This window comes from Mesoplodon mirus (genome assembly GCF_964341445.2).
Source record: "Mesoplodon mirus genome assembly, chromosome: 11".
In the NCBI taxonomy this organism is placed as follows: Eukaryota; Metazoa; Chordata; class Mammalia; order Artiodactyla; family Ziphiidae; genus Mesoplodon; species Mesoplodon mirus.
This window is the reverse complement of record NC_138987.1, coordinates 60,567,651-60,625,069: the sequence shown is the minus strand read 5'-3', so window position 1 is coordinate 60,625,069 and position 57,419 is coordinate 60,567,651. Positions and strand designations below refer to the sequence as shown.

At 51.2% G+C, this 57,419-nt stretch overlaps 4 protein-coding genes and 1 long non-coding RNA gene across 17 annotated transcripts; 2 read left to right on the top strand and 3 right to left on the bottom strand.

The window, feature by feature from the left end:
- The first annotated feature begins 6,708 nt into the window (after positions 1–6,708).
- Positions 6,709–25,996, top strand: SMARCC2 (SWI/SNF related BAF chromatin remodeling complex subunit C2). 9 transcript variants are annotated; one of them, XR_014295266.1, is made up of 30 exons: positions 6,709–6,859; positions 8,952–9,071; positions 9,689–9,774; positions 10,227–10,308; positions 10,404–10,496; positions 11,094–11,163; positions 11,394–11,463; positions 12,105–12,180; positions 12,350–12,481; positions 12,587–12,702; positions 13,378–13,502; positions 14,505–14,564; positions 14,722–14,759; positions 15,028–15,158; positions 15,443–15,514; positions 17,481–17,594; positions 18,033–18,186; positions 18,867–18,959; positions 19,193–19,312; positions 19,404–19,466; positions 19,799–20,057; positions 20,295–20,456; positions 20,729–20,793; positions 20,985–21,120; positions 21,199–21,365; positions 21,765–21,899; positions 22,896–23,277; positions 23,585–24,007; positions 24,564–24,750; positions 25,707–25,996. XR_014295266.1 is itself a non-coding variant. In XM_082635061.1 (30 exons), exons 1-30 carry the CDS (start codon positions 6,749–6,751, stop codon positions 24,638–24,640), a joined length of 3,459 nt encoding a protein of 1,152 aa, XP_082491187.1. In that variant the 5' UTR covers positions 6,709–6,748; the 3' UTR covers positions 24,641–25,996. The 9 variants fall into 9 exon arrangements, 8 of the variants coding, with proteins under 8 accessions (XP_082491187.1, XP_082491184.1, XP_082491188.1 ...); XM_082635061.1 differs by having other exon boundaries at positions 23,585–23,668; positions 23,942–24,007; positions 24,564–25,996; XM_082635058.1 differs by having other exon boundaries at positions 19,196–19,312; positions 24,564–25,996.
- Positions 25,997–26,709: 713 nt separating this feature from the next.
- Positions 26,710–29,881, bottom strand: MYL6 (myosin light chain 6). Of its 3 annotated transcripts, XM_082635070.1 has the most exons (7): positions 29,789–29,881; positions 29,491–29,518; positions 28,502–28,645; positions 28,132–28,305; positions 27,957–28,034; positions 27,607–27,651; positions 26,710–26,901 (listed from the first exon to the last, which is right to left on the bottom strand). In XM_082635070.1, the coding sequence occupies exons 1-6, from the start codon at positions 29,789–29,791 to the stop codon at positions 27,623–27,625; spliced, it is 456 nt and encodes a 151-aa protein (XP_082491196.1). In that variant the 5' UTR covers positions 29,792–29,881; the 3' UTR covers positions 26,710–26,901; positions 27,607–27,622. The 3 variants fall into 3 exon arrangements, with proteins under 3 accessions (XP_082491196.1, XP_082491195.1, XP_082491194.1); XM_082635069.1 differs by lacking the exon at positions 27,607–27,651; XM_082635068.1 differs by lacking the exons at positions 27,607–27,651; positions 29,789–29,881 and having other exon boundaries at positions 29,491–29,563.
- A 295-nt stretch (positions 29,882–30,176) lies between these two features.
- MYL6B (myosin light chain 6B) lies at positions 30,177–34,307 on the bottom strand. 3 transcript variants are annotated; one of them, XM_082635067.1, is made up of 8 exons: positions 34,222–34,307; positions 32,707–32,941; positions 31,967–31,994; positions 31,611–31,754; positions 31,208–31,381; positions 30,601–30,678; positions 30,409–30,446; positions 30,177–30,271 (listed from the first exon to the last, which is right to left on the bottom strand). In XM_082635067.1, exons 2-7 carry the CDS (start codon positions 32,893–32,895, stop codon positions 30,418–30,420), a joined length of 642 nt encoding a protein of 213 aa, XP_082491193.1. In that variant the 5' UTR covers positions 32,896–32,941; positions 34,222–34,307; the 3' UTR covers positions 30,177–30,271; positions 30,409–30,417. The 3 variants fall into 3 exon arrangements, with proteins under 3 accessions (XP_082491193.1, XP_082491192.1, XP_082491191.1); XM_082635066.1 differs by having other exon boundaries at positions 32,707–32,922; positions 34,222–34,269; XM_082635065.1 differs by lacking the exon at positions 34,222–34,307 and adding an exon at positions 33,881–33,958.
- Positions 34,308–34,494: 187 nt separating this feature from the next.
- LOC309812254 lies at positions 34,495–48,462 on the top strand. Its single transcript, XR_014295308.1, has 3 exons — positions 34,495–34,773; positions 37,731–37,922; positions 47,962–48,462. It is a non-coding gene; the product is annotated as an uncharacterized lncRNA (long non-coding RNA).
- Positions 40,436–55,573, bottom strand: ESYT1 (extended synaptotagmin 1; the record flags this gene model as incomplete). The annotated part of the gene is made up of 31 exons (XM_082635900.1): positions 40,436–41,465; positions 41,661–41,710; positions 41,939–42,044; positions 42,120–42,251; positions 42,335–42,433; positions 42,540–42,694; positions 42,804–42,944; positions 44,886–44,972; positions 45,065–45,136; positions 45,405–45,500; positions 45,633–45,722; positions 45,830–45,878; positions 46,004–46,086; positions 46,242–46,418; positions 46,548–46,703; positions 47,015–47,164; positions 48,482–48,568; positions 48,749–48,820; positions 50,619–50,711; positions 50,814–50,900; positions 51,031–51,079; positions 51,374–51,456; positions 51,575–51,751; positions 51,840–51,963; positions 52,389–52,444; positions 52,616–52,705; positions 52,862–52,934; positions 53,051–53,124; positions 53,229–53,363; positions 53,534–53,575; positions 55,190–55,573. The coding sequence occupies 31 exons, from the start codon at positions 55,571–55,573 to the stop codon at positions 41,426–41,428; spliced, it is 3,309 nt and encodes a 1,102-aa protein (XP_082492026.1). The 3' UTR covers positions 40,436–41,425.
- Between the last annotated feature and the right edge of the window lie 1,846 nt (positions 55,574–57,419).

The window sequence follows — 57,419 nt, the reverse complement described above, 5'->3', positions numbered from 1 at the left end:
TTGGTCTGGAGATGTGAAGGCAAGATAGTGGAGTGGCTAGGAGCCCAAACTTCAAGGACAACAGCTCTGCAATGTGTAACCTTGGGTAAGGTACTGCATCTCTCTGGGAGTCGACCAGAGTTTGCAACCTCTATTTTAAGCTGAGATAATACCATGAATAAAAACAAGTGAAGGTGAAGGACATGTTGAAGAGGGAAGAGACTAGTGTAATCTGAAGCATAGAGTTTGTTGAAGGAAGTAATGGAAGATAAAACTAAAGATAATTTGGGGCCAATTCTTGGTAGGCCTTGAATACATGGCAGGGAATTTGGACTTTAGTTTTACAGGTAGGTTTTTGTTTTTTTTTTCCTCGGTACGCGGGCCTCTCACTGTTGTGGCCTCTCCCGTTGCGGAGCACAGGCTCCAGACGCGCAGGCTCAGCGACCATGGCTCACGGGCCTAGCCGCTTCACGGCACGTGGGATCCTCCGGGACCGGGGCACGAACCCATGTCCCCTGCATTGGCAGGCGGACTCTCAACCACTGCACCACCAGGAAGGCCCCTACAGGTACGTTTTTGAGAAGAGGAGTGACTTCCAATTGATGATTCTGATGACGATGGGAAAACAATGAAAATTTGGTGACAGTAAGCTTTGCAGTAATTCACGTGAGAGGATTAGAGCTTGAAATAGACCAGGAAAGAGGACAGAGACATGAGGGGAGAAAAATCAACAGGCCTTAGTAACTGACCAGATTCACTCAGCCAACATTTACAGCATACCAGTCAAGTGCCAGACGTGGTTCTAGGCATTTGAGATACACAAATAATTGTATATTCCTTGAAAGGAATTTAAAGCTTAGGTGACGTACACTCGAACAAATAACGGGAAATACAGAATAGCATATTGCTAATAGGTAGGAATTAAGTACAATGGGACAACAGGAGGAAAGGGGTCAACTATCTACCTGGTGGGATGCAGGAGGGAAGTTTTCTCAGGAATCATTGGAGCTGAGTTCCAAATAGGATCAGATATTGGCAATGAGGAAAGGGGCTAACAGCCAGGTTGAGCATGTACTGTGAGTCACGAACTAAATATTAAACATCTAGTCATCCCAGCAGCTTTATAAAAAGACTATTATCATCTCCATTTTCTATGTGGGGAAACCGAGACAAAGGACAGAATTCATGTAGCTAATAGTAAGAACAGGGATTTGAACCCAGAAAGCCATTCTAGAGCCTGGGCTCCCAACCAGTGCACATCACAAGGGGCATGTAACTAAAGATGAGTCACAGATAAAGACAGAGGTTTCTAATCTGTGAATGAGAGGACAGTGTCATTAACCTGAATAGGGAGGGGAAGAGGATGAGCAGGTTTCAGGGGTGAAGTAATGAGCTCATTTGGGGAACCATCGGTTGGAAGTGCTTCCCCATAAGAGGGGGTTAGCCAGAAAAAGGAAATGTGGGTCTACAGCTTAAGAGCAAGAAGTTAGGGTTAAAGACGTGGATTTGGGAGTTATCTTCCCAAAGGTGATCAAGAAATTCCAGGAATGAATACAGCCACTAGAGAGAACATGAAGAAAGCTAAGAATGTGACCTTAGGGAATTCCAGAAGTAATCTGGAACAAAATCTGGAAAACAGACGCATGATAAAGGTGGCTAGTGCTCAGCTTTTTTAAAAAAAAGTAATTTTGAAGTAATGAATCATTTAAATGTGGCTCATAAACTAGCTGTGAAGGAGTTCCAGAAATGTTTTGTGCTATGAGAGCATTCCTGAAATAAGTGTAGGTTGAGATCATTTCAGCTCAAGTCCTCTAATGATTTGCTTTACTGGATAAACTGCAGAGATCCAAGCCTCTTAACATTTGGAACAACTTGCAAGGGGATAATAAGTTCCTGTGTGTTAGATTTCCCCACACTAGCTTTTTAGTCACATAAAAGCAATTTTGATTAAGATCTAAGAATTTGTAGCTGAAAAAATCAGTATAGGGTGGCATTAGCTAGTCATTGTTTTTAAGGTGAAGAGATAGAAGGAAGGAATTAGGCTGTGATGTGGAGACACCCAGCCTGATTAGATTAGGGTATCTTACTGGAAAGAATTAAGGATTTAAAAAATGGGTGATTTAGGCAAGGCATATTGATAATAGGAGCATGTGTTTGAACAGATGGGGCACTGAAATTCCTAGACGGGATTAATACGATGAAAGCAGTGTTTTAGAGATTTCAGTGTGGTGAAACTGGGGCACCTGGAAGGCCATTGTAATACAAGCATGAACTAGATGATGTGATGGAGGAAGCAATGATTGATGAATGATGGGCATGGCAGAACAGAAAATGTCTGATAATTCTTTTTTCTTTTTTTTTTTTCTGTGGCACGCGGGCCCCTCACCGCTGCGGCCCCTCCCACCGCGGAGCACAGGCTCCGGACGCGCAGGCCCGGCGGCCATGGCTCACGGGCCCAGCCGCTCCGCGGCATGCGGGACCCCCCAGACCGGGGCACGAACCCGCGTCCCCCGCATCGGCAGGCGGACTCCCAACCACTGCGCCACCAGGGAAGCCCTGTCTGATAATTCTTAAGGTTGGAAATAGATGGAATTGAGAGAATAGTACTAACAAATAGAAAAAGTTGAGAATGTGATTCTGGGAAAGAAAAAGTTTTGTTTTTTAGGTCGGGGTCCCCAAGCCCCAGGCCTTGGACCGGTAAGGCTCTGCACAGCAGGAGGGGAGTGGCGGGCGAGACAGTGAAGCTTCATCTGCCACCCCCCATCGCTCACATTGCTGCCTGAACCATCCCCTCCAACCCCTGTCCGTGGAAAAATCATCTTCCATCATCTGCGAAACCGGTCCCTGGTGCCAAGAAGGTTGGGGACTGCTGTTTTAGGTGACATTAGGTCAGCTGTGCAGACATACAGGCAGCTGGAGATATAGGACGATGGTGTGGCTGGGAGGCCACGCCTGGAATGGTAGCTTGGGGCTTCTCTCTCAAGAGGAGGGAAAAGAATGAAGCTTTAGTAAAACTCCACAGAAGAAGGGAGAAAATAAATGAGATGGAGAAACAGTGTTCTAAGAGAAAAGCAAGAAAGTACAATGTCTCTCAAGCCCAGTAAAAAATCAATGGTTTCAAACATAGCAGAGTTTTCTACCACAGGCTATTAAAGATAGCATGGAGCTGGAGGCAGAGGGTGTACATTTTATTTTATTTTATTTTATTTTTTAATTTATTTGGCTGCGCTGGGTCTTAGTTGCAACATGCGGAATCTAGTTCCCTGACCAGGGATCAAACCCAGGCCCCCTGCATTGGGAGCCCAGAGTCTTAACCACTGGACCACCAGGGAAGTCCCAGAGGATACACATTTTATTTTTTAAAAAAAGAGTAGAAAACAACATGGTGATTTGGAAGTGTCAAGTGAAGGTATAGTATTGTTTGTCCTAAATGAATGAAGGATTGAATGAGTAGAGTAGGAGAATTTTAACTTGTTATGGAAGGATATTCATGGGAGCTTCCTTAGGAGGTTGAAATGAGTGGGACTGCAAGCCAAGGTGCAGAAGGTAACTTCAGGTAACTTCAGGTCAGAAGAGCAAGGCCAAATACTGAACCAGAAAATGAAGAATGCCAGTGGGTAGAATGTAGTAAGTACGTAAGAATAGTGAGAAAGGGGGCCTGGTTATGCAACACAAAGAAAAATATAAGGATAGAGAGATAGGATTTGTTGGGATGGAGGGGTGAAGGAATTGTGGGTGGTGGGCTGTGGGGATGGTTAAAATTTGAAATCATCTATTGCACAGGAAGGTTCAAAGTCTTGGCCTCTCACCCCCAGAGTTACAAGGAAAGCATCTGAGGGTGAAAAGTAGTATCTCAGGTACCAAACAACCTCAGCCAGTTTATTCTGGATCCAGATCCTCCATTTTGTAAACCACGGGGGCCTTCTCTTCACAACATAGTTGTTGGTTGCCCTCTGCTGGTCAGTTTTGGTCTTCGGCCTTCAGATATTTAAATTTGAGAGTGTGTTTAAAATGGGATTTGGTAGGAAGTCCAGTACAGAACCTATTAGATTCTATTCATTCAGTACATTTTTTTATCACATCTATGTCTAAGGCCTAGTAGAGGAGGTACAAACAAATATAATACACAGTCCTTACTCTCGAAGCTTACAGTCCAGTCTGAGTGAAGATTAAAACATGTACACATGACTATGTTAAAAAACATCCATGTATGCAAAAAGATTTTTTTGGAGCGGCTTATATGGGCCAAGAGTGTATATTCTATGGGGGAAGAAGGATTTCACATAGAAAGATTAGAGAATAGGATATGGTGGGAGACAGGTGGTTAGAGAAGACTTCCCAGGAGAACCAACATTTAAGTGGAGACTGAGAAGAAGGTAAGGATGAGAAAGATTATTTCAGGCAGAGAGCAGCATGAACACAGAAAAATACTATGCCAGGAACTAACAGAATACCAGTGGATGAAATGTAGTGAATATGAAAAAGTGGGGAGAAAAAAAGGGACCAGATCATGAAATACAAAAAGCAACCATGGAAGGGTTTAAGGTCCCCGGCTACCTTAAACCGGGGTAGTGTGGATGCTTTAGTGCAGCTTTACATACATCAACTCATGTGGTCCTCAAAAGTACCCCTACCTTCCAGATGAAGCCTCCAGCAAGTGGTGGGTCCAGCCTGCACTCACCTCTGAGAAAAGTGGACACAGTTGAGGCTATTTAGGAGGTACAATAATGTAACTTGTTTTATTTTGTTTTGATTAATTTTTGCAGAAGCGTGTCAAAGGAGATGCCTTGCATTCAACCTAGTGGATGGTGGTGGTAGGTTCTAGCTGTTGTAATCAAGAACCTCAAAGTGGAGGGGTAAAAAGACAGGGAGGATGGAAAATAATAATGGTGTGGGGGGCAGGGGGAAGGAAGTGGTGAGGGAAAAACAGCATGAGTGGAAAAGACAGCATAAGCAATGATAGGAAGGTGGGAAACTCCAAAGTGTAAATGTGTAAAAAGCTCTGTGAATTACCTTTGAACCCCCTGCCCTCTGGGGAACCTTCTTGGAAATGTGGCCGTGCAAGAAATAAAATACAAAGAGAACATCTTCAACAGGTATCCTAGATATTCCCCACAGTGAGCAACTGGGAATAGGAAGAACGGGTTGAGGTGAGTGCAGGAGGGTTAGAGGTTAGAGAAGGATTAATACCCTAGCTAGGAACTTGGAACATGGAGAACTTAGAACACATAATGAGCACTCAATAAAAAGTGAGTTATCTTCTTCGCACACTCTGGCTCCAGCTAGATTGGCAGCGTTCATGATTCAATAGGCTACTCCCCACTAGCCCTGTGATACCTGAGGTGCAGCTCTTCACAGCAATCCCAGTGAGAGAATGCCTTGTTTACCGGGTCTTCATTGTAATCAGACCTACAAGATGTGAAGTCTGGTCATGAAATCCAGAGGTGCCCTCTTTACCTGGAAACTCCAGTTTTGACTATTATAGCACAACAGGTATTCACATTCCCGAGCAAAACTTAACCTTTCTTCAACCAAATCCTTTGCTATGCCCTCCCAAAAGAATGAAACAAGGTATGCCAAAACTCTGCTTGCAAAGCTGAAGTTACAGAACTCTGAAAGTGCCTTGTATCCTAGCAGCCAATACAGTTATGCATAATTACGCTTCTCATGGTCACCCTCATTCCCGCCCCCTCCCCCCAAATCCAGAGGTGAGACCTTCTGGCTTCTGTTGCCGAGACAAAGGGAGGTGCACGAAAGACACTTGGAAGACAAGTGGCTCCCTTCACACACTCTTGAAGGGAAAAAACAAGCGGCCGTCACGAACAGGATTCGAACCTGTGCGGGGAAACCCCATTGGATTTCGAGTCCAACGCCTTAACCACTCGGCCACCGTGACTTCCAAAACCACTGTTCGCCGCGCATTTACAGAAGGGGTCCGCACAGCGATCCGGAGGGAGCGCGATACAGGGAAGCCGGACCAGGCCCAAACACACACACCCTGTGACCTCCTCCCGCCCCGCTCCTTACCTCTTCCTCCACGCCGCTCAGAGGAAGTCTGGTGGACCGGGTGACCCAAGGAGAGAGGGTCTCCCGCCCCACGAAGATGAGGGTCTCAAGGAGCGTAAAGCTACTCAGGAGGCGATGGTGAGGCCTGCAGAGGAAGCAGTTGGAGAGGAGGGGCTGGGCCCCCAGGGTAGCGGCTAGGGGACTCCTCGGGTTACGGAGTGAGAGGCGGACCTGGGACATGGCCTTAGGGGCGAAGGAGGCTCAGAAAGAGCTTAAACAGGGAACTCCTGGGCATGGATGAAAGGAAAGAACTTCTTGCGGAAAGGGGTCCGGGGTTCCTTGGGATTAGGGGCTCCGTGGGGTTAGAAATGGGCAAGGTGAGGACTACTCGGAGCTATGGGCTGGGGGCTTCTCATGCCACGGGCATCCCCTTAGGGTAGGATAGAGAGGTGCCCCACTTCCCGGGCTGAAAGGCAAGAAGAGAAAAGGCTTCAGGTCGGTAAAGGGCGCTCTCAGAGGAGTGTGCGCCCCCTCCAGGAAACAGCCTCCTCCTCGAAGCTCCGGCAGCTCCCGCCGCCGCCGCCGGGGAGGCCGCCAGGGTCCGCCCAGCGCCCCGCGCTCCGCCGCCGCCGCGTGCGGCCGGCCGGCAGGGGGCGCTGCGCGGGCCGGGGCCAGCCTAGGCGGCGGGAGGCGGCGGGAGGCGGGCGGAGGAGGAGGCGGGAGCTGAGCGGGGCGGGCGGCGGCGGGGCCCGAGCCCGAGAAGATGGCGGTGCGGAAGAAGGACGGCGGCCCCAACGTGAAGTACTACGAGGCCGCGGACACCGTGACCCAGTTCGACAACGTGCGGCTCTGGCTCGGCAAGAACTACAAGAAGGTACGCGGGCAGGGCCGAACGGGGCCCGGGGGCGGGACAAAGGGACCGAGGCCCCGCGGCCCCCCCCGGATCCTGCCCACCCTCCCGCGGCCCGCGGCCCGCGGCCCGCGGCCCCTCCCCCGCGGCGTCCTGAGCGGCCCCAGCGCGGCCTCCGCCGCCCCGCGCCCCTCCTCCAGCCTCTTTTACCGCCCCCCCCAACCTCTGATTCCAGCCCCCGCCCCAACTGCTGCGCCCTCTGCCCCTTGTTTTTCTCCGCTGGCCCGGCGGGTCTCGGTGCCAGCTGCCCACCCTCCATAAGCCATTGCTTTGCGGGCTTTTCCGGGAGAGACGGCCGGGGGTGGACGGGGTGCCGAATGCACACCCCCCCACACACACAGCGTGCCCGGCACGGTGCCCGCCAGAGCTCCCCACGGGGCCAGGTACCAGCAGGGCTGAGGCCTCCCCGGTGCTTTGTGTGTGTTCAGAGAGAGATGATGAAAGCGGGAGGGTAAACAGATATAGAGCAGGCCCTCGACTGCTCATCAGCCTGAAAAAGGCCCCCACCCCGGGATCACCTGTCTATCGCTCGTCCCCCATCTCCGTACAAGGGGCAACAGAACCTCTCTGGGAGTCAGGGTATAGGCGTTCCTGGGCAGCTACCCCTTCTAAAACCATTCCTCAGCTTCACATTGAAGTCACCCCACCACCTGGCCTTGCATTGCCTTGGGTTTGGGGTTCAGAGTCTAGGACACACTTTATGTCCGTAGTCCCCCATCCCATAACAGGAGATATAAGGTAGTGAACAAAGGGTTCAAGCCTTATCTGTCTTTTCTACCAGACCTCTTCCTGGTGGTGTCTTTGTTTATAGGCCTGGTTGAAAGGAACATCTCTACGTAGGGCTTTTCTCTGGAGATGGTCTGCCTTTCTTCCTTCTCACTACCCCCAGTTAGGGGTTCTCTTTCTGACTTTCCTTCAGTTCTTCAGCTCCCCAGTTCTTCCTGCCTAGCTTTGCAGCCTGTCAGAAGTGTGATGGGTGGTTTAGCAGGACGCCCCCCGATCCTGGTCATGAGCCTGGGAGGTCTCTCTGGGTGTCAGGATCTTGACAAACAGCTGCTGAGTCTGTGGCTTGTCTGTACCCCAGCGTGAGGCTCTGGTTCCCAGGCATCTACCTTTGACCTTTTGGAAGGGAGATCAGTCTAGGGGCTTAGTCTCTGGCCCTGGGGGGATTGACAGCCTGTGACCTGGTTCAGCTTTCAAGCTCTTAGCTCTCTGTCATTTGCCTTTTCTTTCAGGGATCTCTTTACACCTCCCACTGAAAGGTGCACTTTTCTCTGTGATCAGGGTTGAGGAAAAAGGGGTCAAAAGGTAAAGAGAAAGTTAGCCTCTTGGCACAGTTTTTAAATGAGAACAGAAGGCTAGGATGCTAGGTAGCATAATATGGAAATATTTAAGAAGGCCCAGGGTTGCTTGTCTCCAATACAGTTTCCTCAGAAAGGACAGATGTTGTCTTGCTATTTCCCACCAGGCTGGGTAGTAGCTGGTCTTTTTTTTTTCCATCTAGCAAGGCCTCTGAAGACATTTGTGCCCAGTCCTAGCAGAAGCAGAATGTACAAACTATTCTCTCCGTCCGTTTGCCCTACCTTACTTCCTTGCATCTTTTTTATTAGGCTGTATTATAGGGGGAATCTTGACCTTCCACAAAGTTACCCCAAGAAGTAGACTCTTGTCTCGCTTAGAGCCTTGAAGATGTTGCTTCTGTGGCCTGAACTCCGTGAATCTTCAGAATTTTACAACTCTCAGTGCTGTTGGCTAGAGATCAGGGTCCTGCAACTCCATTTTCAGGGTGTTGCTTAGGGAGAGTAGGAGACTGCCTTTACCTCCAACACCAAAGACTGGTAACCTAGGCTGGAGGCAGCAGAATTTCAACTTCTTGGTGAGGGGCATCTAGGGCCTTCCTTCTGCCATTTTCTTTTTAGAGACTAAGACACATGGGGGAAGAAGACACTATTTCTTTCTGCCCCAGATGCTTCCAGAGCTCCTGGGGAAGAAATAAGGGAGATGGTGGATAATTGATCTGGGATCTATTTTTCTTTCCTTTTCCCTGTTTCCCCAGTATATACAAGCTGAACCACCTACCAACAAGTCCCTGTCTAGCCTGGTTGTACAGTTGCTACAATTTCAGGAAGAAGTTTTTGGCAAACATGTCAGCAATGCACCGCTCACTAAACTGCCGGTGAGTGCAAAAAGCACGGGGGCAGAGCCTCCAAACCCGAGAGGGAGTTGTTTTTTTGTGTTTTTGTAAATTTCATAATTTTTGAGATTTGGGTGATTTCCTACCATCCCTTTCCCTGGTTGGGGTGTTACTGGCTTAGCAGAGTCCCCAGTTTACCATGCCCTTTGTCCTGGGAATATTCTGTGCAACAGGTTATCTCACAGTGTTTAAGCTCAGTCATGAAACTCATGGCATGGTTAAAACATATGAGATTTGGATTTGCACGAGCTTGTGTTCAAATCCTGGCTCTGCCACTTGGTGTCTCTGTGATCTTGGACAAGCCATTTATACCTTTTGAGTCTTGGTTCCTTCATCTCTCCATGGGGTTAATACACCTACCTTGTAGGGTTTCTGTAATGGTTAACGAGGTAACCCAGTAAAGCACATGGCGGGGCTTTGTGTATATTGGTTTCTTTCTCTCCTCTCTTCCAGGCCTCATGATAGAATGGCACAGGGGTTAAAGAATTCCAGCTTCAAGAGGGAGATCAATTCAGCATAGGATTTTGTGAAAGGATTGTGAAGTCATAAGAGAATTTCGGATGTAACTCTCACATACTTCTTCCTTCTCAATTTTGTAGATCAAATGTTTCCTAGATTTCAAAGCAGGAGGTTCCCTGTGCCAGATACTTGCAGCTGCCTACAAATTCAAGAGTGACCAGGGATGGTGAGATGCCTTCTCTTCTCTCTGTGCGTCTTACATTTAGTTTAGAGGGAATCCCCCTTCATGATTCCCTGGGGTCTTTGTGGGGTGGGAGCGCATAGACATTCTTGCAAGCCTCTTACTTTGCTAGGTCAGTAGGCCTGACCTGCCAGGTTGGCTGGGAGTCAGAGCCAAAATAGTCTCCACGAATGAGTGAGTATGTGTATGTGCATCAGTGTGTGTATTGTAGAGGAAAAGGGATTCTTAGGTTGGCATCTCAAGCTTTTCTTTGTCCTTTTGCACTAAGTACAAAGTGATTCATGGAGTTATGATCAGTGAACCCCAGATCCCAGGTGATTTTGGCAAAGCTGAGGGCACGGTTGCCTCCTAATTTCCCATGTTAAAAAAGTCACATACTCTGACCTCATCCCCAGACTTGAGCTCTACCACTCACTAGATTATTGCCTCTTTACAAGGCGGCGTTACGATTTCCAGAATCCATCACGCATGGACCGCAACGTGGAAATGTTCATGACCATTGAGAAATCCTTGGTGCAGGTAATAGGAACCTCCTCCATCCATCTCCCTTCTCTTGGTGAGAATCCAAAACCCCTTCCCTGTAATCTCATCCCATTTATTTCTTCTCCCTACAGAATAATTGCCTGTCTCGACCTAACATTTTTCTGTGCCCAGAAATTGAACCCAAACTGCTAGGGAAATTAAAAGACATTATCAAGAGACATCAGGTGAGTGGGTGAGTCAGGAGAGGTTTTAGAAACTCCATGACTCTCTTTCTGAAGTTTTCCATATAAGAAGCAGCCCTGAGGTAGCCCTACCTACTTGGAAAAGTATTAGAATTAAAGCCTTGAGCCTCTCTTTCTCTGTTCCTCCCATTTCCCAGTCTTGGCAGATTTGGATCACTGTTTCTAGAGACTGCATGCGCCTGGGGGAAGAGCATCTACTTCCACTGAGCTAGAGATTGCCTGGTTTCCGATCAATGAAATCTTTGCTCTTTGGAACTCTATAATAACAAGCAGATGTTGTTGGGACATACAGGGACATAAAATCGACTGTACATTTCCCATGTGTGACAGATTATCTACTCAGAGGATTATCTGCAATTTAAAATTCTTTGATTTGTCTCCATTATTTGCACAATCCCAGCTGTTTCTGTCTGCCAGTTAGCTGATGTGTGCTTAGAGAATGCAAATCAACTTTGATACCATTCTGAGCAAAATATGATTAGGAAGGCAGATCTGTGGTTAAACCTTACTCTGGTTTATTTACATCCATGAGTAAGTCAGAAGGGACCGTACTTACCTGCTTCTCCTTGTGCCATCCAGGGAACGGTCACTGAGGATAAGAACAATGCCTCCCATGTTGTGTATCCTGTCCCAGGGAACCTGGAGGAAGGTGAGACCTGGGTTTTCTTGGTCACTGCAGTGGACAGCTTGGACTGGGAGGTGGAGGACTGCTCAGCAGCTATGCAGTGCCTGGGCTCCTCTCTCCTTTCAGCCCTGAATCCTCTTACCACCTTTGTTCCTACTTCCAGATCCCCTGCTGCAACAGGAGTTGTGTACAGATTTATTTTGTGTGTATCTCCCTTTAGCTTATGTTTCTCTCTGCTCTCTCTCTATCCCCAGAGGAATGGGTACGGCCAGTCATGAAGAGGGATAAGCAGGTTCTTCTGCACTGGGGCTACTATCCTGACAGGTGAGGATGGGCTCCTGGGGCAGGTTTAAGTACAAGAGCCAGACTGAGAAGCCCTAGAACATCTAGTAAAGCAAGAAGGCACTCTTCGAGGGTTATTTTTAGGTCTAACGTTAATTTGTTCTCCTCCCACCTATTACGCGAATCCTCTGTCTTGGGGGACGTTTGGACTTATTGGACAAGGCTTAGTCTGAAAGGATTGGGGCTTTCTGTGTGAAATGGTTAGCGTAGTATAATTTTTGGTAAGTAAACATTAGAAATAATCTCAAAGTCTAACAGTGGGAAAATGTTTCAGCAAATTTATATATCTAGTCAGTGGGCTATTTTGCAATCTTTAAACTGATAGAGATAACACGTGATTTGTAGATAAATATTGCAAAAAGTAGGACGTAAAATAACATCTAGTATCAATGCAATTGATAGAACTTGTGTTAGAGTGATTCTTTTCTATTTTTGAAACATTTTATAATCATTTTTATGACTTTATAGTGAAAAGAATCCCAATATTAATTGGAAAAATAATCATACCAAAAAATAACCCAACAACCCATACTTTTTGTAAATGGGAAAGGTAAAGGTTTGCACTTTATTTTTCCACAACTCTATCCCACTGATTGTGCTTTACGCTCCATTTCCCGTGGCAGTTATGACACGTGGATCCCAGCCAGTGAAATTGAAGCATCTGTGGAAGATGCTCCGACTCCTGAGAAACCTAGGAAGGTGAGCTTTTCTTGTCCGTCCCCCCTCCCCCAAGAAGAATGCCAGGGCCAGACCACTCTTTGGAGGTGAAGCAGAGGCTCCTGTGCCCTTGGGCTCCTCTGTTAAGGATCCCCAGACAGAACTGGGGCTTCCAGGCCTCTCTCCAGGACAGTCTCCCTTTGTACTTCAGGTTCATGCAAAGTGGATCCTGGACACAGACACCTTCAATGAATGGATGAATGAGGAAGACTATGAAGTAAATGATGACAAAAACCCTGTCTCCCGCCGAAAGAAGATTTCAGCCAAGACACTGACGGATGAGGTGAAAGCTCTTCTTCTTTTCTCCTTGAGCCCTTAGCACAAGTCTCAGAACAGGTCTTTGCTGGAGATTGTTGGCTGACATTTGTCCCAATTCTCCAACCTGCAGGTGAACAGCCCAGATTCGGATCGACGGGACAAGAAGGGGGGGAACTATAAGAAGAGGAAGCGCTCCCCATCCCCTTCACCGACCCCAGAAGCTAAGAAGAAGAATGCTAAGAAAGGGTAGGCCAGCCCCTAACCCGCCCCCGCCTTTACTGCCCTGTCCTCACCATGGTGAAGGAAGGAAGGACAAATCCCCTCCCGTAACCACTGGGCCCTGACCTGGGTGAGCCTGAGAGGGAGGATGAGGAGGTCTTCTTTAGCTGTCCAGTGAACACTTCTGATCCTGGCCACTAGTAAACTCACAGAGAGCTTAATCTCCAAATGAAAGGCCTTTGCCTTTTCCCATTACTCTATAGTGATTGGTTTCTCTTTGCTCAGCTCTGCCCTCAGGATTCTCTCTCCCTTTTTTATTTCCTTCCAGTTTTATTGAGGTGTAGTTGACATACAGCCCTGTATAAGTTTAAGGAATACAGTATCATGATTTGGTTTACATACGTCATGAAGTGATTATCATAATACATTTGGTGAACATCTATCGTCTCATGTAGATAATAAATTAAAGAAATAGAAAAATAAATAAGTAAAAACATTTTCTTTTCTTGTGCTGAGAACTCTCCGGATTTCCTGTCTTAACAACTTTCATGTGTACCATACGGCAGTGTTAATTATATTTATCATGTTGTACCTCACAGTCCCTTTGGGAGTCTTTCTTGCTTCCCTTCCGTTGGACCTCACCTTCCAGGGATTCCTTGTCCAGGGGTGACTAGATTCTCTTTCACTCTCTTTCCTTCCCAGTCCCTCAACACCTTACACCAAGTCAAAGCGTGGCCACAGAGAAGAGGAGCAAGAAGACCTGACAAAGGACATGGACGAGCCCTCACCGGTCCCCAATGTGGAAGAGGTGACGTTGCCCAAGACAGGTATGGGTCAGACCAAACTCCTGGGCCCCCGCGCCCTGTCCTGCTCTTCCTGTGTCAAACCCCCTGGGTGGGCTGACTTCCCAGGCCCAGCTCCGGGTCTAGAGGATCTTTCCCTTCAGCTTAGCTGGTTATTGAAACCATTTTCATCACCCCAGACAAGCCTTGAACTTCATATCCGTATCTGAGCTGTGGACTGTGCTGTGTCTCCAAACTCTTTTTTATTACACGCCGTCAGTAAAATATATCTGAGCACAAATTATACACGTGTACTGTTTACCACGACTTTAGGAACATTATAAAACACATAATTGTCTAAAAATGGGCAAATGTAGAGGATAAGATTAAAAAATATAAAGAGAGGTTCTGATATTCTTTGCCTATATTTCAGTGGACCCTCTTTTGCGTCCCCATTTTGGAGACCATTGCTCTGCAGTACTGGTTTACAGTCTGTATTCCACAGACATCCAGGAGTGGGTTTCAGGAGTAGGATAGGGGAGGCCACTGAGAGAGAGGAGTTCCGGCTTCCGCCCCCTCATCAATCAGAGCAGCTCTCCTCTCTATTTGTGTTTTCTCCTGAGCTGCTGTGTATGAATTCAGTGGAGGAAAATGTCCTCTGCTTTCAAAAATGTTTACGATCCACCTACTCCTCTACAGAGTGATTTGGTCAGACTCTGTCTCAGTCCATGAAGAACTTACAGACACGTGAATGGAGATAAGGGCCAATCAAAGACCAGAATGGTTGATGAGTGTTCGTAGAGTAGAAGATGCTTCTTTATAAAGTTGAGTTAAATGCATTTTTGGTTGGGGAAGGGGAGAAAGTGGCAGGAAGGGGAGAAAGTTTCAAGCCGCAGAATGATTGTGATTGGAGGAAGTTACTATGTTTTGTGATCAGATGGGGCAAGCTTTTGGAGAAAGTGAGCTCTCTGGAACTGTTAGCAGTGGAGAGGCGAGGGCTTGATTTAGGCAGAACCTGTCTGTGAAAATGACTCTCTCCCTTGGCAGTCAATACTAAGAAGGACTCGGAGTCAGCCCCAGTCAAAGGAGGCACCATGACTGACCTGGGTAAGATGGGCAGCTTGGGGCAGGGTGGTCAATGCCCAAAGGAGGGGAGGGGAGGCCGCCACCTGCCCCTAGCCTGCCGGGGCCTTTCCGAAAGCACACTAGTTCTGCGGCCCCTGAGGAGGCTCCAGCCTTCTATCTTGCTGTCCCTCTCTTTCAGATGAACAAGAGGATGAAAGCATGGAGACCACGGGCAAGGTGGAGCCAGTTTAGAGAGGCCCTACCTCTCTATGTGATTCTGACTTGTTATTATAAAGTTTCTTCTACCCAGAACTGTCCACTGCCCAGACTTCTCCCACCGTAATTCTAGCTGTTGCTCAAAACTCTGACGCTTTGAGTCCCGGGGCCCAGAACTGTCCATTCCCATCCCATCTTTAGTGCCCACATTCCTGGGGTGTAGGAGAAGCAGGGGGTTGCTAGGGGCAAGATGGGAATGCTGAGAGTCCAGCAGCCTCCATACTCACAGGATGAGGATGAGAACAGCACGGGGAACAAGGGGGAGCAGACCAAGAATCCGGACCTGCACGAGGACAACGTGACCGAACAGACCCATCACATCATCATCCCAAGCTATGCTGCCTGGTTTGACTACAATAGGTATCGGTGCTCCACCTTCTCACTAAATCCTCATTTTCCTGCTCCACAGATCAACATGTTGTTCCTCCTCCTGCCTCCAAATAAGTTACCTCTTCCTCAGCCAGGTAAACCGGGGTACAGTTCAGTTTTAGGGAAGCTCCTGGTCTCTGAGTCTTCCAGCCCCGGCGGAGCGTTCTCCCCACGCGTCTCATTCCTTCCTGCTGCCCCATCTTCCAGGCTTTTCCTCCCTTTGGGGTCTCATCTCTCCTCTAGAGCCTCTGAATGCACCCTCTCTTGTCTTGCAGTGTTCATGCCATAGAGCGGAGGGCTCTCCCTGAGTTCTTCAACGGCAAGAACAAGTCCAAGACTCCAGAAATGTAAGGAAATCTCAGCTCAGGATCCTCTCCCTCCTGTCCCCATTTGTTCCTCCCGATCCAGTGTGGCAAACATTTCTTGAGCTCCTTCCGTGAGCCAGGCACTGTGCTGGGCTTACAGAGACATGGTCTCTGCCCACAGGCAGCCTCAGCCCAGCACTGCGACCACTGCTCTCTAGGATTTGCCTGGGGGCCATATTAAGCATATGCCCCTTCTGCTCAAAACAAGTATCTGCTCCGCTGCCTACAGAGCCTTTCCCTCCATAATTACTCATGCTGTCTAAAATGCAAATATCTCTAGCATAAGTAGTAGCTTTGACTAAAATATAACTGACTACTATTGGTCCCTTAGAGTAGGTTTTTTGTTTTGTTTTGTTTTTGCGGTACGCGGGCCTCTCACTGTTGTGGCCTCTCCCGTTGTGGAGCACAGGCTCCGGACGTGCAGGCTCAGCGGCCATGGCTCACGGGCCCAGCCGCTCCGCGGCATGTGGGATCTTCCCGGGCCGGGGCACAAACCCATGTCCCCTGCATCAGCAGGCAGACTGTCAACCACTGCGCCACCAGGGAAGCCCTAGAGTAGGTTTTGATAGGAAAAAATGGGAGGAGGAACTATTAAGACCCAAGTCTGTGAATTGAGGGATGGAGAGATGTGTTTTGTAAAGTACGGGCTTGGGGCCCAGAAGTCTTCATCTCCTTCAAGGCTCCTCCTCGGGGCAAATCTGCCTGGCTTCAGTTTGGTGTTTTCCATGGTTAGGGATGCTCCATGATATATATGGTGAGGCAGATGAGACTTAGTGCTGAGCCCAGGCCCCCTGAGGACTGAACCAGCTGGCTTCCCAGCTGCTCCTTAGCTTCCCCACTCCCTGCTCCGGGGCCACCTTCCCTTCCACCATGTTTCTTTCCCTGAAGCCTGGTATGGTTCTCTCCTCCTCCTCTTCCTGGGGAAACCAGTGTGTGAAAAAGCCTTACTCTCTCCAGAGGAAGTAGTGACAGATGACAGGAGTGCAACTTGATCTGCAGGCAGAGTTGGACCTAGAGCTCTTCTACATTTCGCACTCTTGGTGTAAAATAGTACATGATAATTGCCTACATGTATTGAGAGCTAACTATCTCCCAGGCATTATCCTAAGTGTCCTACATACCTTGACTAATTTAATATTCACATCAGCCTTAGAGGTAGGTCCTGTTATCTTCAGTTTAGTGATAAGGAAACAGGTGTAGAGGTGTTAAGTCACTTGCTTAAGGTCACACAGCTCGTGAGTAGTAAAGCTGGGATCTGAGTCCTTTAGTCTGGCTCATGTTCTCAAATTTTACACTATACCACACAATAGCTACCATTATGGGGGCTCGTACGGTGTGCCCAGCACTGTTCTAAACCTCTACAGACCTTTCTAATTCTCAATAGACACTTCATTTTACAGATGAGGAAACTGAGGTTCAAAAAATTTAAGGCCATCACAATAGAACTAGGATTTGAACTGAGACCTTTCCACCTTTGAAACACGTTTTCTCAATACCATGCCATGCTGAGTAGGTGGAGGCACCGATCAGGACTTCCCTTTAACATCTGTCTTTGGAATTAAGGGCACTTTCTCTTACCTTTTGATTCCTTTTCAAAAGTTGGATTGAGGGAGTTCCCTGGTGGCCTAGTGGTTAGGATTCCAGGCTTTTCACTGCGGTGGCCTGGGTTCAATCCCTGGTCAGAGAACTGAGATCCTGCAAGCTGAGTGGCACAGCCAAAAAAAAGTTGGATGAAACATCCCCAAGTACAGCTAAGGAGATAACTCATTTAACTAAAAACCCCATCAAAGATTTGAACCCCTCGTGTCTAGCACACAGTGCCCTGCAGTGTGTATTGAGTCAGCTGCGGTGTTCTTCTCTCTCTCTGTCACACAGGAGAAGTCCTTAGCTCTCTTATCATTTTTCCTACCCGTCAGCCCTCTCATCGTTCATCTCTCTCTCTTCTAAGCTACCTGGCCTATCGAAACTTCATGATCGACACTTACCGACTGAACCCCCAAGAGTATCTCACGTCCACTGCCTGCCGCAGGAACCTGGCGGGTGACGTCTGTGCCATCATGAGGTGGGTCTGCAGCTGAGGGGCAGCAGGTACCTAAGGATGAATGCACACAGATGTCTCTTGGCTGATGTAGAGAGGCCGGCAAGGAGCATAGGGGACGAGCAGGAAAGAACATCTCTAGAGAAAGGCGAAGTTCAGGTTCGGGTACGGGTGACTTAGGGAATGGCAGGGGCGCTCTCGGAAGTGTGGAGGAATGGAGGAGGGGGCGCGTCTGTAGTGAAGGAGCCTACCCAGCGAGATATGCAAGAGGAGATGTTTAGTAGCTGAGTGGGTATGGAGAGAGGCCCCCGCTGTGGATGTGGACGTGGGTGTCACTGGCATATAGGTGCTGGGAGGAGACGGTATTTCCCAGGGAGTGGGAGGAGTGGAGAAGAGGGTGCCCCAGCTCCACCCCAGCCCTTCTCCTCGTGTGTGACCCTGTCTCTGCCTCTCTCCTCACAGAGTCCATGCCTTCCTAGAACAGTGGGGTCTTATTAACTACCAGGTGGATGCTGAGAGTCGACCAACACCAATGGGGCCTCCGCCCACCTCGCACTTCCACGTCTTGGCGGACACACCATCTGGGCTGGTGCCTCTGCAGCCCAAGACCCCGCAGGTAGGGCGAGGGGCTGTGGGGACAGGGTGGGACTGGGCAAAATGGGGCTTCTTCGTACTTTTCTTTTTCTGGTTTTTTAGGGTAATGGTTCAGGAGTGTTTTGAGGCTTCTTCCTTTCCCAGGGGATGCAAAGGGCCACAGGAATCAGCCCCATGTATTTAGCACCCTCTCTCAGCCTTTGTGCCCAAGACTGTGAGGACTCACTGAGGCAGAAGAGATGCTTCTTGTCCTCGGGGAGCAGATAGGCTAATTAGGGGATGGAGCAGATAGAGAAAAATGGCTTAAAATTAAGTTGCATGAAAATTTTTAACTTTGTTACGTTTCCAACATTTTTTCATTTTTGCTTCATAATTTTTATCACTTCCATTTTTTTCCACTTCCATTTCACACATCACAAAAACTAAGAAGAGAAAAGTTACGTGGCTTGCCCAAGGCCACACATGTAGGGTTAGAACCTACTTGTTCAGCTCCTAAATCCTAAGAGAACCTGTAAAGATCCATGTGAATACAAATGGATATCATGCCAACTACAGGTCTAAATAATCATTAAGGGAATACGGAACAGTGGCATGAGTGCCCCCCAAGCTTGCAAGCTGCCCGGCATTTGCTCTTGAGGCCTCCAGGGCCTCGGCCTGGTCTTTTCCTGCCCAGCCTCCATGACGCCAAGCTCTGTCCCCCAGGGCCGCCAGGTTGATGCTGATACCAAGGCTGGGCGAAAGGGCAAAGAGCTGGATGACTTGGTGCCAGAGACGGCTAAGGGCAAGCCAGAGCTGGTAGGTGGGGTGTAGACCCCGCTGGGCTTCTTATTTGCCCCTTTATTGGGGGGCCCCTGCCCGGGAAGAAGAGCCATGAGAGCAGAGGCGCTACAGCAGTGAGGGAGGAAGTCCCGCCCAGGGATGTCCCTGGCTGTGGGAAGGAAGCTCCTTCTGTCTGTCCTCTCTCTCTGTCTGCCCCTGGCTCCTGGCGGTCACTCGGACTCACCTCTTTCTTTCCCCTCCACAAATAGCAGACCTCTGCTTCCCAGCAAATGCTCAACTTCCCTGATAAAGGCAAGGAGAAACCAACAGACATGCAGAACTTTGGGCTGCGCACGGACATGTACACAAAGAAGAACGTCCCCTCCAAGGTACGGAGGTGCGGGCTGCCTGGGGGCGGTGCACCTTCTCTCCTTGAGGCTGCGGGCTCCTCCCTCTGACCCACCTGTGTTTCCCCTGCAGAGCAAAGCTGCGGCCAGTGCCACTCGAGAGTGGACAGAACAGGAGACCCTGCTACTCCTGGAGGTAAGTAGGGCAAGGGAAGGGGAGCCCTATGAAAACGGAAGTGGCCAGGGGGCCGGCTGCACTCGTGAGTGGGGAGAGCATGATCTTGCCCCAGTCTCTCTCCTTCCTGGCGCCCATTGCATCTGCCCCAAGGACCAGCTCCAGGCCAGGGACTGGGACCATTTCGTTAACCCCTTGTCCTTTCTTAGTGCTACTTGCAGATCCCCCTTGGACCCAGCGGAGTACGCAAATACCACAACCCAGAGAGCTTTGAAGCAGCTCCGTTTAGTGGGATGGGGGTGTTGACCTTCAAGGAAAGTGGTTAAGTGAGGTTGTGTCTCCACCACCACCAGGCACTGGAAATGTACAAAGATGACTGGAACAAAGTATCAGAGCACGTGGGAAGCCGCACACAGGACGAATGCATCTTGCATTTTCTTCGGCTTCCCATTGAAGACCCGTACCTGGAGGACTCAGAGGCCTCCCTGGGCCCCCTGGCCTACCAGCCCATCCCCTTCAGCCAGTCAGGCAACCCTGTGATGAGCACCGTTGCCTTCCTGGCCTCTGTCGTCGACCCTCGAGTGGCCTCTGCTGCTGCGAAGTCAGCCCTAGGTAATGCGGAGGGGTCCTGGCCCTCTTGGTTTGCGTTTGAAGGGCTGGGTACTCAGGCCGTGAAACCCCCTCAAGTTTGGCTGCCCTCCTGGCCTTGTCTGCTGCCGGCATCAGCCCAGGCACCTGTCCAGCTCCATGACGGTGTAGATGAAGAGCCGGGCTTGTGAGGAAGCTCTCACAGGGAGAGCCAGACTGCCTACCGCCCGCTCCCAGCCTCACCCTCTCTGGGTCTTACAGAAGAGTTCTCCAAAATGAAGGAAGAGGTACCCACAGCCTTGGTGGAGGCCCACGTTCGGAAAGTGGAAGAAGCAGCCAAAGTGACAGGCAAAGCAGACCCAGCCTTTGGTCTGGAAAGCAGTGGCATTGCAGGAACCACCTCTGATGAGCCTGAGCGGATTGGTAAGACCTGGCATGTTCCCGGACTCCTCCCTTTTTACCAAGAGCCTGAGCCACCTGGCCTCCGCATACCATCCCTGCATCCAGTTGGCCTCAGAGCACAAGACGAATAGGGAGAATTGGTGGGGCTTTTGTTTTTCCCAGGGCTTTACCTTAGGTACCGTGGCTCCCCACTGGTCCTCCCAGTAAGATCTTGGCTAGGAGAAGGGGCTGTTGGAAGAGCATTGTAGACAGACTGTGTCAGACATTTCCCGTTTCCTCTCCCCCGGGCCCAGAGGAGAGCGGGACTGACGAGGCGCGGGCGGAGGGCCAGGCCACAGAGGAGAAGAAGGAGCCCAAGGTATAGCGGGACCCACACAGGCTGGGAGGGCAGAGGGGACAGGCGTGGACCGCGGTGGGGGGAGCCGGCTCCGTTCACCTCAGGCAGGCTGGGCTGGACCTCCCAAGTAAGAGGTGTAAACTCAGTTCCTGGTCTGGGGCCTCTGTGTGTGAACCAGCGCCCTGATGCTCCCTCCTTTCCTGGGACTCCAGGAACCACGAGAAGGAGTTGGGGCTATAGAGGAAGAAGCAAAGGAGAAGACCAGCGAGGCGCCCAAGAAGGATGACGAGAAAGGGAAAGACGGCGACAGCGAGAAGGAGTCAGAGAAGAGTGACGGGGACCCGATAGGTGAGCCTCGAGCATGGGGTGGTTGGGGTCCAGGAAGGAAGCGAGGCTGTAGGGCTCAAGACCCTTTTCCTGGCCCAGTTGATCCTGAGAAGGAGAAGGAGCCCAAGGAAGGGCAGGAGGAAGTGCTGAAGGAAGCGGTGGAGTCGGAGGGGGAAAGGAAGACGAAGGTGGAGCGTGACATCGGCGAGGGCAACCTCTCCACCGCTGCGGCCGCTGCCCTGGCTGCCGCTGCCGTGAAGGCCAAGGTGAGGACCAGAGACCCCGGGAGGCGGTGCCCCTTCCCTCATCTCACGTCACCTGGAAGAAATCCTTTCCTGTCATCCTTAAACAACGCTGGCCTGTTTCCTTTCCCTTTTGATCGTGAGAGGGAGACTCGGTCATCTCTTCTCTAAGCTTTTTTAAGCCTTTACCATTGGGCCTGTTTTCACCCTCTAATTATTTGACCTTGTCTTATCCTTTGCCACTCTCTCTCTGTCTCTTCATGTTCTTTTAAAAACATCGGTCAAGCCTGTGCTACTTTCTGGGTTGTGACCACAGCAAGTTCTTTCTTGAAACCTGGCAGCCTCCACGCTACCCTTCTCGGTCCCGGAACGTCTTCAGCTGGGTCCTCCCACTGACGGGCCGCCCCACCCCTCCTTCCTTAGCACTTGGCTGCCGTTGAAGAGAGGAAGATCAAGTCTCTGGTGGCCCTGCTGGTGGAGACCCAGATGAAAAAGTTGGAAATCAAACTCCGGCACTTTGAGGAGCTAGAGACGATCATGGACCGGGAGCGAGAAGCAGTGAGTTGTGTCCCCTGGGTGTTGGTGGGGTCCCACCTGGACACTGGGCTGGGCCCCAGTTTAGGATGGAGGGAGCAGCAGTGCAGAGAGCCTGAGGCCAACGGGGCAACACAGCAGAGCGGGCTAGCCCAGGCCAGGGCCGGAGTCCGCCCAGGCAGCTGGGGATAAGCAATCCACAGGTGTGGCCTGGAGACCGAGGTCCCACAGAATGTCTGCTCCAGGGTCACGTTCTATTCGGTTCTTTGATTGCTGCATCTCCAGGTCCTTGAAGGGTGCTTGGCCCATAGTAGACTCTCAATAGAGATTTGTTCAGTGATTGAACAGGTTTAAGGCATGATGAGAGGGTAAGGGCTTCAGATCCAGGAGGTGCACTTGGAAAGGGAATGGGACGGATAAGGTGTTGAATCATTTTGATTTTGAGAAGATATAAAAGAAATAGAAGACAGGGACTCTGACCCTGATCTCCCCAATTGAAGATATCAAACATACAATAAGGAGACATCAAAACCAGTTAATGCTTCAGGTATATGACAAATGCAAATTAAGAGGTTTCCAATTAAGTATAAAAGTCCTGAGAGAGAACGGAATAAAGGCTAAAACTCAGAGGCTAGGGAGTTGATCTGGGATGGCTTCCTAAGAATGGTGAGTTTTTCTCCAGTTTTGAAGGAAGAAAAGAACATGATTTGACAAGAGGAACTGGAGGCGTTTTCCAGATTAAAGTAATGACATATCCAAAGCTTTGGAGCTGAAATGAGCAAGGGCTGCCACCAGATTAAGTCCACTGCAGTGAGAAGCCAGCGGGCAGCCAGGAGACCTGGTGGGGGGAATTGGAGAGGGGAGGGCGGGGGGCACGGAGGACGCCAAGCCCAAGGGTGAGATTTGGCGCGGGGAGCTGCCAGAACGAGAGTCTGGGTTTGTCAGAAGACAACGCAGGGGACAAGGCGTTCGCCTCGGGGTCTCCTGAACCCGAGTAACCGTCCTCATTGGTCCTGGCAGCTGGAGTACCAGAGGCAGCAGCTCCTGGCCGACAGACAAGCCTTCCACATGGAGCAGCTGAAGTACGCGGAGATGAGGGCCCGGCAGCAGCACTTCCAGCACGTGCACCAACAGCCGCAGCCGCCCCCGCAAGCCCCGCCCCCGGGCTCCCAGCCTGTCCCACCTGCGGGCGCTGCTGGGCCACCCGCTGTCCACGGCTTGGCTCTGGCTCCAGCCTCCATGGCCCCTGCCTCTGCGGGCACTGGGGCCCCTCCTGGAAGCTTGGGCCCCTCCGAGCAGATGGGGCAGGCAGGGTCCACTGCAGTGCCACAGCAGCAACAAGCAGCTGGAGCCCCCCAGCCTGGGGCAGTCCCACCAGGGGTACCCCCCCCTGGACCCCACGGTGAGTGATGGGTTCTGGAACTCTCGCTGACTGGAGGGATCCGGGTGAACGTTCCAGTTCCCCTCACTGGAGATAAGGCTCAGCCTCGATTTCTGTAGACTGACCTTGGTTCGATCCCTAAGCCAGCAGGGATCCCTCCCCAATCCCAGGCTTTGGGAATTTTGTTCCAAGGATTCACCACTTATTCTAGTGTCAGGAAAAAGGAAGGTGGCACCTAGGAGTGACGAGGTTATCCTCGCTGTGAAAGCGAGTTGGCAAGTGAGATTGTATGCTTCTAATCTTCTCAATCTCTCCTTTTCATTCCCAGGCCCCTCACCGTTCCCCAACCAACAAACTCCTCCCTCAATGATGCCAGGGGCAGTGCCAGGCAGCGGGCACCCAGGCGTGGCGGGTAATGCTCCTTTGGGTTTGCCTTTTGGCATGCCGCCTCCCCCCCCTGCTCCATCCATCATCCCATTTGGTAGCCTAGCCGACTCCATCAGTATTAACCTCCCCCCTCCTCCTAACCTGCATGGGCATCACCACCATCTCCCGTTCGCCCCGGCCACTCTCCCCCCCCCTAACCTGCCTGTGTCCATGGCGAACCCTCTACATCCTAACCTGCCGGCGACCACCACCATGCCATCTTCTTTGCCTCTTGGGCCGGGGCTCGGATCCGCCGCAGCCCAGAGCCCTGCCATTGTGGCAGCTGTTCAGGGCAACCTCCTGCCCAGTGCCAGCCCACTGCCAGGTGAGAAGGGTCCTGGAGGGGAGAAGGGTGAGGGAGAGGGGTCCACGTGGAGGGCTGGAGGGCAGGTGGGGAGGGGCTCAGGTACTAGAGCTTCCACGATCCCTTTTTGAACGCTCTGGTAAAATTAGAACACAGGAGGGAAGGGCCTCTCTGGCTGTCCTCCACCATTCCCCAGCCTGGCAGCTGCCACCCCTGGGATGACGCTGGGGCCTTTCACTGGTGGGTCATGGAGGAGTCCTGTGGCACAGAGCATCTCCGTTGTAAACTGGAAAAACGGCTACTTGTCTGCATGATGATTGGCGTTCCCTTTGCTTGTTCCCATCACGTTCAAGTGCCCCATGTAGAGAGTTCCTTTGGGGGCAGGATGATGATTTGGGGTATCCCAGTTTTCCCAGCGTATGGTGGGAGAGGGTGTCGGGGAAAGGAAGTTGTACACCGTGGGTACTCTTTCATCTCCTGTCCATTGCATGCCATGCCCGGTTGTTTGTCTGGTGGCCTGGGTCTGGAGCCCTCTCTCCTGCTCACCCCAGCTGATGCAGCTCCCTTCTCTCCACAGACCCAGGCACCCCCCTGCCTCCAGACCCCACAGCCCCGAGCCCAGGCACAGTCACCCCTGTGCCGCCCACACAGTGAGGAGCCAGCCAGACATCTCTCTCCCTCACCCCCCATGGATATCAAGGTTCCAGGAACAGCCCTCTCCCCACCACTGGGACCCTCCCCCAGCCTGGAGAGTTCGTCACTACGTAAGGAAAGCTCCTCCTGCCCCTCCAAAGCCCCCGCCATGCCTGTCAGGGGCGTGCACTTTTATATTGGATTATTCAAGGACTTCTGTGGAAAAGATGTTTCTAATGTCTGGGAGAGAAGATAGGATGGGGATGCTGCCCTCAAAGGACGGGCTGGGGGAAGTGTTTATACAAGGTTCTAATTAACCACTTCTAAGGGTACATCCCCTCAAAACTATTGCATTTTTTATGGATTGAAAAAAAGTGAAGCTCTTTAAAAGGAAGTAGAGATTTTAAAAAAGCCACATTGGAGCTCCCTCCACCCAGTGGAAAAAATCCAACTTTTACATATTTTGAGGAGGGAGGTGAGTTTTAGGAAAGGGGCATTTAGGTTCTGGGGAGAGCTCTGGGGATAGAACAGGGTGCAGAAACCTGTCTTCTCCGGCCCCTCGTTAGTGACTGAGGCAGCTCCCGAACACCCTTGGCCACCCCACCCCCAGTTTATTCCCACTAATCTCTCCTGCTGCTTCCTTGGTGTTGCTGTTTAAGGCCACCCCAGTTCAGCCAATGGCCCCTTTCCCTCTGAATGTCAGCTTTGTTTTAAAGTCTCCTGCGTAGTTGATGTCAGCGTATGTGTATTCGGTGGGGACACATTTTGGGGGTTCCTGTGGCAGGTAGTAGAGGAAGAAAGGGCGCTCGGGGCTATGCTGCCTCCTGCCTGGGCTCTGTCAGCGAGCGGGCTCCCAGAAGACGTGGAGAGGGGCTCTAAGAGGACGGGAAGTCCTAAAAACGTGAAATTGTCAAAAGCACTTAAGCACCTCCTTCTTAGGGCTTGGTGGGTCACCCCGCTCACCTCTTCCCTCTCCCACCAAGACCATCAGAACCGTGGCTGGCAGTAGCTAGGGATTCCCTGGGATTTGGGGCAGCAGCCGGGCAGGGGGTGCCGACCTAGGGTAGTGCCGACCCCCTGCTTGCAGCTCACGGCTCGGTTCTGCTCCCCGGATCCCAGTGCCCCCGGTACCAGCTCCCCGCTCTTCGTCCTTGGTGTGAAGGCAAAAGTGACTCCAGGCTCTCCACCAGTTCTTCCTGGTCCCTCCCACCAGGCCTTGTGTTCCTCGTGTCCCCATATTTCTCTTCCTCTGCGTCTTGGCACCTTTCTTCTGTTCAAAAGTTTTCTGTAAATTTTCTCTTTTTTCTTTCTTCTTCTTTTTCTTTTTTTCTTTTTTCTTTTTTTTTTTTTTTATAAATTAATTTGCTTTCAGTTCCATCTGTGGATGCCTTCTGTGTTCTCTTACCTGTGGCTGTTAGGCGGGGGGGGATCGGGCTGGGGGCAGCACTCCTGGAGTCTTTCCCAGTGGCGCTCGGCGGGGCTGCAGAGGCACTGGGCCTCTCTCCCAAACAGGCCAAGGGCGGCACAGCTGTCCAGACTGTACAACTGGTGCAGGGACTGGGCAGAGGCTCTCTCTCACCTACCCTCAAAATAGCCATTTAAGACTTGGAAGGACATCCTCACATCCCAGAGATTTTGTCTATTTATCCTTTCAGAAGTGGTGGCTTCATATCTTCCCTTATTAGGCGGGGAGAAGGCAGGCATCTCAGCTACTTGTTACTGTTGGCCCCTAGCCTTGCTGAAGTGACAGACAGGCTCAGGCAGTGCTAATATGGCCTGGCTTTTGCGCCAATAAACACTCTCTGGGCTCCCCGACAAAAGGCCTTCAGTTCTGGGGAGGGCTAGGAGAGGACTCAGCGCCACATGGCATGGCACAAGGGTGGCCAGCCTTGGTGCTACAGGGATTTATGGCTTTCCTAATCCCCAAGGGGTAGGCTTTGTAGCATCAATAACTAAGGCCAGCATTTCTTAAATCAGGCAAAGATGGTTCCTAGAGGCCCTTTGCCGGCCGGCTTTCCCCAGCCTCTGGTCCACTGACCCCAGACTGTCCTCCCCTTCACCCTGCTCAAGAAGGAAAGCAGAACCGCATGTAGGGCAGAGAGCAAGTTTATTTGGTGAATGCTGATGGCAAACATCATCCAAGAGTGACAATCTGGGAAAAGTACTGTGACAAGAGCACCTAGGAGGCCTCTGGGGCTACATACACAGTCTCCCACAGGGAAGGTGTGGTTTCCGTGCACACTGGGAATGTCCTCAGCCATTCAGCACCATGCGGACGAGCTCTGTGGAAAGGAGAGGGGGTGATCCAGGGAGCAGGGCCAAGGGGAGGGGTCCACCAGGGGCCAGGAGACCACAAGACCACAAAGGTAGCCTAAGAAGGAATGTGCCCGCAGCAACCAACCTTGGGGTCAGTTTGCAGAGGGGCCACCTTGAGTCTGACCAGTCCTCTCAGCCCCCAGTTCCCCTCCCACCAGCTGTTATTTCCCCACCCCACCCTGAGCAGCAAGAACACAGCAGAGGCAGAAGAGTTTTCAACTACACCTACAGCTACTGTCAGCCATTGGCGGGAGGAGAAGACAGAGTTTTGGGTTAGGGTACCTCCGAGCTGCCCAGCAGAAGGATGGGAAAGAGACTTCAGCTACAGTAGCACAGTGGGACAGGCAACCCACCCCGCTCTGCCAGCTGCCCGTGCTCCCGGGCTAAAGGATGACCATGAAGCAAGACTGGGATAGGCTGGTGTGAGTTCCCAGACACCAGCGCCCTAAGAAGCAAAACCTCAGAGCCCATTCTAGGAGAGAAGGAGGTACCACACCCCCAGGCTGTCTTCCTCTTTGAGGAACCCCTCCCCTCCCCAGTCAGCTCCATGCAGAGACATGCCAGGAGGAAGTCAGATGGTAGTAGGGGAAGGGCAGGGGCTAGAGAGCAAAGGCTGGGAAGAAAAACACTGGGGAGGTCAACTAGAGAAGGGGGGCTGGGAGGAGCCGTACCCGCCCCATGGGCCCGTCACCCCGACAGGATATGCCTCACAAACGCTGCAGGAAGGAAGAGACATTAATGGTGAAGACAAGACACAGACATGGGGTGAAGGGGTCAGGCGGCGTGGGATTAGACATCCATTTATTTTACTTCCCATCCCTTTCCCACCCTTCATGCCACATAAGCCCTTCCTTTCCTGTCATACCCCCCTGGCCTCCCACTCCTGGGCTGGGCCAGGCCCTGCCCCTTGCCTGTTGGCACTTTTTGGAACCTGAATCCAGGGACAGGGAAAGCCCCAAATACTGCGCTTGACCTGCCCTGTATGGCTGCTTCCTCCGTGAGACCCCAGTTAGTCCCTCACCTTCATAGTTGATACAACCATTGCTGTCCTCATGCCCTGCCACCAGCATCTCTACTTCTTCCTCTGTCATCTTCTCACCTGCAGACGGGAAGAAAGAGTGAGCGTTCTGGAATTGGGTGACACATGAGGTCTATCAGGTGGCACCTCAGCTCAAGAAGGAAGGGCAGAGCCTTACCCAGTGTGACGAGAACATGCCGGATCTCAGCACCCATGACGGTGCCGTTCCCTTCCTTGTCAAACACCCGAAGGCCTTCAACGTAGTCCTCATAGGTGCCCTGGTCCTTGTTCTTGGCCACAGTCTGAAGCATGGGCAGGAAGTGCTCAAAGTCCAGCACCTTCACGTTCATCTCTGCCATAAAGGAGGTGGAAGCAAGGTCACATGCATTCTCAGGACTGGGGATTATGTGGTTCCCACTCAAGGCAGGAGAAATCTATCTGGGATTTGCTAGAGAAGAGCTGCTTGAGTTTGCTTTAGCTAAAGCGAAGCTATTAGCTAGACTGCAGACCCACTACCACACTGCAGAGTTATTCTTAAGGACCCTCACCATCACTCTTGGGGTTCCCCAGGACCTTGAGCACCTCGGCGTTGGTGGGGTTCTGGCCCAGGGCCCTCATCACGTCCCCACACTGGCTGTACAGGATCTTGCCATCCCCTGTTCGGTCAAACAGCTGGAAGGCCTCCTTGAACTCTGAGGATTCAGATAAACATAAGCACTGGGCACGTGGGGGTTGACCCAAACCCTCCCTTACAGCCCCTGCGGCCCATTCCACTTTGATCATGCTGAGGAAACCAGATATTTATACCGCTGTGCAGCCAAACCCTCTAAGAGGGATCCAGTGTCCCTTCCTCCGACTCAGGTGTCCCGCATAAAGACCCGGCCTTCCTCCCCTTGGCAGAGGAATTTACATACCCTCTGCCTGCAGCAGCCTGCCCAGCCTCCTCACCTCACTACTCAGGGCAGGGATTTGCCACCGCCCTGTCTGGGCCCTGTCCTTATAAGGAAGTGGAAGCAGCAGCCTGGGACTGGGGTCATCCCAGCCTGCCACTTCCCACCCCTCCAGTACAGAGACCTTTCAGAGAGTACAGCTACAAAGAAGTATCCTCAGCAAACTCCCGTTCCATTTTCACAAAGTAACAGGTCACTGCTGTCTACAGCCTTCACAATTCCAAGCTGGGGGAGGGGGAAAGTTATCACAGGAGGAGAAAAGAGGCAGAAGTAGCTGACTAAGGAACAGGGGAGCACAGGCAGCTTAATACACAGTCCCCAAGCCCCACACACAACAGGCATTAGTGACCAAGTTGTTTCACATGCCCACACCACCTAAAACTCACCCAGTGCTTGGGGCTCAGATCTAGAGTACAAGGGAAGGGAGGAAGAAAGAGTGAGAAATAAAATGGAAGATCCAGAAGGAGGGAGAAGGGAATCCACGAAGTACTCCCTGGGGGTGCTGAAGAGAAGACAGGTGGCTGGAGGGTGCTAGAGGGAGTGTCCCTCTCCCTAAGCATGACCTCAATAGGGGTCAGATTACCTACCTGCGGTCTGGTCCTCGGTGAAGTCACACTGCTCAGAGAAGAGGGGAGCGGTCAGCATCTTAACTCCAATCCCCCAAGCTTCTATCCCAGTCCCAAGAACTCTGAACCACAAACTCCCGTTCCATGCTGGGGACCCGCTTCCCAGCAGGACAGGAACCCCGACACTCCAACCCCACCTCCAACCTTTAAGGCCCTCAGGTTCCTTTACCCCCTACCTTTTGCCTTCTCCCCGCCCCCTATCCCCGGCTTCCCGCCTCTCGCCCCAAATCCCGCTCATCCTCCCAGCGCTGGGCCCCACCATCTTGACTGCTCAGCTCTGCGGGACCTTTTCCTGCAATAATGGCTCCGGTTCCGGGCCCAACCCTAGTCTTAGTACGTCCCAATGACGTCACCCCCAGCCGACCCAGCCAATAGGAATCCTGGCCCGGGTTTATGCAGATGACGCTGCTATATTAGTAATGAGGTGGACGGGGCCCACTGCTGTTCATTTCTCCTGAGCAGCCCTATCTGGGGCACAGAAACTGCAGAAGAGGGTGGAGTGGAGCGCCAGGAACCTGCTCCTCCGAGAAGCAAGAAAGTCAGAGCATGTCGGCTTGCGGAGGGGTGGGGGGAGAAGAGAGCCCTCCCTTTCCTTCCTTCCCTCCCCCACCTATAAAGAAAGCAAGAGTCGGAGACCAAGGGAGGAACTGTCTCTTTATTTTGAAACAGTAGCCTCCTAGTGGCAGGAACTTGCTTTCGCCTGCGGGAGGCGAGGGGGGGGCAGTGTCCGACCCCACTGCACCTGTGGAAAAACATGAACGTTGCCAAATCCTGGCGCTCTCGCGCAGCAGGACATGCAGACGTACTTCCCTGCTTTTCCACCCTGGCTGAGGGAAGGGAAGGAGGCTTGCCTCTCAAGGCGGAGTGGGAGGGCCCTACCTGTGGAGCTCAGACGCTTAGGATGTGCTTCAGGAAGGCTGCAGAGAGAGGAGGCAAGAGGGGCTGCAGAAGCTGGCCTGATGATGATCCACCCGACTTTAGATAATATGGGTCCCAGGGTGCCTCACCCACATACCTCGAACTTCCTGCCTCCCCCCTTCCCCTGTCCTTTCTGCTCCTCTGGCCCCTCACCTTCATAGTTGATGCAGCCGTTGCTGTCCTCATGTCCTGCCAGAACTGCCTCCACCTCCTCTTCAGTCATCCGCTCTCCTGAGCCCCAGACACAGCGTTTTAGCCCCTGCTTTCCCTCCCTCATCAACCTAGGCCTCATTCTTCTGAGTGGGACCTCCTCTTCTTCCACCCTGGAGACTTGCCCACAGCAACAGTCCCCCAAGAGAATCCTCTCCCTGTAATGAGCATGCCTTGAATGTGTCCCTGAATCTTGCTTTCCGTTTCACCTCAGTTACACCCGGTGAAAGCTTTGACAGATAAGGAAACTGAATTCCAGAGGATTAAGAGACATACCATATCATAGAGTACGACCATCTCTTCCAAAACCGAAACTCAAATCTCCCACCTCATCCCCTTTCCTCTGCCCTTTGGGAGGCATCTGCAGCCCACACACTTTAGCCTCCGCAGGAGTAACACCTTCAGATTGTCCCCAAGGCTCTGACCTTCTCAGTCTCCTGCCCATGGCCTACAGGAAAGTAATCCCTCCCTGGCTCTGCCTACTTAGCCAACCTTCTTCTTAGTTCAGCCCCTCCTCTCAACCCCACAGGAGTTCTGGTCCCTGCCTCACCCAGGGTGGTGAGGACATGTCTGAGCTCCGCTCCCATGACTTTGCCATTCGCCTCTTTGTCAAACACCCGAAGCCCCTCCAGGTAGTCCTGGTATGTGCCTTGGCCCCGGTTCTTGGCCACTGCCTGGAGCATGGGCAGGAAAGTCTCAAAGTCCACACGCCGGGACTTCAGCTCTGGAGATCAGAGAAGTGAAGGAGAGGTCACTGTAGTGTCACCCAGGACCCAGCTCCCATACCCACCATGAAGGGTTTTATCCCTTCAACATTCACGATGCTTTTCTGCCCCTGCGTTTGACAGTTTCTAAAGTCCTGGGACCCACCTCAGCATTTTTTGTCACCTTACCAACATTCCTCTGTTCCACCACCAAACTGAAAACCCGCATTGTCCCAGAGGTCCCCTCACCATCACTCTTGGGGTTCCCCAGGACCCTGAGCACCTCGGCGTTGGTGGGGTTCTGGCCCAGGGCCCTCATCACGTCCCCACACTGGCTGTACTGGATCTTGCCATCCCCTACTCGGTCAAACAGCTCGAAGGCCTCCTTGAACTCTGAAGTATAAGGAGGGGTCAGTGTTGACAAGGGGTCCCATCACCACCAGGAGAAAGGAGATTCAGAAACTATGTGCTTGAGCTGAGCAGAACAGGGAACACAAAGAGTACTAGTGGGGGAGTTTTCAAGGTCGGGAATGGAGTTAGGGGACTAGAAGGAGGATCTGAAGAGGGACTTGGGATGGACAGTGGGCTCAGGGGCTTCGCCTCACCCTCCAGCTGGTCCTTGTTAAACTCGATCTGTGGAAGAAAAGAGCAGGTGAGGAGAGATGACAGGGCTCATTGAATCCCTCTCCAACACTCCTCCCGACCAACTGGCAGCCAGTTCTGGGGAGGGGCCCAAAGGGACCAGGCTGGGAGCCCAGCCACCTCAGTCCCATTCCCAGCTCCAGACCTTGGGAGAATCCCAAGAGGAGGAATTATTGGGGGGAGGGTTTCCAGGGAACGGGGTTAATCCCATGCCACCTGTTCCCCTCCCTCTACTGCCCTAAGCCCTGCATCCCTCACATAACTGGGGGCTGAACAAAAGCTAAATTTACCCCTGGCCCCCAGCTGTGATTGTCTAACAAGTCTGTCCTCTTCAGCCTTCCCTCCTGGGGTTCAGAGCTGTGGCCTTTAGTGTTGAATAGTCAGCCAGGCACAGGCAGCAGCTCCCTCCCTTCACCTTGAAACTGTCCTCAGAACCCAGATGTTCCCCATCTTACAGGCCCTGCCTCCAGCAGGAGGGTCGGTAAGAAGGTGGGGGTGTGTGGGTGTGTACATACACACACGTGACAACAAAGACAACAGCAGTCATAAGCCTGGATGCTTCCAAATGGGGTACTAAGAGGAAGCGCCACTGTTATCCAGTGCTTACCGATTCCGTACCTTCTAGATACCCCTAGTCCCCTAGGCTGTATCCCACCCTTGTACCACCCCCTCCAAACTCTTTTCTCATTTTCCAGGGACTCACCACCACTTTGGAGAGATCGATGGGGGGCTCCCGGGTTTTCTCAGGGGTTGGAAGGACAGCTGGCACTGGTGCTGGCACTGGCTCAGCCTTGGTCTTGGCTGGAGGGGCCCCTGCTGCTGGCTTGGCAGCAGGCTTGGGGATAGAGGGTCCTGCAGGTTTCTTCACGGGAACATCCTTCTTGGGAGGCATGATGTCCGGTGGCCAAAGGACAGTGTGCTGATGGGGGCACCCATCTCTGTTTAAATAGCCAGGGAGTCTGGGATGTCAAGGGGCGGGGGCAGGGGCAGGGAGCCAGTTGGCTGTGGGGAGGGTGAGATAGAGGAGAGATATGACGGCCTGCCCTCACTCCCCTGGCCTCCTACGGTTCAGGACTCCTGCCCCAAGGTCTTCTCCCTTCTGTCCACCCCGCCCCAAATGCTGACCAGAACAATGGCCACTTTGGGGGGAGGGGGAGGGGGAGGAGGCCAGAGACTGCCCAGAATGGGGGAGTTAACCTCCAGGGTGAGGATAGGATGCTTGCCAGTGACAAACACTGAAATAGGGGTAAGGCAAAGAAGGGCATCCAGGCATTTCAGGCCCCCAACCGCCTGACTCAGAATGGCCCTTTTTCCTAGCAGCTTTAGACTCTTGAAGGCTGAGGCAGGGATGGGGGCCTTGTGAACTGGGATTGTTCAAGTGGAGTCTGGGAGTAGTGAAAGGAGAAGAAAACAAGCAGCCCTTCCATTTCCCTCTTACCATGGATGAGGAGCAGGGTAGTTGACCCCCCAGCCTAATAATCCTCAATACCTCAAGTCCCTAACTCCCTCCCTCCCAGCCCAGAACTGGAACTGTGCACAATATAGAGAAAGAATAGCAACAGAAGAGTGTGACCGCCCCCCCACCATTGTCCCTTGTGCCCAGTGTTGTTTTAGAGGTGGGGATGGAGGCAAGGATCAAGGAAGGAACCCTTGTCCACAAGCCTATGGTCATTCAAGTCAGACAAAGGTAGGGTGCCTGCTGAACCTGCAGGGACTCCGTGGTGGCACCTGGGGGGAAGGGCAGGCTCTGAGAGGCAAAGGGCCTAATTTCTAAAATCTCTAATCCAAAAAGATGCGAGAGGTCCTCTGGGCTCCTTGAGTACTCACACCCAACCGGAGGGATAATAAAACCCTGACTCGGTAGCCAGGTTACAAACCTTGCTGGGGGCTCTGGGGAAGGGTGGAAGTCGATGCGGGGAGTATGGAAGAGGGGATGGGTGGCTGGTTACTTTTGTTCTGGGGGTAAAGAAGGAGACGATTTAGATAGCATTCTGAGGAAGATAGTAGTGATTCCTCTTAGGCCCTGGGATTCAGAGAGTTGATGCTGGGTCTCCCACTCGCAAATAAAGCATTTGAATGTCATTACTGAAAAATGTCTCATTTTAGGAAAGTAAGAATCATTCCTCCAGCCGGGAGTACATCACACACACACACACACACACACACCCTTAAGCCTTAAATAAAGGAAAGAGTCCCTCCCCAGCGCCCCAAAACTCACCCTGCGGGGTCCAGGTAAGGGGCGGAGGCGGGGCGCAGGGCAGCCGCGGGCCCTGAAGGGTTAATTCCCGTGGCCTCTGAGCATGCCGGGAGTCGTAGTCCTCGCGCGCCCGCGGGCTCACGGGAAACGCCGCCCTACAGAGCAGGGCGAACGCCGGCTAAGTGACTTCCGGCCCGCGGCGGCGGTTGGTGACTCATGAGCTTTGGTACGTGATTCTTGTCCCGGAACCGAAAGGCAGTGAGCACTTTACAATCCTCTTCGCTGACCCTAAAACCGCGCGCGGTCCCTCAGGATATCTCCCTTGCTCAGGCCTGCGTTGCGCGTTTAGTGTGGGCGGGGATATTTTCCTGAATCCACTGGTGAGAACGCAGAACTAGGGGAAAGGCTGCAGTTGCAGCCGGCCGGGTGGAGGTCAAATAGTAGGAAGCATTTACTGCCCGGGGCAGAGTGGTGCGGTCTCTAGCTTCCTCTTGCGGTTTGGTAGAAAGACAACAGAAGCTGTTGAGTTGCCGTGTGACTTGGAACAGTTTTTGAAATGAACTGGTAGTCGAAGTAAGTGTTAAATTTTGGAATTAAGCCAGATCACCTGCCCCAGTCTCTAAGTTGAGATTTCTCCATTTTGCGCCGCGTATGCGCCAGCCACCTTGTCGGTTCCTCACAGGTCTCCTTGGAGTGGAGGACTGGGTTCTCCAGCCCTTGACTCTATAAGACATCTCTTCCCAGCATTGGACATCTCTTTTCCGGAGATGGTTGTTTGTTTTTTAGATCTGTTTTTTTTTTTAATTGAGGTATAGTTGTACAATATTACAGAAGTTTCAGGTGTACAACAGTGATTCACAGTTTTTAAAGGTTATACTCCATTTATAGCTATTATAAATATTGGTTATATTCCCTGTGTTGTACATCCCCCAGATGTTCTTCAAAGGTCTCATCTGTGTCAGGAGGGAACCAGCCCAGGCAGGCCCAACTTCACTTGCTGGATCAGTAAATGCCCTGGCGGCATACCTTGCTGGACATTGGGGCTTGCATGGCCCTGCAGGCAGTGAGTCAGAGTAGAAAACCCTCGGGAGGTCAGAAAGGTGAGGCATAAGTTAACTTTATGGGCAGTGCAGAAGTGATGTTTGCTGGTTGGGGAAAGCTTGGAAGAACAGAAATGGGTTGTACAATATGGTTGGTTACAAGACTGGGTGAGGGTATAACAGATGCCTTTTAGTGTCTTTCATCACTCACAGAAGTTGATTTCGAAGATGTGGTTGATCTGATTTTTTTACTCCTCCTCCTTTCGTTTATGGCCGCCTTTTGGCAGTTTGCCAAGTAGAAGTGGTTATGGCATCATCTGACTTTCTAGCTTTGTAAAAAATATATTTATTTGTTTGTTTATTTTGCCTGCACCACCTCTTAGTTGTGGCATCGTTGTCTGTTTTTTGTTTTTGTTTTCTTTGTCTGCGTTGGGTCTTTGTTGCTGCACGCGGGCTTTCTCTAGTTGCAGCGAGTTGGGGTTACTCTTCCTGGCGGTGTGCGGGCTTCTGATTGCGGTGGCTTCTCGTTGTGGAGCATGGGCTCTAGGCGTGTGGGCTTCAGTAGTTGTGGCGCACAGGCTTAGTTGCTCTGCGGCATGTGGGATCTTCCCGGACCAGGGATCGAACCCACGTCCCCTGCATTGGCAGGCGGATTCTTAACCACTGCACCACCAGGGAAGTCCTGTTGTTTTGATAATAGTCATTCTAACAGGTATTAGGTGATATCTCATTGTGGTTTTGATTTGCATTTCCCCGATGATTAGTGATGCTGAGCACCTTTTCATGTACCTATTGGCCATCTGTATGTCTTCTTTGGGAAAATGTCTATTCAGATCTTATGTCCATTTTTTTAAACAGGTTATTTGTGTTTTTTTTGCTTTTGAGTTGTTTGAGTTCTTTATATATTTTGCATATCAACCCCTTATCAGATAAGTGATTTGCAAATATTTTCTCCCATTCATTAGGTTGTTTCTTTTGCTATACAGAAATTTTTTAGCTTGATGTAGTCCCACTTGTTTATTTTTGCTTTTGTTGCCTTTGCTTTGTGTGTCAGATTGGTTTTTAGTTCTTTAGGGCAGTCTTACCTTTACATTTCAGTAGTACCTTTCTAGTGCAATGCTCCACAAATGTTTTCTGAATTCCTGCCGAAGATCAGAAAATTGACAGGTAGAGGGACTGCTACTGGAGAGAAAGCTTACTAATTACACCAAGAAATGACAATTGGTAATCTGATAGGGAGGGAAGAGACAGGAAAATCTGTAAAAGTAGGCAAAATTTTGCCCATCATTTGGCAAAGATTTTTTATTTTTTATTTTTATTTTTTTTAGATGTTGGGGGTAGGAGTTTATTAATTAATTAATTTATTTTTGCTGTGTTGGGTCTTCGTTTCTGTGCGAGGGCTTCCCCTAGTTGTGGCAAGCGGGGACCACTCTTCATCGCGGTGCGCGGGCCTCTCACTATCGCGGCCTCTCTTGTTGCGGAGCACAGGCTCCAGACGCGCAGGCTCAGTAGTTGTGGCTTACGGGCCTAGTTGCTCCGTGGCATGTGGGATCTTCCCAGACCAGGGCTCGAACCCGTGTCCCCTGCATTGGCAGGCAGATTCTCAACCACTGCGCCACCAGGGAAGCCCCATTTGGCAAAGATTTTTTAAATTGTAATATCCAAAAGAGAATATAGGAAAACATTTTTGTGTAATGCTGGTGCGAGTAGAGAATTCATATAATTTCCTTAGAATGTAGTTTGGAAGACTGTACTGAAAGTCGTTAGGGGACTTCCATGTGCCACAACTACTGAGCCTGCGGTCTAGAGCCCACGAGCCACAACTACTGAGCCCGCATGCCACAACTGCTGAAGCCCCGCACACCTAGAGCCTGTGCTCCGCAACAAGGGAAGCCACTGCAATGAGAAGCCTGCCCACTGCAACGAAGGGTAACCCCTGCTTGACGCAACTAGAGACAGCCCGCGCACAGCAACGAAGACCCAACGCAGCCAAAGATTAAAAAAAAAAAAAAATTTAAAACTTAAAAAAATAAAATAAAAGTCGTTAGGGAATTCCCTGATGGTCCAGTGGTTAGGACTCTGCACTTTTAGTGCTGAGGACCCGGGTTCAATCCCTGGTTGGGGAACTAAGATCCCACAAGCCACGTGGCGTGGCCAAAAAAAAAAAAAAAGTCATTAAAGTACATAAGTTGACCCACCAATTATACTTATCCTAAGAAAATCATTTGAGATGTGTATACTTTTGTGTTCCCACAGTGAATAGCAAAGCAGAACTACCTTCATTTCTGACAATAGAGAATCAGTTAAACTGTGGGGCAGTCATTCTAAGGAACTGTACACATTGTGACCATTATAAATTATATTTTCAAGGAATATTTAATGAAGTGTAAAAATGCTTATGTGTTAAGTGAAAAAAGCAGGTTATGATATAACTCTAATTTATAAAATATGTATCCCTGTAATCATGTTAGCTTTTCTTCCTTGTGTTAGTGACCTCAGGCCTTAAAGAAAGCTGCTGCAGCTCCAGGCGTCACATCTTCCCACTAATGACCCAAGCAGAAAGGAAGGGAGCAATGAGGGCTTGCTTCTGTTGACGCTCCATCCCCAGGTGACTTCCTCTTACACCTTATGGACCAGAGCTGGGTCACAGAGCCACTCTGAGTTGCAGTGGAGGCTGGGAAAGTGAGTATCCAGCAGAGAGGCTTGTGATTAATCCCTTGGGGCTGGCACACTGCCACTAAGAATGCTCTGGGGTTCTGTATGTAGGGAAGAGGGGCAAATGGCGGGTAGACAAATGTGTTGCCACACCCAGTTAACTACAGCATGTTTGGGCCAATAAAGCCACATTCCAAGAGGGCAGTATTTGTAAACATCAGTGACAGTGTACCCATATGCCGTCATCTCTGCCTTTCTCTGGAAGAGGTAGGTATCATGTGCCAGTGTCAAAGACCAGCTGTTTGAGAAATGAGAAATTAGCATTTGTTTAATTCCAGTGATTAATGACCCTTAGTTTACTTCCTCTTTGTGTAAGAGCAACAGTGTACTGAATTGTGTCTCATCTTGTATTTAATATGTAGATCAGTACTTCTTCTCTTATGTATCGTGAACTTGAAAAGGTTGGGAAAGAGTAGGGACCCTTCTGGGATGGAAGGATTTGTGCCATGTCCTTTAGTTTTCTGGAATTGTAATTACTTGGAAGTGATGAACTAGGTAAAGAGTGCTTCTTAAAATCACACATTGCAAGATCTCTGAAGCCAGCTAGAACAGCAGGCCTTGGGCTACATGCCCAGTATTGAATAATAAAACGAGAGACCTTAGAAATAGAAGTTCCTCTGCCCTGTGTTTTGGGGGTTTTCACCCCTTCAGTTTTTGGGTCTGGGGAAGGGCAACAGAGACTTCTTGCTCATGGCCAAGGCTCTTAAGTTGATGGGAAGGAAGTAGACATGGCAGAAGAACCAGCAGTGAGTACCAAGGAGTTATTGGGGAAAAAAATTAGGAGCTGAGTTAGTTGATGGCATAGAGTTTATTTTTATTTTTTTAATAAAGTTTCTTTTATTTATATATATATATATATATATATATATATATTTGGCTGTGTTGGGTCATCGTTGCTGCGCACGGGCTTTCTATAGGTGCGGCGAGCTGGGGCTACTCTTCGTTGTGGTGCGCGGGCTTCTCATTGCAGTGGCTTCGCTTGTCACGGAGCACGGGCTCTGGGCACACGGGCTTCAGTGGTTGTGGCACGGGGGCCCTAGAGGGCGCAGGCTTCAGTAGTTGTGGCGTGCGGGCTCAGTAGTTGCGGCTCACGGGCTCTAGAGCACAGGCTCAGTAGTTGTGGCACACGGGCTTACTTGCTCTGCAGCATGTGGGATGTACCTGGACCAGGGATTGAGCCCGTGTCCCCTGCATTGGCAGGCGGATTCTTAACCACTGTGCCAACAGGGAAGTCCCAATGCCATAGAGTTTAAATTCAGCTTTTGCTAATAAGGTGGATTTTGACAACTCCTTGGAAGCTGAATTTAGTTCTTTCCCTTGAGCCTTTCCTCTCCTCCCAGTGGACAGCATCTTAAGTTCCAGAGAAGATGATAAAGCCCCCCTGAGGCAGTTATGGAATCTCCAAGTTCCTATTCCAGTGACTCAGTTTTCAGTAGTTCACTCTTCCTCCATCTCACTCTCCCTTCACGTGGTAATTAGAAGGGATAGGGCACAGCTTCTCTAGCTTGCATTCCAGGAAGGGTCCTGAAAGGAGCTGAGTTCAGGGTGAGCAGCTCTGAATGGGTATAAAGTACTTCTCATGTAGCTGCCCATCAGATGGGGCCTTAAGCCCTTTTGGATGTGGCTGAACATGCCACTGATACTCTGTGACCCTGTGCTGTGGCACAGAGCTTCCAAGTTCACCAGGTTTAGGAATCCTTTCCCTGGAAAGCCCAGAGGATGATAATCGGTAACAGACTTCATCACTGTGACTGGGAATGAATCTCACCAGAAACTCAATAGCAGCTCATTCACACAGGTCCCTTGACCACCCTCAACGCTACCAACAATCTTGGTGGTTGCACCCACAGTAGGTTCTGACCACTAATGAACTTGACTCAATCTCTAAGAAGCGGTCTCAGCTGCAGGGAGCTCCGGTCCACCTGCGCCTACCTCACCACTGTTCACTCTCGCGGAGGAACAAGTCGGTCAGGAAGCTGCACCACGGCCTGGCTCTTAAAGAGAGACTCTGAGAACCAGAGGTGGAGATTCACTTAGAATTACTCTAAGCAGCTGCAGCGTAATGTCTTTGGAGAAGGTATGTGCCGACTTGATGAGAGGCGCAAAGGAAAAGACTCAAAGGGAAAGGACGGATGCCCACGAAGACTGTGAGAATAACTACAAGGAAAATTCCTGTGGTGAAGGCTCTAGGACTTGGGATCATTTCTCGGATGAGGATCCACAGCGACTCAGTGACACGCACAGTCCTTCTGCGATTGTTAATAAGGTTACTTCCATCAGTATTGAGCCAGGAGTCAAGGCTGAAGTCACCATGGTGACTTCAAGGCAGATGTTTAAATCAACTTTTTAAATAAACTGATCATCAGTTGTTAAAAATAGAAACAGACATCATTTGTGAACTGAATAAAGGCTTTTGACACTTGGAATAAACACCTGATGGGTAGGCTGGGTTCTCTGCCCTTAAGGAAAAGAGCCACAGATGATTTGAGTATAACGTTTAATGTAAGATACAGTGGATTGGCAGAGTTGGTACAAAGCTAAGAGATTCATTTCTAGTCAGTGAGTTAACAGCCTAGGCACCTGGACAAAAAATTGGCTCTGCTGTCCTGGGTCCTCCAAAGCCCCCTGTACGGCACCAGCTAGAGGCCCCACACCAAGACTGATATTGGCTACCTGAAGGCTTTGATGGGATCTACTGTTCCCAGAGTGATTCAAGAGACTGGCTGGCCCTAGTCAACATAGCAGGTGTAATTTTCAGGACAGGCTTGAGGAAAATGGGTATAGAACTGGACATGGGGTTTGGGTGGCTGTACATTGGCTGCATGCAGTAGTCCAAGAGGCTCTCAGCTGGAGAGCCTTTCCCCCCTCCCTGACTGCTGTTTGGGAAGGAGAAAAAAGGTCTTTCAAAAAGCTGTATTTGGGGCTTCCCTGGTAGTGCAGTGGTTGAGAGTCCGCCTGCCGATGCGGGGGGGCGCGGGTTCGTGCCCCGGTCCGGGAGGATCCCACGTGCCACGGAGCGGCTGGGCCCGTGGGCCGTGGCCACTGGGCCTGCGCGTCCGGAGCCTGTGCTCCGCGGTGGGAGGGGCCGCAGCAGTGAGAGGCCCGCGTACGGGAAAAAAAAAAAAAAAGCTGTATTTGGCATGAGCTAATGCCACTGCCAGTGGCCAGGCACAGACACAGAAGGCCCTGAGGAGCTGGGCAGAAAGGAGAATGTGCAGGCAGAGCAGGAAATAGCCAGCTCCCATCCCTGCCCCAGGAGCCCAGAAGGATAAAGGCCGTGCAGCAAAGGGTAATGTACAGGCCTCCTCTTTGGTCACGCAAAGGCCCTAGCATGGGCCTGGGAGGTGAGAGGGCTGAGGGGTGCAGGCTCTGCCCTCGGGCCCCAGCCTTTAGGCTCATCACATGGAGGCGGTGATGCAGCGAGAGGCGAGGCGAGGAGGCAGAGCAGTCAGGCTGGTGACCTCCGGCTCCTAGGAGCTGCCCTTGACCTTGTCATCCATGAGGTCATGCCTGTGGGAACAAGCAGAGAGGGCTCAGGTAGAAAGATGACTTCTGGGTCCCCTCATAAATGAGACAAGATCTGAGGGCTCTTATACTTCAGAGGATCAGTGGTTCTCAGCTTGCCTTGCATCCTTTTTCCCTCCTATGATTGGGACTTTTCCTACTTAAGAATCCAGGCCCATCCCCAGCTCATCAGACACTCACCACTGGGCTGCACCCTGGGAAAGGTCTATCTCAGAGAGGTCCAACTGCACCTGTGTTGGGGGATAGTAGAGGTGAGATGTTACTTTTGATGTCTCCAAAGGCCATGTCCTACCCTGACACACTTCTGGTCCCAAACCAGTGCAGAGGTAATTGGGTAGTAAAGTACATCTGTAAAGTAGTGTCACCAGGGTGCTTACTCCCTAACAGGGACTACAAGCCTTTCCACCAGCAAATTCTAACTCTCGCATTTACCTGGTCCACCTTTACCCTCTTCTTACCTTCCCCAGCAGCTCACGCTCTCTTGACATGAAGGAGGAGCTGGACTTCACAGAGACATCCAGCTTTCGCCGAAGGGCCTCATCCAGGGGCATTTCCCACTCAAACCTGAGGAGGGACTGGGGTTAGGGGCAGGGGCCCTCCCAAGCTGCCATCTCTTCACTTGAATGCTCACTGACTGACCGTTCATCGAATTCAGGATTTAGGGTCCTCTTCTTCTGTGAGCTCTTCCTCTTGGTACCCCGGTTCTTGTCTGGCAGTAGCAACAGTGACACGTAGGGGTCGGGGGGATCCCGTCCATTTTGTCGAAGGGCCCTGTGACAGGAGGAAGGAGGTGATGAGGCAACGTGAGGGGAGGGATGGGGAGAACCTGGAGGATGTGATGGATGGAGTCTCACCGGCAACTGTGAACGATGCTGACCAGCTTGCGTTCTTCACTGTAGTACCACACGGTGAGTTTCACCTGGCCCAGAGGCCCGGCTGGAGCCTCAAGGGGACTGCGGAGAGATGGAGACAGCGGTGGGAGAAGGTAGTGCCTCGGGAGTCTGTAGCTTATCCTTTATATCCTTGACTGAGTCCCATCTTTCTGTCCCAGCGCTTTACCTGTCACTGTGTGTTAGGCGCTGCCGGAGCTCTGGGGCTGAGGACGTGATGTGAGGGAGTCCTCCCCAGAGCTCCGGTTCTTCGCTCAGAGATGAGGAGCTGTGGCTGTAGCTGTGGCTGTGAGCTTCCACCCCTGAGTGCTGGGACACCAGGATCTAGGTAGACAAGAAAGCAGCACGCAGAGTCCTTCCACTCCCGGGCTAGAAGGACACGGCCCTCTGCTCCTGCCCTCCCTCCCCTTGCCCACTGTCTCCTGGCACTCACCCCGAGCTGTGCTCTCAGTAGCACCTGCCCTGGACCATTGCTGAGCATAAACCAGTGGTCCAAGCAGAGCCGGTCAGCCACGAGGAGCTCAGAGAGGGGCAGGGATAACGAGCCCAATGCGCCAGTCCCCTCACCCCGAACCTGTGGAGCAACAGGACTGCCGTCAAGAGAGAAGTTATTTAGGTAGTTCCCTGGCGATCCAGTGGTTAGGACTTGGCGCTTTCACCGCCAGGGCCCGGGTTTGATCCCTTGTCGGGGAACCGGGGAACTAAGATCCCGCAAGCTGCAGAGCGAGGCCGGAGAAGAAAAAAAAGAGAAGTGATTTAATCCTGGCATTCCAGGTCCAAATGCTTGGACACTTGAGTGGTTTTGGAGAGAAGGGCAGGGGAGCCGTGGTAATAGTTGCTGCTGGTCCCACTTCCCTGCTTCCCTTTCTTAACCAGAGTAGACTGTACTATCTTTACTTCCTAAGCTTTCACAAATTATCCCAGTAATACCTGCACAGGGTAGAAAAAAGAACAGTAAAAATAGAATTAAATTGTTTCCTGCCCATCCTATCCTCATGTCCATACTCCAAATGTAATGAGCCCTTCCTATTTTCTTTGTTCTGGCATAATTCTAACTAATATGTCTATATCTCTATTTCATAATTTGCCAACTTTAATATCTACTGATGCCCTGCTATTCAAGATGACAAATTGAGCTCATTTACATCTCTTCTCTACCTCTGCCAGTGTTGTTAATAGTCGCATTCTTTGACATTCTGTTGGTTTCTATTCATGTAATTCTCTACTTACTGTTCTATCAACTTTGGAAGGTTATTTGACTCCTTACTCCATATAGAGAAGGTCAGCACTCCTGTATTACCTTCCCCCATCCTCTCCCCACCCCCCATACCTCTTCACTTGTCGGTCACCCTTCGACCCACTGAAATCTAGCTTCTACTCCATTCCAGCCACTGAAGTTGCTCCAGTCATCAGTGACCTCCTAGTTTTCAAAGTCAGTGAATAGTTTTCAGTCACCTAATTTTACCTCTCAGTAACATTTGACCGCTTCCTGTCTTTTGAAACACTCCTCTTTTGGCTTCTGGAACCCACTCTCTCCGGGGGAGCGTCCCACCACCCTGGCTACACGTCAGTGCTCTTCTTCCTCCCTCTGCCCTTCTGTTGCAGCGCCCAGCATGTCCAACCTTTGTCTTCTTTTCACTCTACACACGCCCTGAGAGATCTCACTCACGCTTGTGACTACAGCTGCTACCTGTTGCTTGCTCGTGATGCTCAAAGAGGGAGAGGGAGGAACACCACAATGGGCCACAGATCTACCTTCCAGATGGCTGTCTCCCCTTGGACAGCCCTCAGAGATCTCAATTTCAAGACTCCTGCCTGGTGTTGGCGATGGCACCTTTATCTGTCCATCCACACTAAAACCCCAGGAGTTAACACCTAGGTGTTCTTTGTTCCTCTTCCCCCTCCATGTCAAAATAACCGCCAAACACTGGCCTTTGTCAGTTCTCACTTCAATTACTCTAACAGTCTCTTAAGTGACCTACCTGCCTCCAGTGCTGCCTTCCTCCAGTTCATTTTTTTACCCTGATGTCAACACCATCTTCCTAAGATGCAAATCTGGATGCCACCTCTCATTCCTTCAAATGTTTCCCTATGCCTTTAGGATAAAATCCAAATTCTTAGCATAATTTTTTTGTGATCTTGTTCTTTCCTGCCTCTATAATGTATAATTTGCCTTCTTTCTCCTCCATTCCCTTCTCAGCCTTAAGAGTTTTCCTGTCCTTCTTTTCTTGGTCAGGGCATATTTACCCTTAAGCTAAGGATGCCTTTCTTACTATCTTTCTTACCTCACCTTTTCCCTTGTCTGAGTTAGAACCCCTCCTTTCTTCCCTACACTGCCTTTACCTCAGCAGTTATCAGTCAGGAAGTATTCTATGGTTATTTTTCTCCTAAAAGAAGAGTGTGAGCTCCAAAAAGGTAAGAACTACATCTTTTATCTCTGAATGCCCTGTGCCTGGTTCAGGGCCTGGCCTGTGAGAGCAATCTGCAAAATGTTTGTGGAATGAATTTACGGTACCTGCAACTCCAGGCTCTCAGAGTTTGGTTTCCTGATGAGAAAGGAGGCACTCTCATCCCAGACAGGGGCTGACGTTTGGGAAACAGTCTGGTGGAGATGAGGGGTATGATCAGTGTTGACATTTTCTCCTCTACGCCTCTCATCCCTCCCATTCTTAGTCCTGCAGCATTTCCTAATACCTTAGTTTTATGAGAAGTATCTCCCACGGCAAGAGTAGCATAAGGGCTGGGAGGCTTGGTACCTTTTCGGAGCTGGAAAGAGAACGTTAGTCTTAAATTTGGACCAGTTAGGCAGATTCCCCCCTCGCCTCACAAATTACATCCACAGCCAGTGGCCCATGTCCCCATTATCACTTGACAGCTCTCACCCTCCTGGCCTCCAACAGAAAATTCTTCCCACCCCAGCACCACCCTGGGAGAGAGGAATTAGGAATTTACTATTCCAAATACACTAGGAGCATCCAAACCTGAGGGATGTAGAAGGGCCAGGGAGCTATGGGGCGTGGGGAGCATATCTCACCGGCAGATCCTCAGCCCGCTCCAGGTAGACGGAGAGCAGGGCCGCTGCCAGGTCTGCACTCTTCTGAGTTTGGATCAAACTGTTCACCTGCAGCACCTGGGGATGGACACATGGGAGCTGGGGAGTGGTAACTGACACTCTGGGGCCTGGCATATGCCTTAAAAGCTCATAGAAGAGTTTACCTTGACCCATCTTGGGTCCCTTCCATCCTCCAGCATCTTTCCTTACCTCCTCTAACTCAGCAGCAGTGGGACGGGGGGTCAGACGCTCCAGACGCAAGTGTAGGCGACCAGATGGGACATCCTCCAGGGTCAGCCACTGTGGGAGTGGGCAGGGTTAAGACTTGGGGGTGTGGGGACAGGGACTATGAGAATGAATCATGCATCAAGATCAGGAAGGACTGCTGATTCTAATTCCATGCTCACCTCATCAAGGAAGCCATTGTTTAGGATTGTTGTGAGACTCACTTTACACCTGTAGAGGAGAAAGATTAAAATTAAGGTCTATGGTCAAGAGCCAAGTCTTTGCTGTCTCCAAGGTCTACAGAGGCCCAGCCCATCTTCCCCACTGGATGCCACCCCCCCCCACCCCCGCCTCACCTGCCCAGAAAGTCATCCTTGTCCAGGTCCTTGTCAAAAACTTCAACCTCTAGCTCTTGGCCTGGAATTGATGTGACGATCACCTAGTTGGAGAAAATAGTGGGATCCTTTCCTTTTCTTCTCAGAATGACTGGATACCTCCCCCAATCAACTGAACCCCAGAAGTTTTTTGGACCACTCTCAGAGCTGGGGGAGGAATGGGGCAAGACTGGGAAGAGTCCTAGCCCTCAATTCTGACCTCAAAGACCTCGTTCCAACGGGGATTGAGATCTTCCCGAACAACACGGCTCCGGAAGCTTCGTCCTCCCAGCTTTAGTTTGACATAGGGGTCTGACTTCCCCTTCACTAATCCCCCCAAGAAACGGTCTTTGGCAATCAGGTCCTGGGCCTCTAATACATGGATCCGAAGCACATTCTGCAAAAGGGACAGATGGGGCACCAGGTGGCAGTCAAAGAGAGAATACTGTCAGACCCAATCCTGAAACAGGCTTTGTGCATGCAGGGTGGGCAAACAGACTCCAGTACTTTCCAGATATAGACTTACCTCCGTCCCGAAGTTACTGTCAGGAGTAGTGTGACTGGGTCGAGGTGGGGCATCCACACTGCTGCCTGTCTGGGGGCTCTCGTCGTCCAGGTCCCAAGCTCCAGGAGTACCAGGCACAGCAGGGAAGCGCACTTCTGATGTATCCAAGTACAAGAGCTGGGAAGGGTAGTGTGATTGTCAAATCAAAGCAGTGCATTTAGCCACCAGCAGGCAAGGTATGTGGGGGCAGCGGGGGGGCAGAGCAGGGGCTCTGACAGGGAAACCAGGTCCCTGCCTTGGCTGTGCTTATCTCTAGGGGGTTCACTCCACACTCACCCTACTCAGACACCATGTTAGATCAACAAACATTTTTTGTGCGTCTGCTAGATGCTTCCAGACACACTAGCTCATTTCATCGTAGAGGATCCCCTTTGCTTACTCTTCATACCACAAGGAATCCACAAGGCCCTTCCCCTCTACCTCCATACCCTCATAACCAGTTTCATGTACAGCCGGGAGTTTGGGCCAGAGCTGCTGAGCTGGAACCACTGGTCCAGGGTGAGTTCAGGGGCAGTCAGCAGGCGAGCCAGAGGCAGGGTCAACGCCCCTAAAGTCAGGGCCCTGGAGTCATCCTTCACCTGTAGGCACAGGAGGAGGGGATGGAGTGAGGGATTAGGGAAAAGGGAGGTAGACTGCGGAAATGATGACACAGCTGCAGCTCCATTCTCTCTGTGCCAATCACAAACCTTTTGCTCCACTCCAGGCCATCCTTTTACAGTCCTCTGCCCACTCTACAGTCCCTTCCTCCTTTGCTCTTTCTGGTCTCATTACCTGGAAAGTTCTCATTCTGCTCTCCTCTGCCTATTTAAATCCTACTGATACTTTAGGCCCTCTGAAAATCCTACTTCCTTCACAAAGACTCTCTAGTTACTCCAGCCTCTGTACTTTCCTCTGGCCACATCCTAAGCACTACACTATGGGTATTTTACTCCCAGTGATTAATGCTGAATCATTCTTAGATGGTTATGTATGTTTGTCTCCTCTCTGAAACTAGCCAGTAAGCTTCGTGAGGGCAGATACTGTGTTTTGTGCTTTTTCTATGACCTTAAAAGGGCTAGACGGTCTGGGAGGCTGGGACTGGCATATGCACACTACTCCATGTAAAATAGATAATCAGTAAGGACCTACTGTATAGCACAGGGAACTCTACTCAGTACTCTGTAATGACCTATATAGGAATAGAATCTGAAAAAAAATAGGTATATGAATACGTGTAACTAAATCACTTTGATGTATATCTGAAACTAACACAATGTTGTGCTAACCCTATACTCCAATGTAAAATTAAAAATTAAAATCAAATAAAAATAAACCAGAAAAAAAAAGTGCTAGGTGTCTAGCTGGTGCTCAATATGTTCTTCTCTTCTTTTAACAGGGTTTTTGTTTATTTTTTGGCTGTGCGGCATAGCATATGGGATCTTAGTTCCCCGACCAGGGATTGAACCTGTGCCCCCTGCAGTGGGAGCACAGTCTCAACCACTGGACCACCAGGGAAGTCCCCTTCTCTTCTTTTAAAAAATAATTTTTTGAGGCATAATTTACATACCACAAAAATCACTCATTTTAAGTGCACAATTCTGTTATAAAAATGATTCTAGAGAGACACGTGGGGAACCGTGGAGAGTAAAAGAGGTGGAGAGTCTAGGTAGATGGACTGAAAATAGAGATCATGGAATTCCCTGGCGGTCTAGTGGTTAGGACTCTGTGATCTCACTGCCGAGGGCCTGGGTTCCATCCCTGATCAGGGAACTAAATCCCGAAAGCCACACGGCACAGCCGAAAAAAAAACAAGAAGAGAAAAGAGAGATCAAAGGAGAAGATGGAGAGAAGAAATGGTGCAGATCTGAGAAGACAGATTAGGGTATCCAGGAGGGACTGATAGGTGATTCTCTCACCTGCACATCGAGCTCCTGGCTTCGAGGGTCTTGCAGGAAGAACCGGAAGGCCTCCTCCCACACCGGGCAGTTGGTGTTATAGATAGCCTGGAGATGTGCAGGATGTGATCAAGGTACACGCCACAATCCCAGTCCTGTTTCTCCAGAAAACCCTTCCTCTTACAGGCATCCTAAAGGGAACACTTCATCCCAAGAACAGTCCTCCCTCCTCCTGTCCCCACACACACATGACACCTGGCACGGTGATATCCTTGTCCTGGCCCTCACCTTGCTCTCCTGCGTCACATCCTGAATTGACAGCTGTACCATGGGGTTGGGCTCCTTGTTCCCCTTCTTCAGCTGTGGGGGGTAGAATTCAGAAGTCACTATCTTGGTTGTTTCTGTTTTTGTTTCAGTGAAGGAAGGAGAGCTGTCATCAGAATCCTTCCCCTGGTGCTTCCCTGGTGGCACAGTGGTTAAGAATCCGCCTGCCAATGCAGGGGACACGGTTTCGAGCCCTGGTACGAGAAGATCCCACATGCTGCAGAGCAGCTAAGCCCGTGCACCACAACTACTGAGCTTCCTCTCTAGAGCCTGCGAGCCACAACTACTGAGCCTGTGCACCTAGAGCCTGTGCTCTGCAACAAGAGAAGCCACCACAGTGAGAAGCCCGTGCAGTGCAATGAAGCGTAGCCCCCGCTCGCCGCAACTAGACCAAGCTCGCGCACAGCAACAAAGACCCAATGCAGCCAAAAATAAATAAATAAATAAATAAAGATTGTAAGAGAATATTACGAACAACTTTATACAAATAGTTAGAAGACATCGATTAAATAGATAATTTAAAAATACAACTCACGGGACTTCCCTAGTGGTGCAGTGGTTAAGAATCCACTTGCCAATGCAGGGGACACGGGTTCAAGCCCTGGTCCGGGAAGATCCCACATGCTGCGGAGCAACTAAGCCCGTGTGCCACAACTACTGAGCCTGCACTCTAGAGCCCACGTGCCACAACTACTGAAGCCCGTGCGCCTAAAGCCCATGCTCCACAAGAGAAACCACTGCAATGAGAAGCCCGTGCACTGTAAGAAGAGTAGCCCACACTCGCCTCAACTAGAGAAATCCCGTGCACAGGAACGAAGACCCAATGTAGCCAAAAATAAATAAATTTATTAAAAAAAAAATACAACTCACTAAAACCGATTCAAGTTTTTTTTTTTTTTTTTTTTTTTTGCTGTACGCGGGCCTCTCACTGCTGTGGCCTCTCCCGTTGCGGAGCACAGGCTCCGGACACACAGGCTCCGCGGCCATGGCTCGCGGGCCCAGCCGCTCCGCGGCATGCGGGATCCTCCGGGATCGGGGCACGAACCCGTGTCCCCTGCATCGGCAGGCGGACTCTCAACCACTGCGCCACCAGGGAAGCCCCCGATTCAAGTATTTTAATGAGATTTAAAAAAAAAAAAAAAAGGGGCTTCCCTGGTGGTGCAGTGGTTGAGAGTCCGCCTGCCAATGCAGGGGACACGGGTTCACGCCCCAGTCCGGAAAGATCCCACATGCCGCGGAGCGGCTGGGGCCGTGAGCCATGGCCGCTGAGCTTGCGCGTCCGGAGCCTGTGCTCCGCAACGGGAGAGGCCGCAGCAGTGAGAGGCCCACATACAGCAAAAAAAAAAAAAAAAAAAAGAATCCGCCTGCCAGTGCAGGGGACACAGGTTTGAGCCCTGGTCCGGGAAGATCCCACATGCCGTGGAGCAACTAAGCCCGTGCGCCACAGCTACTGAGCATGTGCTCTAGAGCCTGCGAGCCACAACTACTGAAATCCAACGTGCCACAACTACTGAGCCTGCATGACACAACTACCAAAGCCCACACGCCTAGAGCCCGTGCTCCACGACAATGAGAAGCTTGCACACTGCAACGAAGAGTAGCCCCTGCTCGCTGTAACTAGAGAAAGGCCGCACACAGCAATGAAGACCCAACGCAGCCAAAATTTAATTAATTAAAAAAAACAAAATCTTTCCCCTGAGATGACTGATCCCCTCTTTGGAACCCTTGTGTTACATGTTGTTGCTACTGAAGCAGAGCAGGCTGGGGTAAGGGAGAGTGGGGGAATGCTGCACCCATGGCTTCCTGTTCACCTGCCCTCAGAAGCCACACTCACAGGAAGATCCTGGGCCCGATCCAGATAGACAACTAAGATGGCAGCTGATGGGGGCTCCGGTCGGGAGGAGACTCCTCGGTTCCACTGTAGAACCTGGTGTGGGGTGGTAGTGGTCAGACCCTCATCCCTCCAGCCCCCCATACTTCCAGCTCTGTATTTCTCCCCTGCTAGCTTCCTGTTTTCAATGTTGGTTACCTGCTCCAGTTTTTCTGCATCTGGCAAAAGCGAAAGCCATTCTAGCCTTAAGTGAACTTGGCCTTGCCCACTTTGTAGAGGGAACCACTGGAGGGAAAGGTAGAAGTGAGGTATAGTAGAGATCATACACACACCCAATCTCTTCCCCACCAATGTAGCAACCACCGTCTACACAGTGGGGGACAGCACCCTCCACCTTCCTCTTCTCTCAACTTACTTCATCCATTACTCCAGCCTGCAATACTTTCCCTACATCCAGCTTCATTCTGGGGGGTGGTGGTAGTGATGATGGCAGTGAAAGGGAAAAGAGGGGAGTGTTATAATTAGCAACACGTCATTCACTGGCCCGCTTCTCATCCACACAGAAATAACTGGCACATCTCAGACTCCCTTCTTACCCTCGGGAAATATATATGCATGTGTGCGTGGTGGGGATGAGGGGTGGGAAGGCTGGGAAGGAAAATGGTAATATGATTCCCAGGCCTGGAAAAGGATTATAATTACCTCTGACACCTTGGTGGCCCTGGGGATTTAGAATCCTAACACAGGCAGAGTCTCACCTGCCCAGAAAGTCATCTTTGTCTGGATCCTTGTCAAACACCTCCACCTCAATTTCCTGTCCTGGGACCTCATGTACCATAACCTGAAGAACACAGAGGGATAAGGGTCCGCAGGTGTGAAGATCATCCAATCAGCATATTCTCTCAAACTCTCCTGGAGCCTCCCCCATCTGACACAGCCCCACTCGTTGGCTCTCCCACCTCATAAGTCTCTCCCCACTGGGGGTTGAGTTCCTCATCAATGACACGACTGCAGAATGTCTGGGTGCCCACTCGCACAAGTGCGTAGGGGTCTGACTTGCCCTCAATCAGGCCCTTTACGTATTTGTCCTTGGAGCTCAGCCCTCGAGCGGCCAGCAGGTGTATCCGAATAATGCCCTGAGGGTAGGAATCATATCGTGAGAAATTAAAGACGCACCACAGGGTTCCCGAGAGAAGGATCTATCTAATAGGGGAGAGACCATACCCTGGGAAGAGGGGAACGCAACTGGGCCACATCTTGAAGGTCAGGCACAAGGGGCACCAATAATCGGTTGGGCAACACAAGAAAGGCAGCGATGGAATCCATGATCATGGTGTCAGAGAGGGAGCTGAATGGGGGAGTGGAAAAGGAGGTGAGTGAGTGTGTCAATATTTCCCCACCGCCAACTGTGTCTCCCAGAACCAAGAGACCTAAAGCTGGAGGGAAGTCCTTTCTTGAAAATACCTTGTTGCTTCTCTTCTGCCCTGATTTCCCACCTACTGCTCCGTCTCCTCCTCACTGCCATCGCAGCTCTTCTTTCGCCCTTTGCCCTGGCTGAGGAGTCTGTAGCCCACTTCATTCTCTACCAAAATGCACAGTCCCCCCACAGAAGAAAAATCACAGTATGAAACTTTTCAGGGGTATTTGTCTGATCTCTCCAACTAGGGTGAAGCCTCTTGGAGGGCACCAGCTGCATCTTTTACTGCTCTATATCCCTTAAACCCCCAAACCAGGGCTGGAACACTTAGCAGGTACTCGATAAATCCTTCATACCTGAGTCCTGGAATATCCAGCAGGTTGGTCATCCCTGTCCAGTTGATATCTAGGATCTGGAAGCAAAGAGCAGGGGAATCGGGACAGAGCATATGGTGGCACGGTCACACCCATCCAACAGTTGCCAGACCCTCAGCCTACTTGTCAGTTCCCTCCCCCATTCCCCATAGCTTCCAGGCCTCTCTGCTTCCCCCGCTTCCCTACCCCTCCTCAACGTTTTCCCTTACCGGGCGTCGGATAAAGAACATCGACACAGCCCCCACGATAGGAAGGTTCCCAATGAGTGGTTCAAGAATCACCCGTAAGACACCCTGCAGCTGGGGCAGGAAGAGACGAACAAAGCCTTTCCTCAGAAACGGTCTTCTTTCCCTCCCAGACCTCCCCAGCCTTGGTTTTCCCAACCTCCCACTTCCCCATATCTAATGAAACTTAGGGCAAAGGCTTCTTATAGAGGCCCCTGACATCTGCCCCACCTGCATGCCCTTGACTCCTGCTTTGCAGAAATATTTCTTCACTTCCACATCAATCTGTACATCACCTACGTAGCTGGGAGTTGGTGAGGAAGAGAACAGAGGGTTAGTACTAGGCTGAAGTGGGTAAGGGGAGTGAAGTAGTCAGAGTGACCAGGAAAGGGAATCGGGAAGAATGGTGAGTGGCATTACCTGATGTTCAAGTCCAGCAGGATCTGTTCTTTCCTCTGACCAGGGTGAACCCTGACTCCTACGATGCGCAGTGGCTGCAGAGATGAATGCTTGAGAGGGGAGGGAAAGGCCCCTTTGGGCCACCCATCTCCCCTGCCCCATCTCTTCCCTGTCGTTACTTTCCCTCCTACACACGTACCTTTTCACCCAATTCCACTCGTGTAAATGTAAATGTTTGCAGGTGGGGGTTAGATCCTCGAACAGCTGGGGCCACAGTTTCGGCCAAAAGCTTCTCCATATACTGGCCCAGGAAGGGCCAGATCTGGGCCACAATCTGGGAGGAAAGGGAGCTTGTCATAGGAGAGCGCTGCCTTCCCTCTAAAGGCAAGTTCCTTCAGACTCCTCCCCATGGGGAGGCTAGATTTGAAGCGTGGCAGGGTCTGGCAAGAGAGCGAACCCCATTCCCCCTCAGGAAAAACAAAACCCAAGACAAGCAACCCTCACCTTATTTAGCCACTCTGCTTTTTCCACATCTGGGAAGCTGACCTGGAGGTGGAGAACATGGAGATAGTGAGGAGCACTATCCTCCGCCCGTAGTTTCCTACTAAGATGCCAGGTGGATGCTCACTAAGGAAACCTAAGTGTGACAGGGCCTCCTCACACCCAGGGGTTGGGGGGAGGGGCCGGGATGTCCTGAGGATTCATTCCTCCAGAGGGTTTGGGGCCCTGAGGTCTCTTCGGCAAAGGGAGCTGACAGTGTCAGCCACACAAAGTTGCTTTGCGGATAGCTCAGGGATGTGAAACGATGACAGCTGCTGGGGCAGAGAGGAGGAGGAGGAGGGAAGAGAAGGGCACATTCTTTCCGGAGGGGGAGGTCCTGACAAATCAGAGTTTGAGGAGGAAATCCTGGGATTGGGTAAGTCCTGGTTCCTTTTACCAGCCTTCCCTCTGCCCCTCGAACTGGGGCTTCTACACCAAGAGGTGAAGCAGGATGCGGCTCCTGTGTTAGGGAGGGGCCAGAAGAGCTATACAGGCCCAGGCTGGTGTTTTCTTTCTTTCTTTTTAATCGGTGTTGACTCTTTTGATGGGGAAGGAAGGACACCTGTGCTTTGTCCTGGGGGAGGAGGAGGGGTAGTTGCTTTAGGAGGAAAACTAGTTTCCGTGATGAGAAGTAGGAAGAACAGAGACTTGCTGCCTGGGCTACAAGTCCCATGGGACCATTTCTCCCCCTTTCTCCTCCCCAGTCCAGGGTCTGGGAAGCATAGCTGTGTTTGCCTAGTGTCAACTTTGATTCCCCCAGACAGGCACCTCTGCTGGGAGGAGCAGCAAGGGAGGGGCCGGGAAGGGCCGGGTAACGGGCTCGGCATCTGCAAGGCCGGAGAGAAGCCATCCGGGGCCCTTACCACAGGAGAGGGGGCGTAGAAATAGGGTCCTGGCCCCAACCCAGCAGGCGCAGCCCGCAGTCCGGAAAAGGGTGGGGCCGGCCAGGGGCGGTGGAGTGCGAGCAGCGGGCACTGCAGCAGTCACACTACCCTCCCCCCAGTACCCCCGCCCTTTGTCCAGCAGCCGCCTCCGCTGCGCTGCGGCCAGGCCGCCTGAGGCTGGAAGGCTAGGGCCGGAGGGTCCGTCCGGGCGCGGGGGCTCGACTGGGCAATGCTCCCGGGGAGGGTCTCGGGATAAGAGCGGGAAAAGGGAGAACCTTATGGCCTTAAATAGGATAAAAAAAAAAAAAAAAAAAAGTCTTGGGGAGGACAGGAAAGAGGAGGGAACCCACTGAGCGGCAACGGGAACAGGGACGCCCAGGAGCAGTGTGAGTGGCACCAGAAACGAGGAGGGGCGTTCGAGCGGTTTGGTTGGAGGAAGAGCCACGGCTGAGACGGGCTCCCCAGATGTTATTGCTCTTGCCCAAGCGTAGAGGAAGAAGTCCTGATTCTGTGGAAGAATCGGGATCTGGGCGTGTGGAAGCGGGGGCGGGTAGTGGGTAGTCGGTCCAAAGAGTGGCGCGTCCCTGCAAGCAAGAGGCTAGCGAGCCAAAGGAGAAAGTCTGGGGCCCATCGTCCCAAGATGGGGAGCTGACTTTAAGGATAGGGGGGCAGAGCCCGAGAACTAAGGGGCAAGAAGGGGACTATGCTGCACTGAGGACTGAGGGTGGTCGCTCACCCAGGCAGGTAGTTCTCGATGGCTCATGTAAAGAGTTTTCGCCGTGAGCCGCTCCTCATCATCCAGCAGCTGTCGCGCTACTCGAAGGCTCCGTTCTTTCTCCTCGCGGACCCGGCGCCAGCCCAGGTAGAGGGCGAGGCCGAAGAGCACAAAACCCACGCTGAGTCCTATTGCCCCGGCCAGGTACACCGGCACCAGCACCAGCAACCGCCGCCCGAACGAAGCCAGCACCGCCAAGGCCTCACCCGCGGCGCCTGGGCCGGCAGGTTGGTTCCCAGAACTCTGGTCCAGCTCTGCTTGAGCAGTGGGGTGCTGGTCAGAGGGTTCGGAGGGAGCGTAGGGCTGGTCCACTGGGCTGGGGCAGTCTCCAGGAGAGCGGTCCATGCTGCTACCTCTGGGAGGACCCGCCCGACCCAGAGACCTGCCAGAGGTTGCCTAGTTCTGAGACCAGATTCCCCGCCTACAAACCATAAACCCCAGAATGGGGGAGGGGACTTAAAGCCACGCCCCTTCGTTCTGACGGTTCGGGTTGGCCCGTGCCGCATAGATGAAGGTGGAGTCAAAAGACCGAAACCCCGCCCCCTGTCTCGGGGAGAGGAAAGGGCTCGGGAGAGGCAGGACCTTCCTGATTGGACCGGAGTGCCAAGATGGGCGGTCTAGGATGGCGGGAAAAGGAGGAAAAAGGCTAAAGAGCAGCATGAGGTTAGCCAGAAAGAGGAGAAGCGGCGTACCATTTCAAGAGGAGAGGCGGGACCAGGAGCTCCCCCACGTGGGATTGGAGTGCCTATGGTATGACGTCATGCAGAGTCGCACCGGCAATTACTGTTTTAGAGACAGCTGGAGTTGCGAAGTTGAGGGGTTGTGGAGCGTCGGGATTTCCTTCCCCTCCCTTCAGACGGTTTGGCAGAACTTGGTCGGCGATTCCTACATGTTCATTTGTCTCCTTTCCCACGTTTTCATACTTTAAGCACATTCCTTATCCTTCCACTTTTTTTTTTGCTGGTTGTCCTTACAAAAGGAAAGGAAATTACCCTATTTGGAATGAAAGTGTTCGATGATCGACCCTGTTTATCCTGTTCCCAGTCCTCTACTTTGTCTATGCAGTGTAACGACAGACTCTAGAGAAAACTGGAGAACTCAAGTTACAGAATTGAGATAATCTAGCCTTCAGGCAAGAGGGAGGGGGGAAAAAAGCGGAGTGAATAGGAAGTGAGGCTTTATTTCTCTTTAGAAATCTCCAAGTTAGTTCATTCTATCGCCAAGAATGTCATCTCTATTTTAAAGAGCAAATTAAAACTAAATTGGCTCCAAGGCGGGTGGGGTCTCAGCTGCCGCAGAAATGATTACATTTTCCAAGAATTCCTGACCCTGAGGAACTGCTAGGACACGAAAATGGGAAATCAAGAGTAATGAGACAATCCTGTTTCTCATTTGCCTGGGTTATAAGGAAGGTTTAGCATACAGTCCGATGTAGAACTAAGTTCTACATCGCACTGTGTAGGTTTAGGAAGGAAAAAATGCAGGGTATATTGATGATGACTCCTGTTACTAGTTAACTGGACTTAGAGGTGTAGTGTTGTCCAGGGACTTAGAAACTGGACTGATTGGAAGCCCAGGAGGGACAGATTGGTCATGATTACCTTCTAATGCGATGTATGTGGGGCTTGTGTTACTCTGTTTGGTTTACAGCTGTTAAATTTTATCTGGCTCTGCAGGGCATAGATTTCATCAGGCTATGTTTCATCAAAGCTGTTTAAAACTTATCCCTGCCCAGGCTCCCTCCCTTAATCTTAAATTTTCTCATTTCCCTTTCTCTACTTCTCTGAAACAGTATCTAAACTGCTCCTTTCAGTTTGCAGAACTGTGTAAGGAACAGTTTTCCATCTGCCGCCTATGTTCTCTGTATTCTGAGATGAGCAGGTAAAAAAGGAGCTCAAGGAGTTTGGAGGAGGTGAGTGCCCACCGACTTGATGAACCAAAACTATAGCAGGAAAATGGATGAACATCCTCAGAAGGAAACCTCCCTATAAACTGAAATTTGCCAAACACTGGAGTAGGGGAAGGGATCCCTTAGGCTGGGGGATGAAGAGGGTGACCTATGGAAGTTCCTTTTCAAACTTTTCCCCTTTCTCATCCTATCTAGATCATCAGATCCTCTTACTGAAGACAGTGTATGGAGGACAAAAGCTCATCCCCGGGAAGGTCTCTTCCCAGCTGGGGCCCAGGAGCC

Bases quoted from the DNA above. Each gene is read 5' to 3' on its own strand.
- SMARCC2 (XM_082635057.1), top strand. From the start codon at position 6,749: ATGGCGGTGCGGAAGAAGGACGGCGGCCCCAACGTGAAGTACTACGAG. The intron at 6,860-8,951 runs GTACGCGGGCAG...CTGTTTCCCCAG, and splicing joins TCGGCAAGAACTACAAGAAG to TATATACAAGCTGAACCACC. The intron at 12,703-13,377 runs GTAGGCCAGCCC...TTTCCTTCCCAG, and splicing joins AAGAAGAATGCTAAGAAAGG to TCCCTCAACACCTTACACCA.
- MYL6 (XM_082635068.1), bottom strand. From the start codon at position 29,548: ATGCTGACCGCTCCCCTCTTCTCTGAGCAGTGTGACTTCACCGAGGAC. The intron at 28,646-29,490 runs GTAGGTAATCTG...CTGAATCCTCAG, and splicing joins CACCGAGGACCAGACCGCAG to AGTTCAAGGAGGCCTTCCAG. The intron at 28,306-28,501 runs GTGAGGGTCCTT...CCTTTATGGCAG, and splicing joins GGGGAACCCCAAGAGTGATG to AGATGAACGTGAAGGTGCTG.
- MYL6B (XM_082635067.1), bottom strand. From the start codon at position 32,895: ATGCCTCCCAAGAAGGATGTTCCCGTGAAGAAACCTGCAGGACCCTCT. The intron at 31,995-32,706 runs GTGAGTCCCTGG...TTTCTTCCACAG, and splicing joins TCGATCTCTCCAAAGTGGTG to ATCGAGTTTAACAAGGACCA. The intron at 31,382-31,610 runs GTGAGGGGACCT...TCTGATCTCCAG, and splicing joins GGGGAACCCCAAGAGTGATG to AGCTGAAGTCCCGGCGTGTG.